At 32.9% G+C, this 71,929-nt stretch overlaps 5 protein-coding genes across 9 annotated transcripts; 1 reads left to right on the plus strand and 4 right to left on the minus strand.

Annotated features, from left to right (window-relative positions):
- Positions 1-9,098: 9,098 nt before the first annotated feature.
- On the minus strand, positions 9,099-15,198 carry LOC107920777 (protein NUCLEOLAR COMPLEX ASSOCIATED 4). Its single transcript, XM_016850621.2, has 15 exons — positions 14,733-15,198; positions 14,393-14,485; positions 14,210-14,283; positions 13,810-13,871; positions 13,661-13,712; positions 13,211-13,311; positions 12,903-12,997; positions 12,631-12,732; positions 12,433-12,491; positions 12,178-12,352; positions 11,556-11,729; positions 11,313-11,424; positions 10,598-10,655; positions 10,413-10,518; positions 9,099-9,459 (listed from the first exon to the last, which is right to left on the minus strand). Exons 1-15 carry the CDS (start codon positions 15,093-15,095, stop codon positions 9,280-9,282), a joined length of 1,806 nt encoding a protein of 601 aa, XP_016706110.1. The 5' UTR covers positions 15,096-15,198; the 3' UTR covers positions 9,099-9,279.
- A 9,602-nt stretch (positions 15,199-24,800) lies between these two features.
- LOC107920213 (histone deacetylase HDT1) lies at positions 24,801-27,767 on the plus strand. The gene is made up of 8 exons (XM_041110173.1): positions 24,801-25,149; positions 26,096-26,212; positions 26,524-26,605; positions 26,729-26,745; positions 26,827-26,880; positions 26,974-27,158; positions 27,354-27,401; positions 27,487-27,767. Exons 1-8 carry the CDS (start codon positions 24,924-24,926, stop codon positions 27,571-27,573), a joined length of 816 nt encoding a protein of 271 aa, XP_040966107.1. The 5' UTR covers positions 24,801-24,923; the 3' UTR covers positions 27,574-27,767.
- LOC107920212 (damage-control phosphatase At2g17340) lies at positions 27,152-33,727 on the minus strand. 4 transcript variants are annotated; one of them, XR_005923620.1, is made up of 14 exons: positions 33,391-33,726; positions 32,817-32,882; positions 32,083-32,149; positions 31,901-31,969; positions 31,393-31,533; positions 30,782-30,910; positions 30,600-30,686; positions 30,209-30,283; positions 30,044-30,121; positions 29,876-29,953; positions 29,493-29,555; positions 29,281-29,400; positions 27,447-27,526; positions 27,152-27,357 (listed from the first exon to the last, which is right to left on the minus strand). XR_005923620.1 is itself a non-coding variant. In XM_016849785.2 (13 exons), exons 1-12 carry the CDS (start codon positions 33,558-33,560, stop codon positions 29,320-29,322), a joined length of 1,104 nt encoding a protein of 367 aa, XP_016705274.1. In that variant the 5' UTR covers positions 33,561-33,725; the 3' UTR covers positions 27,716-27,968; positions 29,281-29,319. The 4 variants fall into 4 exon arrangements, 3 of the variants coding, with proteins under 3 accessions (XP_016705274.1, XP_016705273.1, XP_016705275.1); XM_016849785.2 differs by lacking the exons at positions 27,152-27,357; positions 27,447-27,526 and adding an exon at positions 27,716-27,968 and having other exon boundaries at positions 33,391-33,725; XM_016849784.2 differs by lacking the exons at positions 27,152-27,357; positions 27,447-27,526 and having other exon boundaries at positions 29,078-29,400; positions 33,391-33,725.
- A 15,752-nt stretch (positions 33,728-49,479) lies between these two features.
- Positions 49,480-50,115, minus strand: LOC107919411 (homeobox-leucine zipper protein ATHB-6). The gene is made up of 2 exons (XM_016848882.2): positions 49,967-50,115; positions 49,480-49,898 (listed from the first exon to the last, which is right to left on the minus strand). Exons 1-2 carry the CDS (start codon positions 50,025-50,027, stop codon positions 49,480-49,482), a joined length of 480 nt encoding a protein of 159 aa, XP_016704371.2. The 5' UTR covers positions 50,028-50,115.
- Positions 50,116-62,021: 11,906 nt separating this feature from the next.
- Positions 62,022-66,714, minus strand: LOC107920439 (aminoacylase-1). Of its 2 annotated transcripts, XM_041110174.1 has the most exons (5): positions 65,968-66,714; positions 65,144-65,406; positions 63,857-63,994; positions 63,193-63,432; positions 62,022-62,529 (listed from the first exon to the last, which is right to left on the minus strand). In XM_041110174.1, the coding sequence occupies exons 1-5, from the start codon at positions 66,575-66,577 to the stop codon at positions 62,416-62,418; spliced, it is 1,365 nt and encodes a 454-aa protein (XP_040966108.1). In that variant the 5' UTR covers positions 66,578-66,714; the 3' UTR covers positions 62,022-62,415. The 2 variants fall into 2 exon arrangements, with proteins under 2 accessions (XP_040966108.1, XP_016705659.1); XM_016850170.2 differs by lacking the exon at positions 63,857-63,994 and having other exon boundaries at positions 65,968-66,657.
- Positions 66,715-71,929: the final 5,215 nt, after the last annotated feature.

A 71,929-nucleotide genomic window follows, 5' to 3' on the forward strand; every position in this document is an offset into this window, starting at 1 on the left:
ACAACATCAATTGTCATAGACATAAACTTTTGACTAGTCACCTTGTTTCTTAAAAGGGAGTTGGCATATGCTGGACAAATAGCCGGCGATAGTACATTCTGCGATGACGTGATGCAAGAGATTCAGTGAAGTACAATAAGAGTGAACATTATGTATGTAGTGTGCCACTCGTGTCGGAACCTCAATTTTTGAGTCACGGAGCATGTTAGGCTCGGCCAGGAAAGGTCAGATTCATCATACCGTGTAAACCTAATAGAAGGGATCTGTGATTGTAGGAGATTCCAAGCACTTCGATTTTTATGTGTACATGCAATTGCCACATGTGAGAACATACATATTGAGTACACGTCTTACATCAATGACGTCTGCCAACTACAACGCATTTATATTGTCTGAAGTCCTGAATTCCCAGCTGCCCCAGATGAGAGTATGTGGTCGCCTCTGTCTAGCATGTCATTCAAGTTGGTGCCACACAAGGACCTGCGTCGTATCCCAAAAGGTCGCCCGAATTCCACCTAGATAAGGAACAATATGGATATTCGGGAGAGAGACTGCCAATAGAAATTACGCGAGTATTGTAGAAACTTATGGCGTACAAAGCCAACATGTTCTGTGTACAGAAATATGTTAGGGCCTCAACGTCAATAACATTGATTTCTACCATATTTCATATTCACTAACGTGCCATACTAGTAGTGTTTGTTCTATTCCGTATAAACTATAAAGGTTGGTGTTCTGTATTGCGATTGGTTATAAGGACATTTGTTATTCAAATCAAAAGCTAAATCCAAATCAAAATTTTCAAAATAATATGTCGATAACAAAATCAGACATTTGTTATTTATTATTAACTTACGCATAACTCATGATAAATAATAATAAAGACAAATATTTTGTTTGAATGAATAACATCATTTTTTATTTATTTATAACATATCTATATTTACATCACAATAATTGTAAAAAAATAAACTCAATTGTGTTGTCGGGGAGAATGTGTGCCATAAAGCGGTGAACGATAACCGCGTGGAGGATTTTTGCGTACAACTAACTGTACAATTGAAAGTGTATCCGGAGGTGCAGGCCTATAGATTTTCTTCTAATCGTATCTTCAGGATCGACACCATCATCATCTTCCTCCGTGGTCGATTGTTGCGTCATCCTCGCCTGCCATCGTGTATCCGTAACTCCCACATCCAGTGGTTACGGTGATGAGCCACTCCTGTAAAATAATGATGCGTTGTGTTTGGGTCACTATAGGCATGTAATCATAAAGTGCCCCAAATTCTGAGTACGTCGAAAAGGTATCGGGCATCGACATCGTCATTGACTGCTACACAGTTATTTGCATCGGTATCATCATTAGTGGTGGTGCATGCGATGGCATCTGTCCCAATACGGGGTTTGGCATTGACAACTGCACAGGGGTGTAATATGCGGCAAACGTTGGTGCCACAAAATATGTATCTACAAGAATAGAAGAATCGGCCACATGCGGTGGTCCGTAGTATAGTGGTGCTTGTGAAAAAATCATAGGGTTACTTAATTAAACGGGAATAAATAGAGCGAATTGACCCATATATTACGTAGATACAGGCGGTACATTTTTTACCGGAGCGGATGACAAACCCGTCGTCCTATCGCGTCCCTTCCTACGCTATTGTGGCGATCAACGTTGCCTCTTCGGCTGAATTTGCCAACTCTTCACCTTCGGTGTTAGCAAATACGACTTGCAGATGGCTCTGAACCCTGTCAAGTAATCATTAGTTCCGTCATGTCTGTTAAGAAAATTGGTTCGCGAATGGGTAAGGATTGCATCCTATGATTCCACGCCTCGATATGCTCCCCATGCCATACCGCCCAGTCGTTGTTGTCATTCATCTGCATGTTTACCTTGTGCAACTCCTTCAGGTCTTGCAATGGCAGTGGAATTCGTTGCCTCCACCCAAATTGCCGCAACACTCGATTTAATTTATGTATTTCCACCGTCGCTTACACTACTAACGACACATTAGCATCCCACATCTACCAATTGTCCAACACTTTCGGCGGGATGCAAGATATGAAGTCGGTGTCGGCTTATGGCATCTATTCAAATTGAAAAGCAAAATTATAAATATTGTTATATATGATTTTTTTACGAATCAGTATGTAATTAATATAGGTTCGAAAGAATAAGTAACTAACATTGGCTTTCGAACGTTGATCTAACAACAACCTAACATTTTCTAACTCCTCGAGCAGTCCCACGTAGCTCGACTCATGGTTCCACTTGTACAAGTCATGATATGTTAATCGAAACGTATAATAAAAAAATTTGTTGTACAGACTACGTATTTGTTAATAAATGATGTTTACCTTGTCACAAATGGGAACATATATTGGTCGGTCACCTTGTGACGTAGAAACAGTAGTCGCCACCAAGCCCAAGACTACAGCAGGAGCAGATAACCACCGATCGACGTCGCACTCGGTATCGTAGCTCGACATCTCTCGATATAACGTAAACAATACGACAGATCCCCAACTTAGTTTCTCGCACTCATTGAAGTCCACTAGATGTAGTTGCCACCTTACGTGCACCAAATTTCGATATTTTTCAGACATTAAAATGCCTCCGATTAACCTCATGATGTATGCTCAGGCGTATTGTTCTATGACTTCATTCGTTTGGTCTTCAGGGTCTTGAGGGAGCTTGTTGAAATTATCTTTCAACTAGTTCATCGATATTCGACCACCTTCGAACTTGTTCGGGACCTTCGCCAATATTGATTCATAGAGGTCCACTTTGCCCGGAACGATCGTTGATCCTATGATGATTGGTCCATCTACTGGAAGACTGAATTATAGAGCTACATTTTCGAGTGTGATTGTACACTTGCCGCATGAAAGGTGGAAAGTATGTGTTTTGGGTCTCCATCTTTCCACCAATGCGCTAATTAGTGCCAAATCAAGTTTGTAGCCCCCAGACATGCGAGACGCATGTAGGAATCTAGTTGCTTGTAAGTGGCCACGAATTTTAAATATCATCAGTTTTCCCATATTATGAATGAAGCCCTCTAGAAAACGATCATCCGCCTATTTACACAATAAAAATAATTTCAAATTAAAAAAATTAAATTTAACATTATTGAAATTAATGAAATTTAAATTTCTATCTTACCATTGCTGCTTGGGCAGTGGAAATATGCTTGTTGTCGAAGCGGATTAAAGAGACGACCATTCGTGAGAAATCGATTTCAACAAATAAAAATGAGATAATTAAAAAAAATATTTTTAAATGAAAATATCGATAAATTTAAAACGAGAGAGTTGAGAGACTTGAGAGGGTTTGAGAGAAGGATGTGAATGAAAAAAAATGAAATTTGAGGGGTATTTATGGGTAAAAAAATTTAACTGTTATTTAAATTTTTTTTACCACTAGCGCAACAACGTTAAAAAAGCCATTATTTTTTTACCATTGCTGAAAAGCGCATCCAGCTAGACAAGCTTTTCAGAAAACACGACCAGCTAGGTGTGCTTTCTTGACAGAAAGCTCGTCCAGCTGGACGCCCTTTCCATTTAAATCAGCCTATTTCCTTAATTAATTTTAAAATTGGCCTAAAGACCTAATTAACTAAAAAAAAAGCCTATTAACCTTATTTTGCCGTTAAAATTTTGAAAATAGTTAGAAAAATAATCAAATTTTCTTATTTCTACTAAATATATTTTGTAGAAATGAAAATGAAAAGAAATAAAAGTTTTTTTTATTTTAAATGAATTGATTTTAATTTAAACTCATATAAATACTAAAATGTTGTACCTAATTTGAATTCACATAAATATAATTTTTTTTAATTTTAATTTTTTTATGTTCCTATTATTGAAAAATAATTACTAAGCATATTTTTATTATTGAAATCAAACTTTTACTTTTACTTATCCAAACATATTTTTTAATTTTTAAAAAATATTTTTAAAAACCAAACCGAAACTAAAAACATGTTTCTAATATATTTTAAAATTTCAAAATATGATTACCATATTTAAATGTCAAAACAGTCAATTAAAGAATTTGTGTCATATTCTCACATTTTATTTCAAATTATAAGAGTAATTTCCATTTCACATTTTCTTCACATTTGAATTAATTTTATTTTTTATGTAAATAAAATATAAAAATTTATATTGCAATAGTCTCTTGCTTTTCAAATAAAGCTAAATTATGGTTTCCATTTAATGATTAAACCAGCTAGTTCTCTTTCATCCAACTAAAAGTTAATTAATTGCCTTACAAAAATCACAATATTTATATTCAAAATTTATTAACTCGATTGAGTCTCAATGCGATTAGTATGAATATTGGTGTCAATGCATGAGGATGTGGATTCGAGTGTACTAAAACATATTATCTTTCTATTTATCGGTTAGAGAGAAACTATAAGTAATTCTAAATATTGTATAAAAAACAGATATAATAAGAATTTATAATAAAATTATTAAAAAATTATTAATATTTATAAGAATACATTATAACTTTTAATATATATATATAAACTATCAAATTATGATAATACATTAATATACCTTTTAAGGAATTTGTAGATAGAGAAAAAAGAACCACATTTTTATAAAATACAAGATTAATAATTTAAAAAAAACAGTACTTGTAGATAGAGAAAAAGAACCACATGGGTGTTTCCCCAGGTGTTGTTACTGTTATTTTTACTGCTTTGCAGACCCTTATCTGCAAAAAGTGTTGGCTCTCTCCCAATATCTTGGCTTTTTTATAAAAATAAATAAAAATAATTAATTACTTAAATAATTTTTTTATATAAAATTCGAAAATAAATTAAAGTTTACGGTAAAAATTGATTGAGCCAAAGTGTTTGGCGTCACCAGTATGTTACGTCAGTAATTTGTATTAAAAAATTATTTTTTTGGTAGAGCCATGTAGAATAGTGTCACTTGTATAAATATTAAAAAATATTATAATTTTAAAAAGTATGGGAGCTTTAAGCAATTTTACCTTTTTTTCTGGTGGAGCCAAATAAATTAGTGCCACTAGATTCCAAGATAATAACCTATTTGCCTATTTGCCTATTGAAACAGGTAAATTTTTTATTTTTCTTCATTCACGTTACTTTTTTTATTCTTTGTCATGTTTGTTTTTTTTTAATTTTTTTATTTATTTACTTTTTACTTTTTTAATTTTCCTTTATTTATTTGTTTATTATTGGTTTTATAATATTTGAATTGTATAATTTAAATGTTTTATAATATTATTTTTTAAAATTTTAAATATATTTTTAATTATTTTAAATATAATTTTTTAATATTATAAAAATATTATAAAACAATAATAAATTTGAAATATATTTTTAATTATTTTAAATATAAAATTTTTAAAATATACATTTAAAATATTATAAAACAAATAATAAATTTGAAAGGTCATATCATTAAAAATAATATATTTTAAATTTTTTATATTATTAAAAAATATATTTAAAATTTTAAAAAATAATATTATAAAAAATTTAAAATGTACATTTCAAATTTTATAAAACCAATAATAAAAAATAAATAAAATAAATAAAGGACAAATAAAAAAACTTAAAAAGAAATTAAATAAAAAACTTAAAAAGAAAAACAAAATGAAAGGAAAAAGGACAAAGAATAAAAAAAGTAACATGAAGGAAAAAAAAATTTACCTGTTTCAATGGGCAAAAAGGTAGATAGGCTACTGTATTGAAATCTAGTGGCGCTAAAATAGCTCCACTAAAAAAAGATAAAATTGCTTAAACCTCCTATATTTTCAAAAATATAGTATTTTCTTAATATTTATATAAGTGTGGTCATTCTATATGGTTCGACCAAAAAATTAATTTTTTAATGCAGATTGCTAACATGGCATGTTGATGACGCCAAACAATTTGGCTCCACTAACTTTTAATGTAAATTTTGAATTATTTTCGTATTTTATTAAAAAATAGGTCATTTAAATATTTTTTTTTGAGGTTTTTTTTATAAAAAAGAAAAAACCCAATATCTTATAACCAAATATATAAAATAATATTAACATCACGTATAAAATGGATTTGAAAAGGCATAACAGTAGTTTAGTTAGAAAATACTTGAATGACGATTGTTTTTTTTACACAATACCTAGACTATCTATAGTTCCTCTTCGACCCATAAATAGAAAGAGCGCTTCAACATACTTGAACCCATGTCCTCCTACATTGACAATAATGTTCATGCCAATTGAATTAAAACTCAATCGATATTTTTATATCAATTTAATATTAAAGAATAAGATTTTCTATAAAAATAATATATTATATTAAATTATTCACTATAAAATAAGTGTTATTGACTTTTGTGGACCAAAAAAGAAAAACTCAAATGGATACAGATAAACAATGATAGTGGCCAATAAAATAATGGGAAATTTCCTTTCCAAGTTATAATAATAAGAATGCGTTTTTGGTTTTAAATTTTTCATCACGGTCCTTGAATGAAACCGCTTACTGAGGTTTGATTGTAGTTGAGGTGATAGCAGCCTTCCATTTATAAGGGTATAATTCCAAAGTCTAATAAAAATCACTCTTCAATTTCATGTATCCGTAAGAAATTGGGTTTCTTTTTTATGGAATCATTTTTAATATATTATGTGAGCAACAAAAATCGAAAACTGACTGGTTTATGAAATGTAAAAATTAAACCGAATTCTATTTTCATTTAATATATAATTAATATTTTTATGATATAAAAATAATTGAAAATTTCTTAAAAATTATTGTTTTTTTTATAAATATTTATGAAAAATGTCTTGCTTTTTTTCAAATAATATTCCTAAGTTATAAAACAGAGCTCATTTTGTCAAAATAAGTTTAAAAGTCCAAAACAAATAAATTAATATAGAAAAATCGAGAACCAAGCCGAGTTGAATTGAATTATGATGGTCGAACCAGATCAATATCACCCTTACCATTGGTGTATAAGTTTCATACATCATCAGTAAATAATAACATGACATATCATCATTAAATAAAAGAAATAATGAAAGACTTATAAATAAATATTCAAATATTGTTAAAAAATAATTATAATTATTCCATTTTTAAGGTTTAAGATTTTAATTCAAAATTTAAGGGTAGAGTCTATAGTCAGCTTTGAGTTTCATATTTCGAAATTTAAATTTATAGTTTATATTTAAATAAATTTATTATTTATTTATTTTATTGATAATGAAGTATTATATATATATATATATATATATATGGATTTTTATGATTGATTGTCTCTTAGGAGAAAAGAAGAAATAAGGTTTGGGTGAAAATGAGGAGTCCCCCCCACTTTCTTGTTTGTGCTACTTTTGCCTTTTGGTTTTTCTTTTTCATATTTAGTAAAAAATTATTAGAGCACGTGTTAATAATGGGTGAGTATGATAGGAGATAGTGGTGAACAAAAGTCTAATCTATTTAGATAAACTTATTTCACTGACTTAACTCTATATTTGTTGTTTTTTTTTTAAATATGTTGTGTATAATTTAAATTAAACTTTAAATTTTAAATAAATCTTAAAATATAACATTTTATTTTATTAATTTCTTTTATATTGTATAGAAATAAACATTCATAATAACTTTGGACTCGTTGGATTTTAAATATTGTGTTAAATTTTCATAAGGCTGATTTTTTTTTTACTCTAAACAAATAAAACCCATAGAAATATAAATTGATCAAATATTAAATATTAAAAAAATTTAATCCATTATAATTAAAGATTGGTGGATTAAGTTAATTATTTATGAAAATTAAATCTATATCTAATATAAATATTTTTCTTCTTAAATCTAGTGGGATAGGTCTACTTTTTACTAAATTGTGTTAGGTTAGGTACGAATCTAGATAGACTCGGCCCACTTATCTGACGATATTTTTTAAAATTATATATTTTAATTTCATAAATATCTTTTACATTCCGTCTCATTTACTCTTGAAATCCCCTTTTTATCACTTTAATTTTTAATCTTCAGATTTTTATTAAATTACATTTTTATGGAAAAGCTTTAACCCCTTCTGTCTTTTGATTGGACCAACTCATGTTCATATATTCGTTCAAAAAATGAGAGGATTTAGATACAAATAAGAGACTTAAAAAATAGACTTAAGTAAAAATTAAGGCTCATTTTGTTAAATGGCCCAAGCCTTGAAAAATATACTTGAACAAAAAATTAGATCCGTTTAAAATATGAGTTGAGTTTAGGTTTAAACATTCAATGCCCGAGCTCGGTCCGATATATTTTTAAGTTATTAATGTTTTATGTTATTTTTATAAATTATGTAATTTATAACACATAAAAATTAAATCTATACTAATATTATAAACTATCATGATGTAAACATTAAAAATGGTTAAGGTGACTGTATATAAAATCTTAATAAGTAAAAATATATAAAATTATTAATTATTAAATATTAAATTAAAAATAATATAAATATATATTTTTAAAATTTTAAAAAAAAATGTGTGAGTCTACAATGGACTTGTGTTAGCCATTTACAAATATAAACATAATTAGGGAAAATTTTAAATTCATATTTCGAGTCGAACTAAACTTAAACAAATATAAAATGTATTAATATCATGCACAGACCCGACTTCACCTAACCCATTAGCACCTCTAATCATGTTTTAAAAATAATAACGATGAAACATTTTTTTTAAAAAGCCATTAAATTATATTTTGAAAATTTAAAAATTGTACAAAAATATTTAAAACACTTAAATTCTTTTTAAACAAATTTCGAAATATTTTAAGAAAAACATAGATTTAAAAAGAGGACATTTGTAAAATCATTTGACATCAGATCTAAATATAAAAAAAAATCAAGATTTCCTCGTATATACAAATAGTAAAATAAAGGCAATCTAGATATAAGATAATAAGTTGGTAGAATTTAAAATTTCTATATCCAATGCAAAAAAAAAAAAAAGTATCATATAACGAAATTTTAAAAAAGACCGATCTAACAAACAGAAAAAAAACCCATGAAAAATTGGAGTTGGGTCATGATTCTATTTTCTGAAGTATAAAAATATATGAGACTTAAATAAACTTTAGATAATTTCACAATTAAATCACACAAATTCAGATATAAGATTAGACATATAAATTTCAATCAAAAAATACATTTAAAGATGGGTTAAAAACTCAAAAAAAAAAAGTGTCCAAGTTGGTCAAAACTATATATGAATTACGATCCTCCCTAAGAAACAAGTCAAGAACATCAGCATTCGATCCGCTGTCGTTTTGTAGAGGCATCATCTTCTTCAACTGTTTTCTGCTCCTTAATTTCATTGCTTCCTTCGTATTTCAAGGTCCAACCACAAAAGTCAGACTCGGGAAACAAAGATGTTGGCGTTGCTTTATAAAAAGCCAAAGGAACCTGCTTTACCCGACGTCGTATCTGTGCGCGCGTATAAAGAAATATTAAAATAATTAATTAATTGAAAGTGCATATCAGAACCTACGTTATCCCGACTTTATTTTTAAAATTTACTATCAAAATATTCCATCAATCTCTCTTAAATCTTCTACCTTCACTTTAAAGATGCTAATCTTGATATCCTTAGTATTTCTCGTCAATATACGCATGCAGAAGTAAATCATTATGAACATAGAAAGCATATTTGACAGGACTAGAAATTTTAAATCAAAAAAGTAAAGAGAATTTAATTTAAACTTTTTTTTAAGTTCAGGACTAAATATCCAACTTTGCCAAAATACAAGGACTGACAGCATATTTTGACTTAAATATTCATGAACATGCTATGAAGTATGGAACATATAGACTAGAGCCACGAAAGATTTGTTTTTAAAGGGTTGAAATATGCTGCCAGTCCCTAAACTTTGCCAATCAAAAAATGGAAATTTAGTCCCTGATAAAAATTAAATCCTCCTTTTGGATTTAAAAAATTCTAGTCTAATTATTAATATTGTTCATATTTCCTGTCAAAATTTATCAACTTAGCTTGTGTATTTTCCATCATTCGTATGGAAAGTTGTACGGGGATTTGCCTAATCAACATGCTAAGTTGGCAAATATTTACAGAATATACAAACAATATTAATGATTGAACTAGAATTTAAAAAAGAAAAAAAAAGTAAGCGGACTTAGTTTTTAACTTTTAACTATAAGAACTAAAACTCAAATTTTATCAAAGTACAAGGATTGATGGCATATTTTAACCTTTTGAAAGCTTGTAGCCTTTCCTAACATAAAAGCCCATTTCAAAATTGAACAACTTATAGTTTTCGGGTCATATATTTAAAATAACAAATAGAATTGGTAAGGAATCATGAAAGCTTTATTCTCAAATGTCATACCTAACATTTTCATCTAATTGATATGATATTTACCTCGTCCCCAAATATTGTTGCATATGAACCAGAACTAAAATCTTTGATGTCCATTTCAGTGGTTTTGGATCGAACTGTCAAATCATTCTCCAATGACAAAACAAACCTGGAAGAACAAGGAAACTGAAAACATTAGGTTTGATATGCATGTAGTGTTTCAAAGGATAAAAGCACTGTGTTTTTACCTTGATACAGGTGGGCAGTAATGGTGTCGAAGGGTGTCTATTTCCCAAAGAGAACTTCCTGTTCAAAGAAACATCAACATGTAAAATCCCGTCAAGGAATGTTGACCGCCCAAAACTTATAGATGGCCTATTGGCTGTACAATCACGAATTATAGACAAAAAGGATTAGTTGTACAGTGGAATAGTGTATATTCAAGATTTTTATCATTCAAAAAGCTCCAAATGGTTCGTAGGAAGCTTGGACTTTTAGCATGTTATCGGTGAAACCCAATTCCATTCCAAATTGGAATGTGGAAAACACCCCAACCTCTGAAGTTAATCAGTAAAGTCAAAATCAAGAAGCAAAACATGTTTATTATTCAAGAAAGAATGCACGTAAGTTCTTCGTCAGTCAGGCTATAACATTTGTACTAAATATTTTCCATTTTATCGAGGTAAAAGGATGCATAAATTCAACAATTGAAGTATGCTAGGGCAGTTGAGGGCTATGTTCCTCAAACTTGGGTGTTACTGTCCACTACAGGTATGTATCCAACAAAGGTCTGGTTAGGTTTTTCTAAGCTTTCCAATATATTTGGAGGATCCTTGGAAATCATATCTCTATATCCATGTGTAGCACGCGATAATTCAAGAAGCATGAAGAGTCCAACCCACATATGTTAAAGGCAACTAGGTTTAATTTGATGAAAATAAAACATGCTGAAAAGATACTTACTCATGGCATTAGATTTTATAGGATTGCTCTCCTCGCTATTAAAATGATCAAAACCAGGTCTTTTCTCAGATCCGGAATCATTTTTATCCTCTTCATTTTCATCACCATCTTCCTACAATGCCAAAAAGGAAAAAATCATTTCCCTCGGAGAAAGACTTGTACAAGCCAAATTGATAATTTTCATTGCACTTACCCAAGGAAGTTCAATTAAAAATTCTTTAAATAATAAGAATGCAGTAATACCTTGTGCACCAAACAGTTAATTGATGGATGTCGACGTAAAAGGTTATGAATCAAAGCAATGATAACCAATTCTCCAGAAGGAGGCACACAAATCGACAGTCTACTTAATTTCTTAGCAAAAGCAGCAGCCAAATACGCAGGAAGAAGAGGCGACTTCAGGCAAGAATCAAGAAGCTGCGAAACAAGGAAGAAAACATATTTAACTAGAAGATAATAATTGCGGCATAACTTTTTAGTCGATAGCGAAATCCTACAATGTTCTAGATTCTAGACAATAAGGGACAGACAACCGTGCTCGGGACCTTGATGCTTAAAATAAGAAACATGTTAAGTGTCTTGTTCTTTTAGCACCAGTAGTAAGTAGTCTATTAAGCACAACTGAAATAAAATAAAAAAAATGGGAATTTTGGAGTACGAAAAAGTTTAACAATCAACGAGAAGATTGCAGGATCTATGTTCAAATTTTAGTATCAAGGTCAAAGCACAAGTAGATACACTTGCAGTTTCTCGGAAGTTAGATATAGTTTCAGCGTTTGCATTATTACCAAAGTTGAACTGCAAGACAGATAAGTGAACTTATAAAAGAGAAGAACAATGAGGTAGTTTAGCAATTTCGTATTACCTGAAAAAACTTCGCCCTATGTTTTGCCATGAAGATAGAAGGTGATAAAAGCGCATAAAGCTTTTCATAGAAATTTGGGTACTCTAAACCGTGTTGTGTCATTAGGATGAAGAGGCTGCTAAGCGCCATGACACTAACAACGCCACCAATATCGTATGATTTTGTTAAGAAATCACTACACAATACGGTTAATAAATCAGATTACTGTGAGAACATGCCAATAAGAGCTAAAACTGCTAGGGTTAGATTAATTACCATAAAATTATAGGATTAGACAAATGAGGGATGACTGCCTGATGAAGAGTGGCAAGAACCTGAGAAAGCACATGTGGGACTCAATAAGAACAAGTATAAGAAAATACATACAGTAATGCCAAGCATACCACCAAAGCTAAGTCCAAGAAGCAAGCACTTAATATCAGTTGAAAACAGTAAAACGGTTTTAGTGTTTACCTCCTTGTATACATTTACAGGGATCGGTAGTCTGAGGAACGAAATCCATGCTTTAGTAAACTTCAGTTTCATCTTCTTGGCAATTGAGGCTGGAGACAACACCTGAATGCATCACATCCCACCCCACAGAAAACACATGAAAAGGGACAATTTAATATTTCAAAATGTTGATGCAGATAAGCAACATAAGGCAGACTATCTACAGATATGCAACTAAATCTAAATGGAAATGATGGAAACATCTGCCTCAGAATAAATAATTGATAACCTACAGTATTGGTTTGTTTCTCAGCCTTCCACCCTTTATCTTCTGCCTTTTGAGCCTTAGAGAGCTTTTTTTTATCATGTTCTTCGTTAGATGGAAGCCCTGTTTAATACAGAAAAATAGATAAATTTTGCTTCTCCAATAAAGAAGCACATTTGCTACACAATTTAGAAGGAAAGTTTGTGTTTAATTGTCAAAAACTTTCTAAGATCACTAACACTGCAAATCAAGCACAGCAAACCCTGAAAAATAATATTAAGTTGCAGCTAATAGTGTCATCCAGGCCGAGGGAAAGAATGAATCATAATCTCTCACCTGATCCGCTCCACATCTCATACTCGGATTTTCCATCATTGCCTTCCAAAGGGGGGATGTGAGATATGATATAATGTATCTTGCAAATAGAAAGCTCCATGCTGCAACAAACATTGCAGCAATTCAGCAACCTTCCATTCTCTTATTGTGATTACAACAACCATCCAGCATTTTAAAGTGACATGGGAGAACGTAAGGTTATTGTAAATTCTTTTAAGTCATTTAGTAAAAGCATAAAGGTGACCAGCAGACAGTAACTTGACAAAGACTACAACCAAGGAAAGAGGAGAATAGGTAATCAACTGCAACAGGAATTGCTATTTCATTTACCATTCCAAAGTTCATTGTTCAGTAAAATAGATTTTTAAGTAGATTTGTTTTAACAATCCACATCAAAATAGTAAAAAGAGTATTTACAAAGATATTGACAATATGCTGGCCAAATCTAACCTTTCTCTTGATTGACTCCTGCTGTCACCATCTCCACCCGCTGTTTCGTCGCCTTCACCGGGAAAAATAACAGAAAATAAGTCAGACAAAGTTCTAAAAAAGAATCTTTGAAGAGATATTTTGGAATAAAAACTGAGACTAAAAGGTACCGGCGGTATCTTTTGTGTCCAAAGCTTTAGAAAGTTTTTCCAAGCTAATGAAGGTAAAGTACCTGTGAAAGAGAACCGAATTTACCATTTAACATGAAGCAAAAAGTTACACTTCTCCCAGACAATATGAAATTAACATAAAAATCAAGGCCACTACAAATTTGTGATGTGGACGGGAATCCAACAAGAAGAAAATAAAGTATGAGAAACAACTGAATTTACAACTAGAATGCACTATCATCTCTTCCATCCATAACTATAACCTGATAGTAGCATTGAATCCAAAACCGAAAAGGGAAAGGAATTAGAATAGACACAATTTAACTATCTTAAAACAGTGAAGCTTCGCAACAACACGTTAGATTTAGGCATTTAATGGCCACGGAAAGTTGAATCATACCGGACATCAATGTACTTAAAATACTTCAATGCAAGCAACTCTGATAAAAAATCAACAGGTGTTGGAGAGTTAACCTGAAAATATTAGAACCAATTACAAACCTATAATAAAAGGTAACAGGAAATAAGTATAAACAACATAGAAGCATAAGTTTAACTAAGATTCCAGCTAAATAAAACTTACGATGCTGCGCAGCAATTTGTGATAAATAGAGGAGTAAAAGCTTCCTCCATTTCCGAGCTTCACGAATTCCATGAATGAATCCAATACGATTTCCTAAAAGAAAATCAAACAAAAGGATACGGTCAAGTTCAAATTAGAAAGAAAAAAATTTTAGCTGACTTATTCGATAACACAGAAAATATTCAACTAATGTTTTATATTTATATATACATGCTTGAGTGTTTCTTTTAAGAAGTTCACATGTCACTTTTACAATGGTGGCAGTATTATTAATTTGCTGTCAAATTTAGAACCAAATCTCAAATTTCAGCAAAAGAATCAAAGAAAAAAGAGAACTTACTCTTAAAGCATCTTCCGTATCGGGCGAAATCAAAACTTCAATCAACAACGTAACGAATTCATCAAACTTTGATCTCAGCCAGGTCCTGTAAATAACCTCGGGATCCTGTTTAGCTGAATCGTCTATTCGCGGACGTTTCTTCGAAGACTGAGAGGGAGGGAGGTCGGCGAGCACCGTGGTGAAGAAGGACTGCAGCGAGAGGAGTGATTCGAGAACGTGTGGCGGCGGCGACGACGGCGATATGAAACCGAGGAGCAAGGGAAGATTATTGATGTGAGCTCGTGAAGAGAGGAGTTGTTGGCCTAGTGTTTTCAACTCTTTCAACTTCATCTTTTTTGGCTTCTTTGCAAGAATCGATGTCATTGTTGATGAAACTGAGTTCTGGTTTGCAGGGAACGAAAGAAGGAAAGAGTAACTACATGGAAGAGTTTAAGAGGGTTTTAGGTTTTTCTGTCGGCCCAATCTCGACCAATATTAAAAGTCCAAACTCTTTTTAAATTTAGGCTAAATTCCACTACCAACGCTTTAACTAAAAAGAAGTTACAATTTAGTCACTAATATTTTCGAATTTGGTTTTTCTTTTTCACCAAGCTGTTAAAGGCTAATGGTGGCACTTTTTTTTAGTTACTATAATAATTTTATGGTACTCGTTATTACCAACCCGCTACTTGGTTATCCGATTCTTGACTTGTCGAACCACGTGGTTTGCACGTGAGATGTTCACACCTCTCTATAGGATCGCATGATGTGGGTTTCCACCACCATGCACGATGTGGGTTCGTACCACCATGTAGGCGAACCCATATCTAGAATGCACATGTTAATCCTAGAGTATAGTATGTGTTGGCATGCATAGGGACCTACCTACGATATCACATCCATGAACAGTAATCATATCATATAAATACATAATTTAACCCTTTTGAAGATGACACACACACTCTAAAATACTCAACAATTTGGTGTGGTGAGCGTGGGCAGACTTTCAATATTCAGATTTTCAAATTGCTAAAAAAACCAAAATGACTCACTCAAACGAGAATTTCTCCGGTAACTTTCTGTCGAACCAGGAAAGAGGTTCTGACGTCGGTAATCAGCCAGAGAAATAGACCTTTTCACTAGTTGGTTTGCTGATCAACCAGAAAATCTAGGTAATACAGGCCAAGCAGGTGCCTCCAATTCTTTCGACCTCAATGTTCTGTTTATTCAGGGACCGTCATTTCCCTCTGACTAGGGTGCATCGCCATAGCAGCTATTCAGTTTACAAAAGCAATTGAGGTTGATGAAGGAACAGATGACTTAGAAAAGTGCTAAGTCCGAACAGCAACAAGTGTTTCAGTAGGAACTGCTAAGACAGAACGAGGAGTTGAGGAGAAAGATACAGTTTGACAACTCTGATCTTCAGGATCGTGTCAAACCTCTCCAGGATGAGTTTGTTTTTTTTGAGACAAGGCACAAATGAAATTTTTTTTTTAAAAAAAATTTGAACTTAAATAGTAGTGGTGAAACGGCGTCGTTTCACCCAAGCCCCAAACGCCCCAAAACGGCGTCGTTTTGGGGCTGACCCAAAAACTGACCCGACCCACTCCAGGATCTGCGTGTTTTTGACTTTTTGGCTATTTGCGCTTTAAGCCCTTCCACATTTTTGGTCTGTTTCAATTTAGTCCTTTTGTATTTTTTTTCTTTATTTTTTAATTTGGACCGCAGATTTGTCCCAGTTTTTCAATTTGGTCCTCAATTCATTGGACCCCTGGAGAAGAGAAGCGTGGCCTGAAACCGGGTTTATTACCCATTTGGCCCTCCGCCCTTTCGCGCTTTTTTATTTTGGTCCTTCTTTATTTATTTTATTACACCTTTGACCTTTAAATTCCATTTTTATCCCTAATTAGTCCATCTTTGTTATTTTTGTTATATTATTAATTAATCTACTTATTATCATACTTATATTTTCTTTTTATATTTATTTATTCATTATTATATTATTATATTATACTATTATTATTACTATTATTATTATTATTATATTTCTATTTATATTTACTTATCTAAATTTTAAATATATTTTGTCTTAGTTTATATTATTATGTAATTACTTATATCTTTTTTTTAACTCTAGATTATTTGCTATTCTATTATTAATATTATTATTGTTATTATTTACTTATTTATATCCTTTTTTATTTCAAACTTTGTTATATATGTATACACATACGTATATTATTTTTTATATTTTTATAATCTTATTTATTTTCGTTATTGCTATTATTGTTTTACTTGATTTTATTTATTTATTTATGTGTCCATTATCATTTTAAGAAACATTTTAGTTCTATTTTATGTATAATTAATTTGTCCCCTTTTTATTTATTGTTATTGTTACTCGTATTATTTATGCTTACATCATCGTATTCACTATTGTTTTATTACTCACATTAACACCGTGTTTTATTTCTACCATGTCATGTTAGATTAATTTTATTTGATGCATAAATCATGACTTTAAAATAAGCAAAACTTCGTATTTTGAGATTCGAAAAGGTCGTACCCTAACTTACGGGGTTTCGATTTTCTCGATAAATACAAATAAACGAATGTTTTTTAGCAAAATTTCTAAAATAATCTCGGGAATCAAGAACAATCGTATTCTAACTTACGGAGTATGATTTCTCCCTAATACCGAGAGAGTCAAATACCTTTCAATAAATAAACTTTTCGGTGTTTATTCTCGTATCGAGAATTCAAGACATTGTGTCTTAATTTACGGGACGTAATTCTTTTTCTCGATTAATGTGAAATACGCTCTTTTCTCAAAAAATTTCAGCATTTTAATAAGGGATCGTATTTTAAATATCATTCAAGTTTTTAATTCTCGACACTAAAACACTAATTAATCAACTAGGTACCAATTTTTGGGCGTTACGATGGTGCTAACCCTTCCTCGTACGTAATTGACTCTCGAATCCGTCTTTCTGAATTTTGTAGACCAAAAAGTATTATTTTAATAAATAGAACCATTTATTAAAAATAATTATTTTCTGAGGTGACCCGATCACACCTCATCAAAAAAAGGATTGGTGGCGACTCCCGTGTTTGTTTTTATTTTTAAAATTAAAGTCGACCCCGTTTTATCAAAAAAATGGTTTCGACAGCCGCCTTATGCCTTTATTTTAGGCATAATTGCTCCTTAAGTCCTCCTTTGTTCATTTATTAAGCCATTTAATCACTATTTCTTTAATTAGCAAGTTTTGCTCCTTTTTCAATTTAGTCTTTTTTAGTTAATTAACTATCGAAACGTTAAAATTTTCTAACGAAACTTTACTACTACCTTAATGACACTCCGTAAATAGTTATAAAAATATTTACAGCTTAGTTTGTAAAATCGAGGTCTCGATACCTCGTTTTTAAAACTAGTTAATCTAACAAATATTACTAAAGCATAATTCACTAATTCATAAGCCTTCATAAATTCCCAATCGACTCATAAACACTATATAATAATTTTACGAGCTCACTTGTCGGATTTAGTGGTCTCGAACCACTATTTCTGACACCACTGAAAATTGGATTGTTATAGGCCAGATGTTCTTGGAAAGGTTTCGAGCTCATAAGACAATAATGAGCACTCCTATGGGTTTGATGTTAATGAAACAAAGGGATGAAGAATCTTTGCAAGACCATGTCAAACGATTCCATACGACTACGTTAAATACAAAAAACTTAGAGGATCTGGAGAAGTTAAATCCGGAGAAGTGCGTTTTTGGTATAAGAACATGAAAATTTTTAGGCTTCCTAGTATCAGAGAGAAGTATAGAGGTGAACCCCGAGAAGATCCGGGCCATTTTGGATATGTCTCCCCTAAATACTATTAAAGACATTCAACACTTAATGGGGAAGGTGGTCGCACTCAACAGGTTTGTCTCTAGGATGGTAGATAAGTGCTTACCTTTCTAGCAATCCTTAAGAACTTCTTTTAGTTGGATAGAGGAGTGTCAAGATGCTTTTGAAAATCTCAAGCTATATATCACGTCTCCACCACTTCTGATGCCACCTCGAGTGTGAAAGACTATTTATCTTTATTTGGCAACCTCTGAAGAAATGGTAGCAGCAGTTTTGATTAGGACAAAGGGGGTTTGCCAATTTCCAATAGATTATATTAACAAGGTATTATAGAATGGTGAACAAAGGTACTCAAAGGCAGAAAAGCTCATGATGCGGTCATTGAAAGCACCAAAAATATCCTATCCCTAATAAATAATGAAAAAGAATAGTAAAATAGAAGTAAGGTCAAATCCTCAGGGACTGGATTTACACAATATCTTGTTCCGTGAAATCCCAGGCAAGATCTTGCCCAAGAAAACCTGCATTCCTAGAAAAAAATAAGAAAATAACAGAATTAAAGGTTTGGATCTGGAAACAAAAAAAAATAAAAACAGAATTAAGAATATTGAATCAAAAATTTGAGAAATTAAAAATAGAGTTGAGAGAAAGGAAATTTTTATGGGAGGTTCCAGCCTCCTGTTGCCTCGTTTCTCCTTGGGTTCAATCCTCGGCTTTAGATGATCCTTCCCAAACCAAATAAGCCAGTTATAGTGGAAGAGGATGCCTACGACCACCAGCTCCAAGGATTTAGACTTACGATTTAGTCGTACCTGACTCTAGCCAACAATCGCTTCTGTGAGATCGTCTTATGCTAGATCAAATCTTCTCAATGGCGAATCCCGCGCCATTTTGTCTTTTAGGCTCGCCAACCTCTAACGCAGTAAGCTAACGAACCGACTGTACAACATTCTCAAAATATACAAAGAGGCCGCCTTTGCATACGTTGAAAAGCTTACTTCTTAAGGGACATAGACGAAAGCGTCAGCCCCGTAATGCGGAGAAATGATGAATACTCGACGAGGAGGCTAAATACAGACTCTAAGCCTCAAGAACCCTTTTTGGGGAATATCGACAACCTTCGACTAGATGGGTTTAGTGGCTCATGGTTGTGGTGGAAAAGAAAATAAATAAAATAAAATAGAGATTTTATTTAAAGGAAATATGAGAAGAACAAAAGCCTAGACTTTTGGGTAGAAAGTGTTTACAGAAAAAGATAGATGTCTTTTGAGTCACTTCACCCCCTATTTATAGTGCTAGGGGAGATAGTCTAATCCTACTTAAACTCTCAAAAGATAAATACATTTAATTAAAGATAAATAAATATAAATAAAATTAAATCCTAAAATTAAATAATCCTTAATAGTTATCTTAATATTAATTATCCTAATATAATTAAAATAGAGTCAAATAGAATAAAATATATTCTTTTTGCATTTCAACCCTTGTTTTCTCCATGCTTGCACTTTTGGCACAAACTTTTTCTTGTGTCGCACATTGGCCCATTTTATCTCTAGATTCACGTTTTTGTCCCTAAATTTTGCTTTTGCCTCAAATTTAGTCCCTATGAGATAAAAGATCATAAATAGCTCAAATTAGCAGGATCATACTCAGAATAAGGATCATACTCAGAATAAATACATAATTAATACATAAAAATATGTTATTCTATAGTGTTATCAGCTCATCTTCACTTTAATAGTGGCAACTCAAATTGCAACCCTACTTTCAAGCTCATTATGTGACTGTCATGACAAATCAGCCCATCAAGGACATTTTGTCTAAAATAGATACTTCGGGTAGAATGATTAAATGGGGAATTGAATTGGCAGAGTTCAAAATAGAATATTCCCCAAAAATAGTGATCAAAGTTTAGATCTTAGCCGATTTTATGGTCGAATATTCTTTTAATAGATCACCAGCGTTGGATCTGGTACCTTAAGTGTAGTATTTTCGCCAATACACACTTGTAATTTTTTCGAACAGGTTGGTTAATAAAACAAATTCATTGATTACATTAATATACTTTTTATAATTGTCCTCACATGATTTTTGCATGTAAAGCAAAATAGAAGCAAATGTTGCTCATTAGTTGTCTAATGTTTAACTAATACTAAGCGGTATTACGTGGCCGGATCGTAATATGGAAAGAAAACTTGTATTAGTAGATAAATTTAAACATGTATTTAGTCTAATCAAAATTAAGTAAACAAATTGAAAGACTAATATGTCGTCTATCAAGTCCAATTGGGGAGATGTCTTGTCTTGGGCATTGGATAAGACCTAAGCAGAATAGATCTTAAATCTGTTTATGGACTTATTCACTTGTGACATTCATTGTGTGACATACCTAAATCCTAAGTAGATGGCGAACTATGTATGCTTGACTCGTACACTATGATGTAAGTAAAAACCTGAGTTCAAATAGATAAGGAACCGAAAGTTGGTGCGTTGGGTGTATGACTTCTATAGTATGTATCGTCATTCACAATAGTGGAATTCATATCCCAAAACATGGGTAAATGATATCCTCTTGTTGGCATTACATGGTTGATAAAAGGTAAACGTAGCCATGGGTCGTCCGTCTTTGTGATGGATGACTTGATCACTATTTGATAATGATTGACTTTTCATGAAGGAAGATGTAATGGTTACCATGAGATAAAATAGGACCATATTGGGAGAATTGATATTATCCCAAAGAGATCAATGATATCTTATGAAGGTAACACACTTATGACAATTTCATTGGACGAGCACTGAGTAGTTGCTTTCGTAATGGTTTGTCGTTGAAGAGAGTTCAATCACGATACTATAGTGGAATGACTTCATGACTAAATGAGTTTATAATTAATAGGCAAAAAGTCGAAACTTAATTATAACATTAAAAGGGTGACAACCCTAGTAGAAATACAGGGGTAATTCGTTCAATCCTCTCCTACTCTAAGTAAAATATTGTTTTTCTATTTAAAATAAACCTCTACAACTTTATAAAGGGTCTACGTTGTTTTCCTATAAATAGATGGCACCGGTAGAGCTATTTACACAACTTTTGAGAGATTGTTATTATGCCAGAAAATAAAGAAATTTTATTCTTAATTTATAAATATATTTTTTCAGAATAACAATTTTACCAGTTTTTATTAAAGAAGAGAAAATTTTTGTTTTCACCCCAAAAGGAAAAATTTTTCTAGTTCTATGTTTTGATTCAATTGGTTTGAGTCTGCACTCAAAGTAGTTTGTGGTATGAGAATAGCGAAGAAAATTGTTTGGTTGAAAGTCAGAAAACATCAAGGATCCGCTTATCTGAAAACATATGTACGAATTCAGTTAAGGTTTATTGCTATAAATATCACAAATCGGGTCAGTTTTCAAAATTTTAATTTTCTGCTGTGTAAGAAAATCATTTTCAAACTGAGTTTTTAAAAGAAACTGTCCAAAATGATAAATACTTAAAAAATGATAAAAATTTAGAAAATTATAAAAGAAACTAATAGAAAATATTTAAAAAATAAATAAAATAGATAATTTTTAAAAATGAGGTTTAAAAATATTTTTAAACAGTCCAAAATTTCTCTTTGTGGATTATTTGTATAGAAATATCTAATACATATTCTTTAAAAATATAAAAAAAATAAACATTAAGCAAATTTGTTGATTCTCTAGTTTTTGCCTCTTCTGCTTCTTAACAAAGCTTTTTCATTATAAAAATAAAATTGGAATATAAATTTATTTTATGGTTTGAGTTTTGAAAATTAACTTAAATGAGTTGAAATTTTGAATTGAGTTTGAAAAATAAAAGGGTAAACTATACAGTTAGTCACCTAACTATTAGTATGTTTCTGCTTGATCACCAAACTATAAAAAAATTCATTTTCATCACTTTCATTGTCATTTCTTTTTGTTTTAGTCACCCTTCGTTAAATCATTAAAAGAAATGATGACATGGCTTTTTAAAATTGGTATAATTACACATTTAATACTCAACATTTACATGTTGTATCCTATGCAACGGTCAACAAGTGATGTTCATATTTCTTGTACATGAATGTACCATCAATTTGGACTAGTGGTCTACAATACCAAAATGCTTCAATGCATGGCTTTAATGCCCAAAAAAGATGATGGAAATTTCTTTTGCCTTGGACCATTCTACTTCCATGATACGCAAGTTCCGTTAGCAAATCGATGACGGTACCTAAGACATATTGATTCAGTACAGCCAACCATTACCACATATCATTATATGATTTATCTTACTCATTATGCATTTTTTACTCTGTCTTCTGTCTTGCAACTTATGATTTGTAGTAAGACATGGTGTAATCATCATAATCACTACAGATATTAGCAATAAAAAATGGCATGACAATCCGAGTATTCGCTTTCACCATAGGCAAGATAAGATCAAAATCCAATTTTAGATGATTCTATGACATACCTCAAACAACATAAATATGTGGAGCATCATATTTTTTATCGTCCATAATCTTGTTTTCTTTTTCACTGATGTCATAATTTTCCAGAGACATCTATTGTCATGCATTGCGCACTTCACCTCATTTATTTCACTCGTGATTTTGTAACATGGAAATTGTCCCCATGTTTTATGTTATACCGTTTCACTGCAACAACAATAGCATATTTGGAGGAAAACTCCATTCCAACTTGTAAATCGCCAAAATTTGTAGAAGAATTCACATTATTCGATCTTCTATATAGAAATTCTAGAAATTCCAACCCATATTAAGCATTATTGTTGACATTAAGTATGTGGGATGGAAGTTCATATGCCGTAAAATCTAGTTGGGTTTCTCTAGCATTGCTCGAACCTTCATTGTCAGAATCACTCCCCTCTAGTTCAGTAGCAATGGCCCTTGGTTCATAAATTAATGCAATTTCTGAACCATCAGGCCCGGACTCTTCAATTGGATCATCATTGATTTCAACTTCCTCTCCATTCTCAACCTCTTATTCGTTTTCAACCCCAGTTGTTAAATCATGTACCAAATTAGAGTCCCTTTATCGGTGCAGGTGGTAAGGAGAACATCATTTGTTATCGACAACCCTATGTTAAAACCAATACTTACAGATTGTCCACCTGTGTAACTTGGTGACATACCTGAATAAGTGTCCAACATAGGACATTGACGTTTCGAAGTTGAAATCAATGGCACTCACAAAATGTCATCGAGGTCTTTGTGTTTGGGTTACCAACTAACCCCAACTGTATGCCAAAGTTGCAATTGGAAGTTGAAACTAAGGAATGTCTTCCCATTAATGATTTTGGCATTCTCTAATGCAAGTTTTGCAACAACGCCGTGAAACCATTGCACAACATGTGGTTGTACTTGCTACTTCTTATTCTAAAACAAATTAACTAAAACTTTTGTCGAACTTAGACCACCTTCCTCTACTTTGACAAACTGCACATATAAACTCTAGTATAGCATATCCAGTTGAACAAATGCATATCAAGCATTAACTCGTCACCCGTGTTGCCTTTAAGCTCAAATGTATCATATCTTACAGGGGTCATTGACGTTAGATATCTATATTTCAAGCTGAAAATTTTCCTCCAGCTTGAAGTTGAGACTTTCCTTCTAATTATTGACAAAAACTCGTTTAGTTTGATGCTTCAGTTGAAAGTCAATTTTGTAGATTAGGCGGATAAAAAGACGACCCTCATTTCAGTGTCACAAATTTGACCATCGTAATAAATAACAGCTCTAATTCGTTTACTCATATTTGCCAAAAACCCATGTTTCATTTGTTTAAATTTTAAAAAAAATTATATTGAAAAATAAATACTCATTAACCAAATTAAAACAACGATACCAAATTTACTTGAACTAATTTACTTTGTTGGGTCGATTTTCCAATTTCATATTTCTAACATCAACAATCTGCTCCTCAACATGCAAATCTTCTGCTCGAAAGTTAACTTTGAAAATCTTTCCATATCAACCTTCAGCTTTATAGGAAAACTCTTCCACTGGATATGAAACATTCTTCAAAATGTTAGAAAAGATCGACTCACAAATTAGAAAAAAAAATGCTTTTAACAGAAACTTTCTTCTTTTTTTTTTTTGAATAAAACCCAATTGATGTCATAAATACTTGGAGAAGAAACCAATTACAACCAACCATCCGTGTAGCCCAACCACTGAGTACCTAAGCGGCGCCTGGGGGGTACAAGAAGAGTTCTCTTTTAAAGATTTACAGCATGTTTGGTTCGCTGTAATAGATATACCATTACGCCCCGATTACGCGCCTATTACATTACCGACCTATTCCGGCGTTTGGTTTGCTGTAATGCCCATTACGCGCCTATTACATTACCGACCTACTCCCCAAATTCTCTGCTTTTGTATTCCCTTCCCAAATCGACGATTAGCCTACTACGTCCGTCTTCCCAAATCAGTCTCTGTTTTACCCTCCCTCCCTACCCGAAATCGACCTCCACCCTCTCCCTCCCAACATCAACAGAAGCTGCCAGCAAAGTCAGGTCCACCGATTCTCCCACGTTTCCCTTCCAGAGGTAATTTCCCTTTCCCTTCCATCGATTTCTACTTCTTCTTTTTTATCTGTGATTCATTTATTATCGTTCGATTTCTGCTTCCAGCGGTAATTTCTCTTTCCCCTAAAATCAATTTTTGTTCGCTTCTTCTTCTTCTCGTTCGTTTCCTTCTGCGATATTGATTCTTTTCTTATGATTTCCATTGGGCTTTGATTTTACTATTTGTATTGCATGTTTGATTTTCTTATTTGATTTCCTTGTTAACCCCTTGGCTGATAAAAAAAGATCAGATTTCTTGTTTGCTGTTCATGATTAGTAATACTAACAAGGTTTGGTTTAGAATACTGACTTTATAGGAGTTGATACCAAAGCTTGATCTTGCTAAGAAACATATATCATCTCAACTCCATGTAAATTTGCCAGATATCGAAGTAAGAAATTTATTTTTTATTTGTTGTAATGAATTTCTTTATTATTTTTTTATATTAAGTTTGTGTTAGTATTGCATGCTCGAGTTGTACTTTTGTTTTCTTAAAAGGAGACTTTTTCACACAGGTTAGACAATTAGTTGCAACTGCCATCATTTTGAAAGGACTAGGTGCTATTCTGTTTGTATTTGGCCATGGATTCGGAGCCTTACTCCTGGTTAGAATTTCATTTCATTCCGATTATTATTTCAATTACATTTGGACTAAAAAGAAAGTTTGAAACTGCAGCTAAGAGTTTCTTCTGATTCTACTTTTATGTCTCATTTAATTTTCTTTTTCTTTTGTCATAGTTTGTCTACTTGTTAGTTAGCACACCACTTCTCTATGACTTCTACAACTATCGTCCCAATGAACCCCAATACTCTGTTCTGCTTGGTGATTTCATGCAGGTATTTAGAAATGCATACATACCTATTGTGTTGTTCCTAGGGATTGCAATGTCTGAACTTCATTGATCTTTCTCTTTTAATCAATTGCAGTGTGTTGCGGAATGTGGTGCATTAATTTTCTTTGTGGGGATGAAGAACTCGATGCCAAAGAGGCAACTAAGGAGGAAGGCCCCGAAGCAAAAAAGCTACTTAGATGTATTCAAAGAAGTAAAATTTTGGCAATCTCCAATAATGTCCATGTTTCTTTTATTTTTTGAAGCTTTGATTTTTTTAAAAAAATTCCAATGAAATGATGCTAGCTTTCCCTTGGGTTTTATTTAAACTTCTTTCTTTCAAATGGGAAGCTTGTTTTTGTGGCCGTGTTTGATTGGGTTTTGGGTTTATTATTGTCAACGCTAATAGCATCAGTTGTTGGTTTCATTATTTGAGATTTATTAGTATGATTTGGCACATGGAAATTATTTTTTCATTGGATGGTAGCTTGTTGAAAATGATTTTATGCAAATTATATGCTTTAGGATTATACTTAAGACATGGACATGTTTTCATTTCAATTTGGGTTAATTACCTTGGTTACAAAACTTTTGTCCCAGAGGAAGGATATCCTTTTATCAGTAGCAATTATTTTGTTTTCCTTTTTTGTGATAACCAAACTTTTTTTTTAATGTGAATTTTGCCTGTGAAATCTTGTGCTTCCTTGACTTCTATGCTGTCTTCTGTCACCTCTGATGATGAATTTGGTGAGTAATGGAATATATCTTTTGCCTAATTGCAAATTGCTTTAATCAAGTATTTCTCATGCGTATTATTCTTATATACAGATAGTGAGGAAGAAAGTAGCGAGGATGAGGAACTTCCTGTGGCTGCTGAAAACGGTTAGTTCTCTTTGTGTACTGGAATTTAGTATCAATAATTGAAGATTCTACTAATTTGCACTTTCAACCTGCAAACATTTTCTTCTATTACAGGAAAAGCTAAGACAGATGCAAAAACAGCCAAAGCTAATGCTGGGAAACCTGATGCTGTAAAACAAGCTGTCAAGATAGCAGAACCAAGCAATAACAAGAAAAATGAGGACGATGATGATGATAGTGATTCCGAGGATGGAAGTGGTTCTGATGATGAAGATGATTCCGAGGATGAAGACGAAGAGGTTCTTTTCTCAAAACTAAGCAAAACCATAATTTCATAATGAATGCTTTCCATTTGTTCTGAGTGGTGTTTTGTTTGATATGACTTTAATTTTATTGTCAGTGACTTCAGTTTGATAATTTTGAAGGATTTGTTTTTCTCTAGTTGAAGTAGTGATTTAGAAATTTGGATTGAGTTTTTCTGTTCTTCTGGACAGATGCCTGTGGATGAAAGTTCAGATGAGGATGAGGAGACACCTAAGAAGGTACATTTTGTGAGTTCTAACTGGTACTTGATTGTTCAATCTGACCTGATTCAGTTGATGTAAATTTATGTCTCTGGATTTCCAGGTTGAGTCGAGCAAAAAGAGACCAGCAGAAGCTGCAACACCTGTTTCTGCAAAGAAGGCCAAACCTGTTTTATCTGTTCTTTATTAACTGAAACATTTGTATATTGAATCGGTTGCCCCTTCTCTATTTTCCATGACAATTTACTTGTGTTCAAAAAAAATTGAGGGGTTTAAATCAAAAACTTCTATTTCCTTGTTTGGAATATTAATATTTGATGCAACCATTTATGTATTTAATAATGGAGCTAGAAATTGCTTATGATATGATCAAAATTCACGAGATAGGTTGGATTTATATTACATTTAAGTGTCAGGATCACAAGCTTTGCTTTTTATTGCAATTCAAATAATTGCATCTCTCTATTATCTCTTTATATATGTTGTTGTTCCACTTGGAGTCATGAATTTGTATTTGGAGTGGATGTTTTGAAGATTTAAAAATGGTTCAACCTCAATCAGCCGGTAAAAGTACTCTGAAAGTCCCTGAATAGAAGATGAAACTGATTCAGATATGTATTGTAGTTTAAAAATAATAAAATAGATTATACAATATTTTTATAACATTATATATTATGATTTTAGTAAATTTATATCAGAATATTTAATATTAAGAATTTTATTAAATTATATTTAATAATAATTATGTAAAATTATATTTTATAGTATTATATATTATGATTTTAGTAAATTCATATAAAAAAATTTAATATTAAGAATTTTATTAAATTATATATTTTTATTAAATTATATTTAATAATAATTATGTTAAATTATATTTTATAGTATTATATATTATGATTTTAATAAATTCATATAAGAATATCTAATATTAAGAATTTTATTAAATTATATATTTTTATTAAATTATATTTAATAATAATTATGTTAAAATTATATTTTATAGTATTATATATTATGATTTTAGTAATTTAATATTAAGAATTTTATTAAATTATATATTTTTATTAAATTATATTTAATAATAATTATGTTAAAATATGATTAAATTATTTATTATTTATATTAATAATCTTATTAAAATTTAATAACAATAACAATAATCATTTACCTAAATAAATTTCTATTAGGGGTATTCTAATATTTTAGTTTTTTCCCTTATGCTATTACACCTCCATTCTATTCAACCAAACACAAGAATACTATTACGCCTCTATTCCATTACATTCAACCAAACAATTGAATTGTTATTACGCCTCTATTCCATTACAGCGAACCAAACGTGCCCTCAATTGACGAACTTTTTATCGCATTAAGTTGTTTAACTTTTTTTTTTTAAGTACAAGGCCTAGAACCCAAAATTTGGCACCAAAACCAGAATTTGGCCTTAAACTTTATATTTTTGGTTTATTACAAACAAGTAATGACAATTTTAAAATGCAAGTAAAAATTAATAACAATTTTAATAAAAAATCGACTAAATGATGACACCATAAGAGGGACTGACGCCATTATCGTCCCTAAATTTTATCATTATTATTTTATGCAAATATTCCAAGTTTAACTTATGTGAACTCTCAAAAAATCCAAAAAAATTGTTCAAAGAAAATTGAATCAATTGTTACATGTTACTCTACCTTCAAGGTATTCAAATTTCATCAGATTATAAAAATAAAAATAAAAATATGATGGTAGCTCAAGCCTGCATGAGTTTCTTCATCATCCAATCCCCTAGTTTACATGCATTTTGCATAGAAATAAAAATGAAGGGCATGCAACTAGCTTTCACATTTCATTATTAAATTAATTTGAGAGCTTTATAATGTTCCAAGCTGACCTGAGTGGCACTTTTTATATGGTCTTGAATGACTTTTTATCAACCCAAAACTTCATTGTATTTAAAAACGCAATCGTATAGCCGTCCTCCGAGAAACTGGGCTACCTCGGGATGTTTTACCTGCAAATTGAATATACATGTCAAACTACATAAAAGTTCTGCAAATGCCTGAAATATTGCAAAAGCAATGTATATAGAGGTGGAACTTTTACCATTCCGATCTTGAGTGAATCACACTTGAACTGAGCATAAAGATTAGTCTCTATTCCGCGACCCTGTAATATACATATAAAGAAACCGAATATCTTAGTTGCTAACAGTTGATCGACAAGGATTAAATCTGAGCATAAAACACAGAAGCAACCTAAATCATAGTCAGCAGCACATTTGACCTATTCCACCAAATACATGATGAAGGTTGAACAAGTTAAACACTAACACAATCCTAAGCAATAGATTATGATCAAGTTAGACAATAGATAATGCTATTTGAATAGCCGGGGTTTGATTTCGGTTCTTGTTGCATTCTCAAAGTCACAAGGCAAAGGAAGAACACTTTTTACGTGAAATCTGCTGGATTATGAGAAAAACCTACCATGCCTTCCAAAATAACTAGGTCTGCATCACTTGCCAGGTAGGCGAGCTCTTGTGATACTCTCGTAAGATCAATAACCTGCAAAAACAAGAAGAGGCTGTTACTTTGATAACCAATGAAAGCTCTTTATCAAGTTTGGATGCATTAGGCAAAAATAGCATATCTTACCGGCAAATCGTTACCAGAATTGGCAATCAAAAGATTTGAAGTATCAACACCAATAAGCTTACCACTTTCATCCTTCAGCTGGTAAAAATAAGCATTCAATATGTTAGAGATGAGAGGGAAAAAAGCATAATAATCATAATCTAGAACTGTTTCTCTTTCTATCACCTTCGATATAATTTCAATCAATTCGGGATAAGTTACATCATTGATGGAAGGCAAGTCATTAGCTGCCAACACAACCTGAGCAAAGAGGAAAAGATTACAAACATAATTCTATCTGATCTTTTATAATGAATATCTAATACCAGTGGAACGATGAAATCTCAGTGATCAGGGTTCAATCTCTTGCTTACTATATGAAATAACGACCACAGTTAAGTGCAAGGACTAAAGTTATATACTAAGCGTATCAACATAATAAATATATCTAAGACAGACTTTAAGATTGTTGAAACCAATAATGAAAGTGAAGAACTGATAACAGGCGCACATATAAGACACATGTATATATTCTTTAAATGAGTATATGAAATACTTTTAGATTTTAATTGCAAACCTGGGTTCCACGCTTTAGCAACTCTCTTGCAAATGGCAAAATCCCCAAGATCACATCTGCACCAGAGTTATCTACAAAAATGACTGCCTGCCATTGCAATATCAACTTTCAATTTTATTGAAAAGTGAATTGCAAAGAGAAAAGATGTCTTAATATATATACATTACATAAGAAGGACTTGCCTTTTTCCAAGATTTTTTGTTCCATTTTGCTTTAAAAGTGTCTAAGTCATCAATGACCCAAGGTCGAGGAACAAGATTTTGACAACTAGCCAAAAAGGACATTCCATCCCTTGAGAAAACCTCAGCAAGCTTCCAGAGGTAAGGTAAAATAGTACATAAGAAAAGTAAGTACCACTGCAAAAGTTATCCTATTCGGTATACTTTAATTCAAAAAGATTATAAATGCCACAGAAAGTATCTAAATCAGAACACATGAAACATGTTATACAATCATAGTTCATCCATGGGAAAAGATGATCATGACAACCAGCAAAAATAAAAAAGAACCCTGATCCAAATGGAAAATGTTTCAAAGACGGAGTGGTTTAAGAGAGCACGAAAAATGCAGGACAATTTACGCTGCAAGAAATCCAGATAGAGCCAAGAGATTATTATGGTTCAAGTTGCTTATCTCAGATAGTTTGGATTAAAAAATGCCTGATGGAGATGAGTAAAAAACATTAAGTTTGTAACTAGACCAACAAATACAATCTGCCAGTTATTGTGAGTGTAAATACTTTTTGACAATTACGGTGATTGGTGAGATGAATATCACATAGTGATTGATCTACCTGTGCAGAACCAAGATCGAATATGTTTCCAGCAAATATTCCTCTAACTAGATTCTCAAGGCGCTTCCCACCATCTTCAATATCATCATTAAGACGAACTACTTCCGGAAATAGGGAGATAGCCTTGGTATTCTCTTCATCCTATTGCAAATTTACCAAAGAAGAACAGTGTTCATAAAAATGTGAACAGCATATAACACTGGCAATTATATATCTTAACACCTGACACCTCCACTGACCTCCATCAAGTATCAACTATTCTTACATTGCAAGTTGGACAAACCGTAAAATGATTATAACATAATCACTACCTTCATCTACAATGTTCGTTATTGTTTGTTATTCTTTGAAGAATCATCAGTTTACCAAAAAGGAAATAAAATTACCAGTATTGTTCATGCAAGCTGATGTGTTTTCACTCATCAAAATTAGAAAGTTAAAAAATGGAATTCTGACTACTTGCGTTTAAAAAAACAATTTTTATCATTACATGAACTTAAATACTCACTTTGACTTTCTTGAATATATCTCTAAACCCCAGTTCTCTAAGAACCTGTTCACGAAGTCGGCAGAGAAGCTACAAAACCACAAAACTATCATGAGGACCACATTGAATATCTTCAAGAAAAAACCATTCTGAAATCCATAAAATTGACATAGAAATTAGTTTTGAAAAAGAATCTGACTTACAGTACAATCAGGTGGCCCGCCATGGCTTTCTGGATCTTTCTTTATGTCATCAAGTATATCAGCATACCTTCCACAGCATTAAGCAAAAAGAATACACAAATGTGATAAGAAATACTGAAGGAAACAGTTGCACAAGCTTATGACTTATGAGCAACCAATGCATTTGATGGAGGAACCATCAAAATTTGCATAAAGAACATGTTCACAGATGAAACCAAATGAACTTTAAAGGAATCGTACATAGAGATATAGAGGGCGCAAAAGTAGGTCTTCTTTTTTAATATGTCAAATGAAGAAATATATTGTTTACATTTATTTAACAAAATAGGTCAAATTGACAAGAGGATGCCATCCGTTGGAAAAAAAAGGTTCTACTATCTTTTCTAGAGGTTTTTGAAAGTTTCACTAGTCCAATACAGTACAGTTAGAAGTACAATACAGGTACAAATATATGTCCGACCAATTACAAAGTAGAATCCAATCAGTATAACGCACAGCAGAAGAAGAACCAGGCAAAGCTGGACCGATTCGGAAAGAACCCGACTACGTTTCCAGAGGCTTTTTGTGCCATTCTACTACCTAAAATAGCTGAAAATGCCATTCAATAATGACATTTCTCTCCTTTACCAATTTGACCTATTTTACTAAAAAAGCTTCAAACTTAATTCGTTATTTTAAAATGTATTTTAATTTGATATATGTACATATGTGTATATAAAAGAAATAACCAATACCTTTGAGCAAATTTCTCAGCTTTAGTTGGAGCATCAACCACGGTAGTATCGCTCTCAGCTCTCTTCCTGCAATAAAATGTAGTTATGAGCAGAATCGTACGGAAAAAATTATCCTTTTAGTTTACCATTATCGCCTAATGAACAGCAATGCAATTCGATTAGAATTTAGAAAGAAAACGTAAAAATCATCAAATAATAGTATATAACAAAAATGAACAATCATTAGAACCGAAGAACTTAATGGAAGAATCTCAAATTATCCAATTTTCCAGGAAAAGAAAGAACAAAATTATTCTTAAAAATAATAATAATAATAATAGCATACTAGCATAAAAGAACCATCATTAGAACCGCCGAACTTAGAACCTCAAATTACCCAATTTTCCAGGTAAAGAAAGAACATAAATTATTAAAAGATTTAAAAAAAAGAGTAAAATCACAAATAATAGCATAGTAACATAATAGAACAAATTAGAACCTAAGAACTACTTAAAAGGGATAATCTCAAATTAACCATTATTACTGGGTGAAAAAATAAGATAGAAATTCAAAAGAAAAAGAAAAAGAGTGGTACTTGAAGGAGGGAATGGAATTGCGGAAAAGGTCGATCCAGGCAATTTCAGTAGGGGTAGCCTTTCGAGGATTATCGGAAGGGAATCTGTAAGGAATGGTGCATGCCCTGTAGTTGGATTCGATGGGCGTAGTCAGCAATGGAAATGCCACCATCGCTGAATCGCTCTCCATTCCTTCCTTTCTCTGTGTTGGGAATATCAAAAAAATAATAATAAACGCAACGAAAACAAGCTCCACCCACGAAGCTCGTTACAAGTTTTCTTTTCTTTTCTTCTGTATATTTTCTCTCTCTGATAGGGATAAAGTAAAATCAATACTTTCAACAGTTAAGGGTGGCTTTGTGTTTTTTTCATCTCATATTTAATTTCACTGCTACTATTTTTTTACACTAAGGGAAAGTAAATGTACTGTTTATCTAAACTCACCTTTAAATCATCATCGTTCTAGATAACGAAACTAAATGATCTAATAAATGAAAATTTTAATGAAAATGTCGGTTAATTAGTGTAGGCAAAGAAATAAGTTATACAACTATAATTTTAATGATATAGTAATTTAAATGAAATTTTTTAAATAATTTAATTATTATTTTGTGGCTTTTTAAAATTAAATAATTAAAACTTAAACTTATAAATAATAATTTACTGAGTATAATTTATTTTATTTATTTGGAAAATATTTACTTTTTTAAATTAATCCTCGTAAACATTTAAAAATTAATTTGATGAAATAACATTATTAAGAGTGTACATGAGAGTTTAATAACATTTTAAAAGTTAAAATATGCTAAGATATTCTTTGATAAGGGTGTACATATTTTAATTAAAACCGAATTAATTAATTGAATAGAACTAATTTAATTAATCGATTAATCATCAAAATTAATTTAATTAAAAGTCAATTAAAGGTATTATAAAATTTTGATTATAGATTGATTCCGTTCTAAAACAGATAATTAATTAAATTAATCAAAATTAATATTAAATAGTATATATCTATAAGCCCAATATTTAAATCAAATCGACCTATAATTATTGATATAATAAGTCAAAAGGAGAAAATATATATATCATGGAAGATAATATTAATATAATGTTGCCATGGACAGTGTTTTTATTGTAATGTTTGTATTTTTAATTTAGTGCTGTGATTGCGTTATTTTTTTGTTTGTTTTTTCTTCTGAATTCTTAGAACTAAAACAAAGGAAAAAAAAAATATTATAATTGCATTTGTTTGATTATTTTACTAAAAAAGGTTCATTTCTTATTTTATTTACGGAAATAGGTTACTTTAAATTTTATTTATTAGAATAGGCTAAAAAACAAAAAACGCGTCTATATAGGCGCGCTTTAAGGGAAAATTTTAGAAAAGCGCGTCTCTGGGGGAGTGTTGTTGCCATGTCAGCATAAAACGCGCTGACGTGGACGAGCTTTCCTAACATGGCAAAAGCGTTCCCCAGGGACGCGCTTTAACCCATGTCTTTTTTCTAAGGTGGGTTATTTATAAATTAAGGTTTAGGTATTTAAAATAAATAAATTAGGATTTACAGATTTTTTAAAATAAATTTATGTTTAGGGTTTTAGAGGTTTTGTAATAGTTTCAGGGATGAGTTCTGAAAAATTATTTTGACGAGATTGATTTTTTTGTTCAATCAGCAAAAGTACTAAAAAAAGCTTCCAGCTGAACACTATTTTTCTACAATAGTTTCTAAAAAATAATTTTGAGAAGATTGTTCTAAAAAAATAGTGTCAAAAACGCTTCAAGCAGGATGCACTGTGTAGTTAAAAAAATTCCACCTAGGCGCTTTTTTTCTACAGTAATTTCTGAAAAATAATTTTGAGAAGATAGTTTTGAAAAAATAGGGTCAAAAATGATTTAAGCAGGATACACTTTCAGCAAAAGTACTAGAACAAACTCCCACATAGACGCTATTTTTCTACAGTAGTTTCTGAAAAAATAATTTTGAGAATATGGTTCTAAAAAAAAGTGTCAAAACGCTTTAAGTAGGATGCACTATCAGCAAAAGTACTGAAAAAAGCTCCCCCCTGGATGCTATTTTTTTACGGTAGTTTCTGAAAAAATAATTTTGAAAAAATGGTTCTAAGAAAATAATGTAAAAAACGCTTCAAACAGGATGCACTGTCAGCAAAAGTACTAAAACAAGCTCCAAGTTGGACGCTATTTTTCCACAGTAGTTTCTGAAAAAATAATTTTGAAAAGATGATTTTGAAAAAATAGTGTCAAAAATGCTTCAAACAGGATGCACTATCAGTAAAAGTACTGAAAAAAGCTCCCACATAGATGCTCTTTTTCTACAATACATCATGCTTGAACTTAAGCTATAAATGAGTCAAATTTCATTCTCATGTTGCGTAAGTTATAGCAAGAGAAATTAGAGAAGTTCAGAAGAATAGAAATTGAAGGAGTTCAGAAGAATATAAATTGAAGAAGTTGAGAAGGTATAGGTTGGCTTATCGTATTAATGTTTATACGAATCATTATATTTTTGCATTATATTTTTTGTTTTGAATTTCTTTCGACAGATCATTTGGTTGAAAATGAGTGAACGTATTAGTGTTGTTATTTACTACGACGGTGAGGTCCGTGATACCGAGAACAGTGTTGTTTTTTTATCAGAGAGTACAACGCAAATGGTATTTAACCAGAACATAGATTTGACAGAACTTCGTAAAAGAATTATATAACAGCCCGTTTTCAGTGAAATCGAAACAATAGTTTCGTGACCAAAAAATTGAAGTCAAAAAATTTATTATTATTATTATTTTATGGTCTACGGTATGATAGAAATGCCGTATAAAAAGTTCGTTAAGAAATTTTTACCATTTACATGCTTAACATTGATTGACACTACGATGGATGAAACAAACTTTACACTTCTGATACTGTTTTCAAAAAAAATATCTGTTAATAAACACTGGAACTGTAAACTGATGCATAAAACTATTAATACTGATAAAATGCAATTAGACAATGAGCACCAGAGATACTCGCAGACGGGGTACTAGAGGCCAAGGTAAAGCTGTAGAGGGGCTCGAGCTTAGTCTTCGTCATCGGGCAGTCTGCCAAATTTGGATACGAGTGAGACGCCAATGTCGTCTGCTACTGAGACTGGGTCTCAAGATCGCATAGCTGGGGATGATGCATTGTCTCAGGCTATGCTAAGGATTTTGGAGAGGGTCGTTGGGCCCAATACTGGATTTAGAGGTAGAGGGTCGATTACGGAATGACTCCAGTACAATAGAGCTGAGCTTTTCAGGGGTGTCACTAGGGTCACCCTAATGTGACCGAGTATGAGGCTAAGTTTTTGAGACTGAGCCGTTATGCGCGAGGTATGGTGGCATTTGAGTATGAGCGATGTGTCTGTTTTGAGGATGGCCTCAGAGATAATTTGAGAGTTTTGATATCCCCGCAAAGGGAGTGAGATCTTTCTGCCCTGGTTGAGAAGGCGAAAATCGCCGAGGAGGATATGAAGGTAGTAATGATCGAAGAACTTCAGAACTACTTATCTAATGTGATCTCTGCACTGGTGGCAGAGAAGTTGATTCATAAGGGATGTGAGGTATTCTTGGCCTATGTAAGTGTTTCAGATTCTAGGGGCTCTACAGTTAAGGATATCAGAAAGGTAAATGATGTTCTGGACGTATTTCCTGATGAGTTATCGGGTTTACCTCTAAATTGTGAAGTGAAATTTGGGATAGAGCTCTTTTCTGGTACAGCTCCGGTGTCCATGGCTCCCTATCATCGAAGGAGCTTGTGGAGCTTAAGGCTCAGATTCAAAAGCTTTTAGATCGTAGGTTCATCTGCCCTAGTATGTCTCCGTGGGGAGCACTGGTTCTATTTGTAAAGAAAAAAGATGGATCCATACGTGTGTGCATCGACTACAAGCAACTGAATAAATTGACCATTAAGAATAAGTACCCCCTACCGTTTAACCAGTTTTGAGGAGCTTCGATTTTTTCTATGGCTGACCTTCGATCTGGATATCATCAATTAAGGGTTAAGGAGCATGATGTTCATAAGACGGCGTTTAGGACTCGTTATGGTGACTACGAGTTCCTAGTGATGCTATTCGAATTGACTAATGCACCGGCAGCTTTCATAGATTTAATGAATAGAGTGTTCTAACCTTATCTGGATCGGTTTGTGATGGTATTCATCGATGACATACTGGTTTACTCGAGGACTAAAGATGAGCATGATGAGCACCTTCGGTTTGTGAGGGTTTTTCATTGATTGCAACACCCTTGACTAAGCTGCTACGTAAGGGTGTGCCGTTTAACTGGACTAATACACAGCAAGAAAGCTTTGAGAAGCTCAATACTGCATTGACTAATGCCCCTGTTCTGATACAGTCGGAGCTTGAAAAGGAATTTACTATTTATAGTGATGCATCACATGCCGGTTTGGGATGTGTGTTGATGCAGGATGGTAAGGTGGTAACCTATGCATCTCGTCAGCTTAAGAACCATAAGGCGAATTATTTGACGCATGACTTGGAGTTGGCCGCTGTGGTATTCACACTAAAAATTTGGCGGCATTATTTGTATGGTGAGAAGTGTATCATCTACACTGATCATAAGAGCCTCAAGTATCTCCTCACTCAGAAGGAGCTTAATCTTAGGCAGTGTAGAAGGATTGAGCTACTTAAAAACTATGACTGCACCATTTAATACCACATTGGTAAGGCCAATGTAGTGGTTGATGCACTGAGCCGTAGGGCTATAACTGATTTGAGGGCGATATTTGCTCGCATTAGTTTATTTGATGAATGGTAGTTTATTAGCCGAGCTTCAAGTGAAGCCGTCGTAGATTGAGCAGATTAAAGGTGAGCAGTTAGAGGATGAGTTATTAGGTCTTCGATTCCGGCAAATTGAGAGTGGTAATACTACGAATTTTAGACTAAATAGTGATGGGGTATTCTATTTCTATAGGAGAATTTGTGTTCCGAATTATACTGATTTGAGACAGGCCATACTGAGAGAGGTGTATAGTAGCCCTTATGTTATGCATCTTGGCAAAAATAAGATGTACCGAGATCTCTATGAGTTATATTAGTGGTCAGGGTTGAAACGTGAGGTTACTAATTTTGTGGGTAGATGTTTGACTTGCCAGCAAGTTAAGGCTGAGCATCAATTACCTTTGAGTTTGCTGCAGCCAGTTAAGATTCCTCTTTGGAAATGGGAGCGCTTAACTATGGATTTTGTTAATGGGTTGCCTCTAACACCCACTAAGAAGGATTCAATATGGGTCATCGTGGATCAATTGACCAAGTCCGCTCACTCTATACTGGCTCGTACTATTTATTCTCTATACAAGCTGACGAAGTTTTATATTTCTGAGATAATAAGACTGCACAGAGTACCGGTTTCGATCACCTCTGATAGGGATCCTCGTTTCGCGTTTTAATTTTAGAGGAAGTTACATGAGGCTCTAGGTTCAAGGTTGGACTTCAGTACTGCATTCCATCCTCAAATTGATGGTCAGTCTGAGAGGATGATTCAGATACTGGAGGACAATTTGAGGCGCTATCGCTCTGATCCTACTCATATTGTCCCTGTTGAAGAGATCGAGGTTAGGCCAGATTTGACCTTTGAAGAAGAGCCTGTTCAGATTCTAGATCACGACGTTAACATTCTGAGAAGGAAATTCATTCTACTGGTAAAGGTTTTATGGCGTAATCGTAACACTGAAGAGGCCACATGAGAGCCAGATGATGCGAATTGTTAGCAGTGTCCTCTTCTGTTCTGATTAGGTAAATTTCGAGGACGAAATTTTCTTTAAGGGGTAGAATTGTAACTCCTTAAAATTTTAATTTTAGGTATTATGAATGTGTAACACAAACATTTGTCAGCTTTAGTGGTTATGTATTCTGAGAGTGTTTGGGAGGTCCCAAGTTTAAGCCAAGACTTGGGCAAATTTTGGTATTTTTATGAATAAGCCCTATCTTTGGTCAGTAGGCTTTTAAGTAAAAGTTGGCAAATAATTAACAGAATGGGCCTGATGGTCTGGTGGATAAGTGGAGTGTTGGTGTGAGGGAGGTTATAGGTTCGAATCTTTGGGATGGCAAAGGTTATATTTTTGCTCCTAATTTCGGCAAGAGTTGTGTTGAACTAGGTTTCTGAGTGGTAGATGTGTAGTAGTTTCGAAAAAAAAAGAGTCATTTTATTTCCCCCATCTCTACCGATTTTTTTTCTTCTTTGCTTCTTACTCGATTATCTTTTATTTTCCTTCCTCTACTGTCGAAATTCCATTGTTTCCCTAACACATTCTTTCCTCTTGATTTTGTAGCGTTTAGCAGCACTTGTGCAAATTTAGTAAGTTTTTGGGTATCATTTTAAGAGATTATTTTGTGTTCAATAGTCTAATTCTAGGGTGTTGGCAGCCGCATTTCGCGAGGATTAAGGCTCTCATCGTGATTTTCGTAAACATACCGATTTGAAGTTTTTGCGGTAAGTATTCATCGTTTTATAAGTAAGTATTTTGGTTTTGTGATTTTGATTAATCACGAGATAAGACTGATTACGGTGTTATTTGTTCAATTATAGGCTTTGGAGTGCTCGAGGACTGTTTTAGCATCAAACAAAACCAAGTGTGTACCTGAAACACAAAAATAAGGGATTCAGCAAAAAGCCAAAATTTCTTACTGTTTGGACAGTAGCAGTAGGCTAACTTTGAAAAATCACCATAAATTATGAAAATCTAATTAGAGGATGAAAAGAATATGAGATTAAAGATATTTGAGTCTAGTCTCTCATAGAAGAAACGAAGTAAGCAAAAGAATTTTATATTATGAGCTATTTGAATTTTAGTGAGACAAGTTCAGAGTGATTTCTGAATCCCCTGTCCTGACTCTGGAAAATTATTAAAAATTTTATAAAAATAATTATGGGTTAGAATTTATATGCTTAAAATTATGAATGAGTCTAATTTTAAGAGGAACAAACGGAAACATCATCCAAATTCTGTACGAGAATATAATTAATTTTTAGTACAGAAAGGTCAAAACTGTCAGACAGCAAAATAGGGGAAACTTTAAAGAATAAAATATATTTATTGGCTAAACCAATAATTCTGAAAATTTTATGGTAAGAAGATATGTGAGTCTGGTTTCAGGAAAAATTTACAGATCTTAATTCGGAATTTTGTAGCTTAAGATACAAATAATTTAGTAACAATGACTTAAGTAGACAACTTTGAAGGATCATATAAGTAAATAGTGAAAACACATATGAATAATTAACTAGCACGGGTTACATTAAAATGGATCACAAGGCCAAGGCCAATTTGGGTCATGTGGGCCACAAGGGCGTGTGGGCCCACACGGGCAAACATCATGGGCTTTTAGGCCCATTTTCACTATTTGACTGATAAGGTTGCACGGGTTGCCCAAGTCGACTGTGAACCTACTGTAGGGTCGATAAGTTTACCTAGACCCCTAATTGATTGAAATAACTGTACTATTGATATGATTAAGCCTGATGATGTTCCACTGATTTGATACTGTATGCCCTGTTTACATGCATGATATTATGTTATAGCATGTCATATATGTATATTGCATTTCTTTAGACAAAGACTCCGTTTTTTCCGCTTTTCGGATGGTAAATATTTCTCAGAACATGGAGTGTGAATCAAACCCATGTTTGAATTGAAATTGAGATACTGATGCAAGTTCTTCTCTTCTGAATCAGATGGATTCATATCTGAAAGAGGTTGACAATAAGTTCTTTCAAAATTGACTATTTGTCCCTCTGTTAGAGGTGTTCCAGAAATGTCTGCAATCGAGTAAATAGCTCTACGAACTAATGGATCGGATCGAATTGCAAACTGGAAAGATTTGTACAAGTTATACCTTTCGTCACCACTTTGTGGAAAATCATTAGATATGAATATGTTAGATACCTGCGACTCGATTGGTGAAGGTGAAATAGTATCTCTCCCCAAAAAAGCATGTTTTTTTTTACCACCGCACAAAGAAAATATTTTGTTGCGAATGAACAAGATATTGAGGAATTGTCCATACGTAAAATCATAATTATTGATACGGGCCTTTTCCACATAAAAAGGGAATCTTTTGTTACAATAGAAGCAGAAGTGATGTGGATTATTCAAGAATCGAAGTCGATTTGCTTTATAAAAAGAAGATATCAATGAACTTCTATGAAATGGTTTCACGGGATTCAGCCAATTGTCTTGATCGTGGGATATCATTGAGAAATCCATGTTATCAAAAGATTTCCTGCGATTATTTCATTGGGTTGGGGGATTATAATCTTTGGAGGAAGCGTACTAAAAGGCCTCGAGCCTAATTTACTGGCAGCTCAGTTGTAAACTATTATCTAGTGCCACATTCGGTACTACTTGGAGTGTAGGGATGGATGAGTTGATTATATCCCCACATGGAGTGTAGGGTTGGATGGACATGGTGTGTAGAGGCTGGATAGGTAGAATTTTTGTGACTGCATATCTATTACTACTACTGATACTGTGATGGGCTAAAACCCTATTGCATGACTGTTTTTGAACTGAGATGGGCTAAAGCTCAAACTGGACTGATATTGATACTGAAAAGGGCTTAAGCCTAGACTGTGATTATTTATTTACTGTCTGTTCATTTGTATGGGGATTACCAACTGAGTTTACGTAAACTCACCCCTTCTGTTTAATTTGTACAGGTAATTCCCAGATATAGGCGTATCGGTGCAGCGGAGGACTCAGTGGTGGCCACACGACTTCTTTTACACAGTTTTCTACCTATTTATGATTTTACTTATATTTGAGAGTATTTTGTTGTAATTATGAACTTTACAAATTTTGGTTTAAAATTTGGATTCTATACGGTTTTATGATTTAAATCTGCTAGTGTTAGGTAAAACTCGGGTTTTCAAATGAAATTAATGTATTACAAAAAATACCACGAATAAGCAAACTGTTTAAAAACTTCCGTAATAAAAATAAAAATAAATGTTTTGAAATTGAATAACGATTTGTAAATGAATAATGTTTTGAAAATGAACGACACGATTTGAAGTTAACATAAGATAATAATAAAAATGGTTAAATAGAAAAGAGGATTTAGCGACGACATGTTTTTCGAAAAGTACTACCATGTGATGTCGTCAGATGCGGCCATAACGTCTAGGCCGGGTTTGGGGTGTTACAAACCCTGACCCTATCTCTTACATTAAATGCACCATGAAGTAAACATGTCAAACAATTTAACATCAATTAAATGCTACAAACCTGCCAAACAATTTTTGTCAGACAGTTTTTCTTCACTCTCGTTAAATGCATCATGAAGTAAAGTGCCAAACAAATTTAACATCAAGAAACGCAGTGGGGTCTTTGGCATACACAACCTAAACAGTGGTAGACAATAACCAAACAAAGGAAATTACACAATACAATACATATTTCTGTCATGCACAGGCCATACACTTTAATAGAAACAAATCCATTTCTATCATGCATAAGTCATAATTAGAGGTGTCTGGCCCAACCAAAATTTTAAGCCCATTTACTAGGCTCGGGCATGGGCCAACCCCAGCTCGAAAAAATGGGCCTAATATTTTACTCAAGCCTAAATCGGATAAAAATGCTAAGACCCAAGCCCGACCTGGTCGTATTAATTTTTTTATATTATTTATTATATAAATTAAAAAATACATAAAAAAACCTAAAAATATTAAAATATTAAAATAAATGTTTCCCAAAAAATTGAAAATAAATATATATGTATACTTAAATAACACTAAGATATGTGCAATTTAATAAGCAAATGCCTCTAAAATAGTAACAAAATTAACAATAAAATAAGAGTTATACAATATCCAAACAATAACAACAAAATAGTACCAATATAATAGTGAAATGGTAGCAAAATAGTGAAAAAAATAACACGAAAATAGCAAAAAAAAGAGTAAAAAAAGCAACGAAAAGCAGTATTTTTTTTGCATATTCGGGCCGAGCCAGAAAAGCCTTACTTGGGGCCTGACCCATTTTCTAAACGAGTCTTATTTTTTTGCCCAAGCCTATTTTTTGCCCAAGGCTTACTTTTCGGGAGGGCCTTCGGCCCGAGCTGGGTGACCCAACCCATAGACAGGTCTAGTCACACACTTCAATACAAATAAATTCATTTCTGTCATACACATAGCAAACAATAACCAAATAAATCCAAACTTGTCATACACTTTAATAACTAAAGAAATCCAATTCACTACATATTCATATTCATACACTTTTATAATCATATTTGAATAAAGATCTAATACAAACAAATCCATTTTTGTCATTTTTTGTCATGGATATGGTAAATCATAGCCAAAGAAATCCAAATCTACCATACACTTTAATAACCAAAGAAATCCAATTCACTGCATTTTTTTGTAATCCAATTCACTACATATTCATATTCATACACTTTAATAATCATATTTGAATCAACATTTAAAAAATATTCTTAAACTCTAGATTCCTATTCATTGCATATTCATATAATCCAATTCTTTCCAAGTTAATTAGGAAACAAATTAACCCAAATGAACCTTTTTCTAAACGTGTAAACAACCAAATTATAAAATGAAAATCCATTGATTTTCTAAATCTCAAACTCCCAATCCATAAATAAATTTTCACACAATGATACAATCAACAAACAAAACATGATGAAGTAACCAAAGAAATTCATTTGTTATGCACAGTGGGATCTTTGGCATACACAACCTAGGTCCACATGCCATACACTTTAATACAAACAAATTCATTTATGTCATAAACCTTAAATAGTGTTTTAAACAAAATCCAAAAAAAAACCTTAAACTCATTGAATACAAATATACACAGTGCATAAACCCTATGTGAATGCAACATATTTCAACAAAGAAACCCAAAAAACCATAACCCCAAATGCCCCAAAATCCAAAAAATTACTCGTTACAATGGATGCAACACCATTGACTGCTTCTTTTCTATTAACTCTGACCCTAAACCCTAAAACCTAATATATTTTGTAGTTTTCTTTTCTCCCAAAGAATTTTTTTAAGCCCTCAATCTTTCAATTATTCAATCATTCCTTTACCTTGAAAATTTCAATCATTCACATTGTTGGAGCCTAAACCCTAAAAATTTCAATTAATCACCAATCGTTCTTTTCTCTCTCTTTTTTCAATCCTGCCTACCCGCCTCTCCAACCTTAAATCCTTCAACTCCTCATGTCCAACGTGACAAATTAATTGGTAACGTCACCTGTTCCGTTAGGCTTGTAACCGAAAATGTTAGTGAATGACTGATTTGTCACTTTTTGATAACATTAGTGACTAGTTTGCTATTTTCCTATAGTTCAATGACTGAGTTGAAAGTTGAGTGACTGTTTTGTTATTTTCTCAAAGTTAAGTAATTATTAGTGTGGTTTACCTTAAAATTTTTAAACATTTTAAGTTAGTTTCTTTTGTTTTTTTTAAAGAAAACTTATGATTCGACTTTTTAAAATTTAAAGGGTTAATGAGAATTTAAATTTTCTTTCAAAGTTTTGATTAGCTTTATTAAACTTTTAACATTTTTATTAAATTCTTCAAAAATTTTAAAAAAGTTTTTAGTTATATCCCAAAAAGTTAAAATCCACCTCTGGATAGTGATAATGTTTGGTTTCATACAAAAGATTCCTTGGAATCAAAGAATAATGGTATCTTAGCTAAACCCTATTTGAGGGGTAACCCTGCAGTCGAGGAGTCCACTTGAAAATGAACTCTATACTCTTCCAAATTACGACGCTCTTAAAAATACAAATTCAGAGGTGCATTATTTGGGCGTCAAATCGATATCATTGTTTATTCTTTCAATTTATTGCTCAAAATTATGACTTGTTTTTTTTAATATTTTATTATATTTTTATAGTATATTTATTAACCCTTTTATTTTAGTTTAGAATTTAAAAATTTTACTTCTTATTTTTATATATTCAAAATTTAGTTTTTACTTTTATTTTTTAAAAATTTAGGTTGATTGCCAACATGGTTGAAATTTTTTTATTAATTTTTTTTATCCTTTAGTGAATTTAAATAATTTTAAAGTTGTACTTATATTTTTTAAAATAAAAAATAGAGAAATTAAATTAAAAATAAATATTAAATTTCAGGGATAAAGTAATCTTTATTTTTTAAATTTGACAAATTTTCTTACTTTAGTCTTTAAAAATGTTTCTTAATAATTCCTTTATATTTTTTAATTACTTTTAGGCTTTTTACTTTTTAGATTATATACATTTTTAAAAAAAGTGATAGCATAACATAATATTAAAATATCCTGCCATCATATTTTATCAAAATCTAAGTTTAAGAATAATATTGAGAAAATTTAACAAGTTTTAAGACTAATATGAAAAGAAAATCAAAGACCAAATTAATAAAATTATCAAATTTAAGGATAAATATAGACTTAAATTTTAAATGTTTGGTAAGTAGCTATGTGATTTCAATTATTATCCTAACTGAATTATTATTAACCGAAATTCAAATACTCTTAAATTAAAATATACACATCAACCAAATTGAAATAACTGAAATTCGTAACATTTTTTTTTCTTTTGATTCAAACAAATTTAAAACTATGACAACAAATAGATTGTTTTACTAAAAAGGCCAATTTCCTACTTTATTTACGGAAATGAGCCACTGCAAATTTAATTTATTGGAATGGGCCAAAAAATAAAAAAATACGTCCACATAGGCGCGCTTTAAGGGAAAATTTCAGGAAAGTGTGTCCTTGGGGGAGCACTTTTGCCATGTCAGCATAAAACACGATGGCGTGGATGCGCTTTGCTGACATGGCAAAAGCGCTCCACCAAGGACGCGCTTTAGCTAGTGTTTTTAGCTCTAACGGTCATTTAAAAATTTGACCGTTGGGGGCCAACGGCCATAAAAAAACTATAAACCCCCCGCCTATTTTTCACACAATTTCCTTTAATTTTTCCAAATTTCTCTCTAAATTTCTCAAAAAAGCTCTCAAATTTCTCTCTAAATTTCTCAAAGCTCTCTTTAAATCACAATTTCTTTTATTTATTAATTTTTTATAATTTCTAAGATATTTGATTGTGTTAGCAATGGTCAAGGAATTAATTCGTCTTGATCATAAATATATCTCTGTCGAGCAAATGAAAATGGTAAAGGTTAATTTCAATTTTTGAATATTATTTAATTTTTTTTCATTTATGTAATTTTAATTAATACTTATTTTATAATTTTTTTATAACAATCGGTAAATCGGGTTGTACAATGTTATATTCGTAAAATGTCTGGTCCTCCATCACTGTTGGTAGAAAATTACTTGAGGGAACTAGGTTTTTGGCACGTGGCCAATATAGGTCGGGGGTGCAAGTTGGACTCGAAACTCATCAAAGCGTTCATAGGGAGGTGGAGACTTGAGACGCATACATTCTATCATCTATACGGGGAGTGTACCATTACTTTGGAGGACGTGCAGTTACAATTGGGGCTACCAGTGGATGGGTCCGTACTCACCGAGTCCGTTCAATCTACTAATTAGGGAGTCGTATGCTACGATCTTTTGGGTGCGATTCTGGATAATATTTACGGAGGTGAAACCGAGATGTGCTGGTTACAAGACACATTCCCTGAGCTAAAGGATGATTTGACTGAAGTAGAAAGAATACAATACGCTCGAGCATACATTCTTGAGATCATTAGAGATTATCTGATGCTAGACTTGTTACGAAACCTCATACATCTGAGCTGGCTGTTAAAACTCGTCAATTTTAGAGCAACTGACGAACTTAGTTGGGGGTCTGTCGTGTTATTGACATTGTATTGGGAGATGTGCCGGGTGACGCAACCAAGTAAAGCTAAAATCAGAGGTTGCCTATCACTATACAATCATGGGTTTGGTTTTGCTTTCACTTTTTATTTTTACATCATCGAGTAAACCACCCGCATACATTCCCATTCTTAACGAGGTAAAATTTATATTAGATTTTACAATTATTACATAGATTTAAAATATAATTTTATGCTAAAATTTTATTTAATTAGGTGGAACCATTCGGCGAGTTATGTTGGAATACCTACTGCTCTTGAAGATATACGACTTCTATTAGACCAACGGTCGGAAGCGTATGTAAGTATATATATAAATGAAATATATATACATAACATAGTTGTTTCGTATTTAATATTTAGTATTATGTATATAACTAATATTTTATTACATTCATATAATTTCAATAGACACTATACGAGGATCCGATAATTCGAGCAGTAATTCAGGATGAATTCCTACAGAATTCAAACATCTGGCATGTTAGGGTCCTATTGATCAACTACGTTACTGTCGAGATGCACTAGATAAATAGAGTGTTGCGGCAATTTGAATTCTGACAACCGATTCTCATAGCACCTAAGGTGCTCGATGAAGAGCACAAAATCAACTTACAACGATTGAACACGCATTGGCCGGTCTTCTTCTTGGATTATATCGAAATGTGAGAAAATTGGTATGATTATATACCTACTAATGAACCGATCATCATTCCAGAGTTAGCGTTCGAGCTGGATTACATGCCATGATTTAGGATCCATGGCAAGCCATATTTACTATCCGAAGAGCAGAGGCGTCGACAAATCTGTGTCGAAAGGAAACGACGGGGCCTTTTAAACCCAAGGAGAAGGGCTAACGGGGCGAGGGCGACCCTATCAACAACTCACGAACTGTGAATCGATAAGCTCATACGAGCTGAGAATCGGTAAGCTCTCACGAGCTACAAATCGGTAAGCTCATACGAGCTGTGGTGTGTCCGCAACACATGCAGAACCTCAACCAAATCGATAACCCTAATGACATGTCATTTGTATCCTACAAATTCCTAAGGTTCAAATGAGACTTGTTAATCGTCGGATATGCGATCGGTATTTATACATGGCAATTATACAAATCACATACATATAATTCAATTTAAAACATAAAAATATATAATTTAATTACACGAACTTACCTCGACGAGTGTACGTAGATACGGAGGTGATTAATCCGATATTTTCTCTTTACCTCGATCTAACTCTGTACGAGGTCTGACAGGATCTATACGAAGAAATTTAACTCATTTCAATATAATTCTCATTCAATTTAATCCAACATAGAATTTTGGAAAATTACCATTTTGTCTTATACTTTTAATTCCTTTGTAATTTAGTCCCTAGGCTCGAAAAATAAAATTCATGCAATTTAATCCTTACTCAAGCCTAACCGATTTTTATACATATTAATAGCAACCCATATATTTCACAAAATTCACAAATTTTACCATAAATTTATCACATTTTTCAATTTAGGCTGTGTTTGATAGGAGAAAACCAATTCCGGAATTGGTTTTACACGTTTTCCAGTGTTTGATAGCAGGAAAATATTTTCCTTTTGTAAAACCAATTCCGCAACATGGGAAAACCTATTACAAAATTGGGGAAAATGTCTTACGCCCTTCATTTCGGTAAGACATTTTCCGTTTTCTTTCCAACCTTCTAATACCTTCATTCCTTCATTTCCTTCCATTTCCACACCCCCCACAAGATCTGTCGACTGGCTTTCCCCCACAATACATTCTCTCCGACCACCATTTCCGTCAGATCTGTGGGAAATTTCAGGTAACCTTAGACATTATTTGATTTTTTATGGTTTATTTTCAATGTCGAAAAAGACTTGCTGGGTTTGTATTTTCTATTTCTATGTTATGCATTGTTCAGTTGTAAAAGGGTTTTATGCATGAAATTGGGTAATGCAAGGTAAATAAAAATATGCAGATCAGTAATGTCTGATCCTGCAAATTTTCGTATTTTTCGGTAAATAATAAACTGTTGCTAGTTGTTGTTTTTGTATTTGGAATACTTGTAAAGTGCCAGTATTTGGTTTTTTGAACTGCATGTGTAGTTAAACTGTTATTGGTTGTTTTTGTTGGATCGTTTGTGCTACATTGTTGGTTTTGACCTGTTTCTGATATTACTGTTGTTTTTGTTTTTTTTTTGGATTGCTTAATGAGAGATTTATCATTTAAAAGACCTTAAAAAAACTAAAAAATGGGGTTTGAAATATAAACACTAACCATTGTAATTAGACCCAATTTTTCTTTTTCAAGATTGTCATGGTCAAGCTTAAGAGCATCATAATTAGCTTTAAGCATTGCATAATCTTTCTCCAACACCTTGGTCTTCCAACGAGCACGTCGGTTTTGGAACCAAATAGCCACTTGCCTTGGCTGTAACCCCAATTCTTCAGCTAACTTCACTTTTCTCTTTGGTTCTAACTTGTTTCCCACATCGAAATTCTTCTCTAAAGCCTTAACTTGATGCATAGATAAACACCTTTTCTTCTCTGTTGCTTGACCACCTTCTTCTAAGCTGTCTTCTTCATCTAAACCATCTAACATAGCCTGGAATTCCTTGGTGTAAATTTGGTGCTTCTTTGAACTCTTCTCCTCTGCATAATCAACTGAATTAAACACATCGAATTTGGGTTAAAGAAACATGAAATAAAAGTGGGAATTTTCATGTGTGTACCTTTAGGCTGAGAGATGGACATGAAAGCATCCAAGGAAGGTGAAGGACTGAGCCTCTTCATGATTTGCAAACCAAAACCAAAGACTCTGAGATGATATTTTTTAAGTTGTTGTTTGTGATGGAGAGAGAGGGGTGGGGGGCGGGGGTTTCAAACTTTCAAGCAGGTTTGCTGTTTTGATCTGTTTGGCTTTTTTGGGGAGGGCTTAATTGCAAAGAATGCTATATATTGTGACACTCAAAGCTGACTGACAAAAGATAAATCATACATGTGTCTAAGCTCTTTACTTTCAATTACATTAAGCAGTAGCAGGCAGGGATTTTGATTATGTTTATTAGGTTTTGGGTTTGAACGAACCAGACTTATTGATGATGGCAAGACTGATGTTGTCTTAGCTTCTATTTTTTATTGCTCCTAACGGTTCTAATTTCTTTGTATGCTTGACCTCCAGCTGTATAGTTCTTGTTGTCCTAGCCTCTACCTCAGCATTTGTACTCGTGTTGGTGGCCTTGGTCGATATTTTCATAAGAGGTTTGTGGTGTGCTTGATTTATGATTTGGTATAATATGCATTTGTGGTTGTTATAATTCGGTTCAAGTGAATTAAATGGTTGTTGGATGTGTTTGGGTATGGTTTATTATTTATTTACATTTTTTCTGTAATTTTTGGGAAATGGCAGTGATGAGCTGTTATATTTGGTTGATGGTAGATGTTATAGATTTAAATATATGTAGAAATATAGAGTTTATGGCAAGGAATTATGTTTTTTCTTTAAAATATAAGGAAATGTTGTTTAAATATTACACATTGATATTGATTTGCATGAAAGAGATTGTAGTGAATATACAGTATGAACAGGAGGGAAATAATTCATGCACCCCCACCATTTTTTTCACAATTCAAAGACTGAGAATTAAAGAAAAGATGAAGTTAGAAACGGGAGAGTCTCAAAACTTTTGCAAATGACAGATGAACCAAAATCAAATTTGTTTTTAACTTTTCAAGTAGATTTTGATTTAAGAAATCAGGAAGCTAGTAATAACTCATCTATATAGGCATCTTAGGGACTGATATTTTTGTTAATTATGTCCGAAATTTTAACTGTATATATAGCAATTGTAGCAGTGCACTTAAACATTATTTATTTTTATAAAAAGTAATCAATTTATAATTTAAAAAATTATAAAAATAGAAATAAAAAAATTTATAACATTGTCAAATTTTTTTGTTTATATTGAAATAAAAAAGAAAACACACTTGATAGCAATTGAAGTATTTAAAACTCTTTTATATTTTAAAAAAAGAGGCATCAACATTTATAAAAACATGATCAATATATTTTAAGTCATGGTAACTTTATAAAAACATATTATTAACTATGATCAATATATAACAAATACATGAAAGATATTTTAAGTCATGGTAACTTTAATACATGATCAATATATTTAAAACTCTTTAAATACATGAAACATATTATAATTTAAAACTCTTTATAAATACATGATCAATATATGTATGTATTGGTAACTTAAATAATAAAAATATTTTATATTTTTACATCAAAGATAACCTAATAATATATAACAAACTCTTGCACCAATTGAAGTATTGTATTAACTATGATCAATATATTTTAAGTGCTACTTTATAAAAATTATTATTGGACAATTATAATTAGCTTGATATGTATGTATGCACTTTTTTAGTCATGGTAACTTTATGTGATATTATGAAAATCTTGCATCTTTTGTAGTAGTGATCATATATTTGTGTGGCATTATTTTGTGTAGATGGATCGTAATCAACATCAAATGGCAATTACCGGAGTTGTGGCTTCAGTTTTAGCTTTTGGGGCTCTTTGGATTAAAAAATTAGAAACTAGGAAGGAAATTGCTTCTCGCCCTCGTGTGAATCGAGATTATGAAAGAGAAAACTATATTAATAGTATTTTATAGTGGTGACCAGCATTGCATTGATATAATAAGGATGAGACCGATCACCTTTTTTAATTTATGTGATATTCTTAGTACGAATAATTTGTTACAATCGTCTAAATCTGTCGATATTAGGGAGCAAGTAGTTATATTTTTACATATAATTGGTCATAATGTAAGGTTTCGAGTGATTGGATCTAGATATTATAGATCAATTCAGACAGTTCACCATTACTTTAGGGTTGTATTGACAGCTATTTTGAAATTGTATAGGCTAGTTATTAGATTACCTGATGAGTCAACTCCTAGTAAAATTAGAAACAATCCAAGGTTTTATCCTTATTTTAAAGATTGTATTGGAGCATTAGATGGAACTCATATTCGTGCATCCGTTCCACTTAGCATGCAAGGAAGATTTCATAGCCGTAAAGGGGGGACGACACAAAATGTATTGGCTGCCATTACACTTGATTTGAAATTTGCCTATGTTCTAGCTGGTTGGGAAGGTAGTGCACATGATTCTCGTATTTTAAGTGATGCACTTTCACGTCCAAGAGGATTAAGAATTCCAGAAGGTAATATTTATCACAAATAGTTCCAGTAAGCTCATAGTTTATCAGTATTAATTACGTATTGTAAAATTGTAGGTAAATATTATCTTGCTGATGCTGGTTATGGCATCCGAATTGGATGTATTACCCCATATCGTGGTGTCCGATATCATTTAAAAGAGTTTGGTGCTGAAGGGCCTGAAAATGCAAAGGAACTCTTTAATCTTCGACATTCATCATTACGGATCACTGTTGAACGTGTTTTTGGGATTTTGAAGAAACGGTTTCGTGTATTAGATGCTGAACCATTTTGGAATTTTCAAACTAAAGTAGATATAGTTTTGGCTTGTTGTATCATTCATAATCATATAATGGGAGTTGATCCTAGTGATTTACTTAATCAAGGATTATACGAGGAGTCTGAGTTTGATTCGATAATACAAACTCTCACGGAGCGAGAAGAAAGACAAGAAGCAAGAGAATGGTCTGCTAAGAGAGATGAGATTGCAGAAAATATGTGGATTGATTATATGGCTAGAAATATTAGGTAGATTTAGGGCTTAGGGTTATTGTTTCTATGTTATGTATGTTTTAGACTGATGTTGTTTTTTTTTTTTTGTAAATGTTGGTTGGATAATAACATTGTCAAATTTTAGGTTGGATTTTGATATATGTCTTGAACTTGTTAGATATTGATTATGTTTTAACATTGTTGGATATTGAATTGATTATTATGTTTTAAGCTTGTTGGATATTGAAATTATTGACAATGACAATTATTTAATGTAGAATGGGTAAGGGCAACAAAGAAGGGACCTCCAAGCAATTCAGGTGGACAAAACCGATGGAACATGTTTTCCTTGAAATTCTAGCAGAGGAGGCTCGAAAAGGAAATAAGCCTTTTAATACTTTCAAACCAGTTTCTATTAATCGAGTTGCCGACGTCATTTCTGAAAGATTCCAAGTCCAATGCGATACGAAGCACGTGGAAAATCATTTGAGGACAGTAAAAAACCAGTGGCAAATTATATGCAAAATTCGAGGTGAAAGTGGTTTTGGATGGGATGATAACATGAAAATGATCACATGTGATAGAGCGACATACGATGCAACAGTGATGGTAATATATGTATATATATGTTAAGTATATTTCAATTATTTTTTACTTGTTATTCTAATTATGTATAATATCCAACAGGCACACAAAAAGTATGAACCATTTTTGAATAAAAGCATTGATCATTATGATGAAATGGTTGTGGTTGTTGGCAAAGATATAGCAACAGGGAGTTTTGCTAGAACATTTGCTGACATAGATTTGGATGATGGTAATGAAGATTCAATGCCTGTAGACTGCGACAATGAAGAGGCTGAAGAGGTAAGAACAAATGTATCTTCATCTGGCACATCCAAACGTAAAAGAAAAAGTGGTCAACAAAGTCTCGTTGATGAACAAATTAAATTTGTGGGTGAGCAACTTGGCGAAATTGCTAATGCTTTGAAACAATTCACTGCCGACAAGACATCACAGCTTTACGAACAAGTGATGTTGATGGAGGAAGAAGGATTTGATGGTGACTTCTTGTGTTCTGTGTTTGATTATCTAGGGAGTCATGAATCAGAGGCCAAAATGTTTTTAGTTAAAAGTAAGAAGCATAGAAAAATTTGGCTTTAAAAATTTTCTCAGGGTTGAAGATATTGATACTTTTATGTGGTGTAATATTATGCACTTGGACAATGTTGTTACTATGTGGTGTACTACTAATTATGTATTTGGATACTATTATTTCTAGTACTCATTATGGTTTCGAAGCAATTTATAATTATTCAATATTCTTACTAGTACTCATTGTGGATAATTTTTTTCAATTTATAACGATCAATATTGTAGCTTATTATTGAGTATTATTATAAATAAATCATTGCAATATATGTAAAAACAATTTAAAATATAAAAATTTATTAATATATATTAATATATGTAAAAAACAACTTTTCCGGAAAATATTTTCAGGAAATCTGTCAAACAGCAGAAAATATTTTACACAGATTCAATCAAACACTAGAAAATATTTTCCAGTAAGTCATTTTACAAAAACTAAAACATTTTCCAGAAATCATTTTACGGAAAACATTTTACTGTCAATCAAACAGACCCTTAGTCACTAATTGATAATTTCACCAAAAATCTCTTTACAAAAATTGTTTATCTAACAACAATCATTCATTTTCTATCATCAAACTTCAAAATTCAAGCATGTTCACTAATGGTAAAATCCTAATACTTTAACGGTTTTGCAAATTAATCCCCGGGGTAGCTAGATTAAGCTACAACGACCCCAGAAACATAGAAATCCTCAAAAACGGGACAAAAATGCATACCTAATTGAGAAAAATAAGCTTGTCTAAATTTCAAGCTTCCATGGCTAGGTTTTCTTTTTTCTTTTTGGTGAAAGATGATGATAATGGATGATAATAGTTTATTTTATTTAATTAATTATAACTTTAATCACTAATTTTCAAAATTAACCTTAATAATTCATTCAAATTCCAATGATGACAAATCCATGCTTATCCACTAACAACCTTAATGGCTAATTACTATATAAGGACCTTCAATTTAAAATTCTATAGCTATTTAATACCTTTAGCTATTAGAACACAATGCAACACATACATACTTACTAGCTTTTGCACACTTTTACTGCACATCTTTATATCGCTAACACAACATCATTATTGTCATTTGACATTTTAATATACCCACAATATAATTCAATTCACAATATTACATTATAAGTCATAACAATCAATTCATAGTTATTCACATATTCGCATAATTTAAGGAAAATAGAAAGCTTACACTCGGAACTTAGGATAAATTTTTAGGGTACTCCTAAGCTTCTAATAAACACTAAGAATCATGTCTACAAGTAGCAATTCCAAACACTCACTAATTACGTTTTCGTCGAAAAGCCGAAAGCTTAAATTAGCTTTTCCTTGTCTTTTGCCTTGTTCGTAGAAGGTTCCAACAATCCTGATGCTTCACACATATTAACCACACAATATACACAATCAAAAGTCAGCCAAAGACTCACTTAAACCAACCAAAAACGTAAGCCTAAGCTATATTCCTCAAGAAACTGAAATTTCAATAAACAAACTTGAAACTCAAATATCTCGATCTATACTTAATATTTTTGCCTAAAACGAATTCCATTCATCTAATTGTTCACCTATGACTGATTCTCAACCTTTAAACTACTCAAAACTACTTAATTCATTACATCAAAATTTTTGACATGTTTATGGCAATTTTCACAAAAATTCATTAAATCTTTAAAAATCTTTAACGAAACTTCAAAGTAAATTTAGAAACCTTCTAATGATGTTAAAAATAATTGAAAAATAATTTAAACCACTTTTCTATCCAAAAACCCGAAATTCACCATTAAAGATCCGATTTTCGACTTTTATTTAAAACATGTGTTTCAATGGCTAAGAATTCAGTTTAAGGGACTAGATATCATTTAAAACTCATAGAAAGTCGAGTGCTTACCTTTGATGGAAGAAAAACGAGCTTTAACGCTAATCCAAAAAAAACCCACGTTTGGAGAAGATGATATAGATGATGAAGTTTTTGAGTGATTTTCTTAGAGATGATAGAAATCAAAAGGAATTAGGATTTGGAGTTCAAAATTGATTGAAATAGCAAGAGAGAATCAAGGGACAAAAAACACAAATTTTGGGTAGTTTTTACATGAAATAACTTGGTGAAGAGAGGTTATTTATCTTGGATTTAAAATCTGGTTAAATTGCTTCATAAAACTCTCAATTTTGACTCTTTTACAAATCAGTCCTATTTTTAAATTCAAAGGTATTTAAAACTCATTTTCAAAAATTGATTTAATTTCTTAAAAACCATAATTGAAAACATTATCGGTATACCATGTCACAAAATTCTGAATACTCTAATGCTAAAATTCCTAAAATACCCCTAAAGCTCCTAACCTTATTTTGGGGTGTTACATGAATAATCTAGAACTTAAGGTTGGATTGTTATTTTCGAACAAAGACAGTCTAAACAAAGCTGTCGGGCAGTATGGTAAGCTAAATAGTTATTTTATTAAGTCCCCAAAAAATGATCAAAAGAGGTTAAAAACTTTCCAAGTTAAATTGTTCTTGGTACATATGGACCTTTAGACTGAACCCAAATAACCCTACTGACCAGACTTGGAAAATTAAGAGTTTAAACCTTAACCATACTTGCTCTAAGGTCTTTAAAAATAGGAATATAACCTCAGCTTGATAAAGAGAAGTTCATGGCTAATCTTGATTATTCTTTGACATCAATGCAACAAGATGTTAAAAAAGATTTCATTTGTCTTGTCTCACTAACCAAATGTAGGAGGGCTAAACTTAAGGTAGTGAAATTAATTGAAAGAGGTTATAAGATACAATATGAGAAGATATATGAACATATGTTGGAGATTATGACCCAAAATGTTTGAACAATAATAATTTGTTATCTAGATAACAAGTTATTTCAAAGGATGTATGTCTATCTGCAGGCATGCAAAGATGGGTATAAGGCTGGTTGTAGGAGGATAACAGGTTTAGATGGATATTTCTTAAAGGGCTACTTTGGTAGTTACCTACTGGTAGTTGTTAGGATAGATGCAAATAGTGGCATTTATCCTATTGCTTATGTTGCGGTTGAAAGTGAAAACCAAGCATCATAGTGCTGGTTTTTGGAGTTGTTCGCATTGGACTTGGAAATTGTAAGCTCATATCAAATATCTTTCATGTCTGAAAAACAAAAGGTAAAACTCCATTTGTTTGCTTTCTTTGATTTTTCTATTTAGGAAGTATGCCAAATAATTAAATTGTTTTTATTTTCTTTGCAGAGACTTGTAGAAGCAATATCCATTTTGTTTCCTAATATGGAAACAAGACACTGTGTTTGACACTTACATGCCAATTTAAAAAATGCTTCTTTCAAAATAAAAGCATTGAAAGATTTACTTTGGAAAGCCGCCAGAGCAAGCACTTTAAGGGATTTTGAGGATGCCATGGTTGAACTGAAGAATACCAATCAACATGCTTATGATTGGTTGAAGGGAAATAACCTTGCTCACTAGTCAAGGTCCCACTTCTCATTAAAGAGCAAATCTGACCTGCTGGTGAATAATCTTTGTAAATGCTTTAACAAGGTAAACCCTTATTTATTTTCTATATGCAGTTCATTTAGGAGCAAGTTTGATATTCATTTCTCTTACTTACTGGTAGGTGATATTGGAAGCAAGAGAGAAGCCCATTTTGACCATGATGGAAACAATTAGGATCAAGATTATGTTGTTGATTGTCAAGATGAAAGAAGAAGCTGAAAAAATTAAAAGAAACTTCTGTCCAAAGACCAAGAAAAAATTAGATGCCAATATCAAATATTCATGAGGTAATTTATTATTTTTTAATCTATGTATGCCTCTATTTTGCTATCACATGCTAGTGTTCCCATCACATGTTAGTGGGGCTCATCACATGCTGTATTTACTCTGGCTATGATATGTTAAACTGTCTTTTAGGTGTGTTCCATGTCATGTTGGTAGGGAGAGATATCAAGTTGAATGTAGGGATAAGCGTTCGATCAAATCAAATGAAAAAAATTTAAGTTAATTGAGTTGACGAATCCTATTTTATCATCCTAACTCGATTTGAAATTTTCTCAAATTGAGTTGAGTAAGATGAAATTCGAATCGAATCGAATATATTCATTCGAGTTAAACTAAAAAAATGAGTTTGGGTCCTTGTAGCTACTGCCACCCATCGTAATCAAATTTACCTACCGTAATCAAATTTGTTATTAACTTTTATCCGTCATAATTTATTTATTAATCTTTTATATATGGGTTAGCTTATTTGATTGCTTAGTTGCTTCAATTATCTTTTGGTTTTTGTCACCGTGTATTTTGAAATTAAAAGATATATATTAAATGTCAAAAATATGATTTTTAATAAAATTTATTTTAAAGATAAAATGTGAAATTAATACCAACAAAAAATTTTAACATGAATATTTTATGGAATCATCAACAATCCAACTTTAACAAAAATTGATAAAGATTTAGCATGATTAAACAATTCAATAATATAAATAATACAAACTGTAAAATTTAATTCAACAATATAATAGTAGACATAAATTTGAAAAAAAATTAGGGTTTGAGAGAAGTAAAAATTTTGAGAGAAAGTAAAAGGAAAAAGAAACTAGGGGTTTAGGGGAAGTAAAAGTTTTGGAAAAATTAAAAAGAAAAAAATTAGTGTTTGGGGAAAATAAATTTTTTTAGTGAAAGTAAAGTGGTATTTTTGGGGAGGGGGTTGAGGGGAAGGGAATTGAAATGTTTGGTTTATTCGAACTATTTGAGTTATTCGAATTCGAAAATTTAACTCGATTCAAACTTGAAATTCTAAAAAAAATCAAGTGAATTCGATTAACTTGATTGTTTCAATTCGAATAATTCGAAATTTGAACTTTTTTCGAGTCAAACTGGATTTTGCTCACCCCTAATTGAATGTGGTCTAGGTAGTCAACATGTGGTGGACCTAGTTGAGAATTTATGCTCTTATAGGAATTGAGAGATCACTGGCATCCCTTGCAAAACCTAGTACACTAAGGAAACCCAGCTTGTCATTTACTCCAACTTCATTACGTAAATAAGGGGTCCTAAGCAATGGGAGTCTGTGCTAGACATGTTGCCAATACTGCCTCATCCACTGAGAATGCCACCTGGCAGACCTACTAAGACGAGAAGAAAAGAACTTGATGAACCACAAACAACAACAAAGTTTATCAAAAAAAAGGGTGGAAATGAAGTGTAGTAAATGCAAAAAATTTTGCCACAATAAGAGGAGTTGCAAACGGGAAGTCGACCAAAACCTTCTAGTAAGTTATCTGCCTTGGCTTCATTAGTTTGCTTTTCATATGCAATGTGTTTGATGGATTTGACTTATTCATGTATGTCACAAGACACAAAGTTGGTGTTCATAACCAAGTAGCTACCCCAACTCACCAAGAAGTTGCCCCAAGAAGTAGAATCAACCACTATTAGATGAATGTCTTATACTCAAGAGTCATCTGTCTTAGACCCATCAATAGCACTGTGAGCCAAACTTGCAATCCGAAAGTTTATTTTGTTAACAGTTTTGAGCTTATTGTGTAAATTTGCCAATTACTGCTACTGATTTCTTAACTTAGGCATATTCTTTTTTTATAAATTTGCCTACAATTCAAATGAGTTCAATTATATTGAATTGTAAGCAAAATTAGCAATAGTTTGGCGTTGTTTTTTTGTAAACAAATTAGCCTTAATTAATGAATGAAATATTATGTTTTGTAATGTTTTATGCTTTTGTTTCATCTGTAATTCCTATTTCTAATCCATTCCATAAAGTAAATTAGAGATTTAAGTTTTCCAATCAAATTCTATAACTTAAACTTTCCAATGTTTTATACCTCCTTCTTGAACATAAATTCCAGCAGCCACTAAAACCATTTAACAGTTTAATATCATTTTTGCCAGAAAAAAAAGCACTTCAACAACAATCACATAAGCTGGTTTTTCATTAAAACAACAACAGAAAAAAATTACAAATAACAACACCATCAACCATGTTTTCTCTTCCTCCTCTTTGCATCCTCCAATGTTTTGACTTTTTTCAAAACACCAAACAACATAATTTGTGAACCTCCTATCTGGGTTGTCATTGGACCAAGAAGTCTTTAAATTGGCTAAGTTTCTACAGTAGCACACTGAAATCATGACTGGCATCTCCATTTATTCTCTTCTTTTTCTTTTTCTCTTTTTCCTCTATTATCCAATTAGAGTTCTTAATTTGGGGTTGTTTAATATGACAGCTAGGATGCCAACACACCTAATTAAATGACAAATTAGCTTTTCACTACATACCGGAAAATGATTACTTGGATTGGTATGTTATTTTTTTTTAAAATTTAGTAACTGAATTGTAACTTTTCAAAGTATAATGACTGTTTTGTCATTTTAACTAAATTTTAATAACTATTAATGTACTTTACCCAAAAATTTAATGCAATAAAAATTTTCAAAATTTTAGAAGGCCAAGGCCCTCCAACCCTAATGGCTGTCCACCTCTCTCACCATTTTTGGGTTCAAACTTGATCCCTTTAAGCATAATCTTGAGTTCAAACCAAATTCAAGTTTTGTGACTGAATAAAACAAACACAAGAATAATTTTATTTCAATCTAACTTCAAAATTAATCAGAATATAATGAAACTATAGAAATACAAAAAGCCTAAAAAGAACAATGCCAGCCATGAAGGGAATGCTATGGTTGCATCTAAATCTAAGTATGAAAAATAAAAAATTGGCCTCAATCGAAGTGTTTAGATGGTTTATAAAAAACAAATTTAAAAACTACGGTTACCCGAAATTAAATTAAAATTTATTTTTATTTAATATATAATTAATTTTTATTTTTTATGATAAAAAAATAAATATTTTTTATGATATAAAAAATAAATATTTTACATTTAAAATAGTGAAAATAATTTAAACTTCTTGATAATTGATTGTTTTCTAGAAATATTAAAAAAAACTTCAATTTTTTGTGAAATAATTTAGAAATATTAAAAAAAATTGAAACGAATTATGATCAACGCATCAAAATATCCAATAAAAAAACCTGACTGAACCTAACCGTTAATGCCTAAGGGTGAATTTAGATGGACAGTGTGTTTACCTGCAGATGCTGTAACGTGAGACAGAAAGCAAACTAAACGCACTGCACTGCACCGCACTCAATCGTCCATCCAAACCCACCCTAATACTTGCAGCTCTGATATCCTTGGAAAGACTTGCAAACTAGGCACCCCTTTTTAACTTTAATCCATAAGTCCTGCCCATCTTTATTGCTTCTGATTCTATGTTTACTAACAGTTAATAGATTCATAGTAATTAAACCTTGCCAATTTGACCTCTCCTTTCTGACCTAAACCTAAAACCTGAACCTAATCCAACCTCTTTTGATAAAAAAAGTCAACGCAAATCTGAAATTACTTGAACCTAAGATGACTCAACCCAAAAAAGTCTAATGGTTCAAACCAAAAACACCCTAAATCAGAAACGACCCCAACCTGGAAAGATTGACAAATCTGAATTAATCCGATTCAGATTGACCCAAACTAAAATCAGCTCAACTGTCAATACTTCATTGCTATCTTGATGATGACCCAAATATCAGATGTTCTACTAAGATAAATCATTGGTCACCCTAAACCTAAAACAACCCAAACATGAAATAATATGAACTTGAAATGATTGACAAATCCATAATGACAAAGGATTTTCAAATCTAAAGCCAACCCGACCCATTGGTTGACCAATCTACTGTCAATAGTTCTTCATAGCTTATCTTGATGATGACCTAAATATCAGATGTTCTTCTAAAATAAATCATTGGTATCTATACTATTATTTAAAGGGCTGACAGAGTTAGTGTCACTCATCAACCAGATCCTAAATTGTGAAATTGCCGAAAACCTATTTCTTTTATTAAATAACAAGCACTGCTAGGAACTTAGTGAATTCTAGAAAAATGTACATGATGGGCTTTGAACCTAAAGCACTATAATGTTTAAAGGAGTCATTTCATCTTAAACTCCATTATTCAACCACCAAGTAGAACTTTGACAAGGAACTATGAAAAATGAAAACGCTACAACAAAGAAGGAAACAAGGCACATGTCATCAGGGCACATTCAAATAACCCACCATCCAGAAGTAACATGATGAACTGCTTCCACTGCTATTGATACATTACTAGGATAACCTTACCTCCACTCCCTTTACGGTATACTTCGAGGCAGCAAGAAAAACTAAGAGTTACCACTCGATGAAGAAGGTACCCAACCGTGCTAACCCTTTTACAACTCGTCTCTTGAAAGGCTATCTCTTCCAGGTGGGATATATGATGTATATGCTTTAATCATGGACTCGTATACGTCGATTCCTTTCAAGTACTCAGCTTGGTTTAGAAACTGCAGTAAGGTAGAAAAGACAACAATTAGATACTCAGATCACATTTTGGCAGTGAATGTTAACTGAAGGGAGTTCTAGCTCTTCTTGTATCACATACTTGTATTCACACAGTAGATCATCTCTGTCAACCTTCATTAAAATGCTAAGTTACTTGGATTCGGGTGTGAGTGTCGGATATGGTTATTATCCAACATGAGCAAGGTTAGTCCTTTTTATGTTTTGTCATGTACTTGAAGGATCCTTGGAAGTTATATCCCCATATCCATGTGTTAGACATGGGAATTTCAAAAAACAAATGAAGAGTCCAAGCAACATAGTCAAAATGTGTAGTGATTCTATACTCTACTCTATATCAGGGGAAAAAGTGTATAAATGCTCATAATCCATTTTCCATCATATATACCACTTGCAAGTTGCAAGAGATGGGATCCAAATGTGCATAAGACAAAAAATTGTAACTTCTTGAATGCTCAATGAAGAGTCCTTTGTGGTTAAAGAGTACTATAGGTTTCGGCTATCTGCACTTGTAATACAAGATGTAAGCATAACCATGACAATACTAATACAAGAGGTGCCTAATTGGGTTAACAGTACTTTGTGTGAGTGTGCATAAATATGCAAGCATGCACATTAACATATAACGATAATAATACAAGATGTACCTCATTATGGTCATGAAGCAAAACAGGAGTGTTAGCCATAGGTGAAAAACCAATAGCTCGCAGGCCCTGTTGCCGAAAATAGCGAGAATCTGTAGCAGCGGGAAAAATCTCTGGTTTCCCAATCTTTCCATTAGCTTTCTTGATAGCTTCTACCAACAGAGCCCACCATGGATTCGACCTGTCAGTGGCAGTTATGAGTGGCCTTCCCCAGTAATCTTGCGTAGAACCCTTTTGCTTAAACTGCGGACAGAAATAATTAGTTCAGGAAGCAACTCGGTATCACACAAACAGCAACACACCATGAGAAACTCATACAAGTGGGCAGCTATTTTCTTTTCCTAATATTTATCGCCTTTGTTTCCCCTGGAATGCACCGATCTTGTATTTAGACAGTGACTCAGATGATATCAAATCGATACAAGTTGACGAGTGTCACTATCTTCAAAAAGCGGGAGAGGGGATGCGTTTAAGGTCATATAACTGACGGTATGAGCAGAACAAAATATTGAACAAACCACAGGACATAATCATATTGATTCCAAGAAATATATTGCAGGATGCCACAAAATTCTGTACTAACAGATCCCGAAAACATAGTACACCACCCTTTTATTCTTACAGAATGCCATTTTTTTCTAAGAGAGAACTGTTTCACTTGCTCTACCTCAAATGACATGTTTCGAGAAGCAGGTGCCCATTCCTCAGCTATCCGTTTCTCCAAGGATTCTGCATTAACTGTTGGTGGTATTCGAATATCAAAACCAGCTTCTGCTTCAGACGGCTGCAAATTCATAACAAAACCCTGGCAGAAAAATATAAAAGAAGCCATGTATGTTAGAGGTAGATATTACATATATAACTATCTTTTTTTCCATGAATGCAACATGGCAACAAAATTGATGAAAGACCAGCAGAATGAATGTGTGCAGTAGCGGAAAGGAGAAAGGTAGGCCAAAAGGCCTAACTGACCATGCATTAAATGGTCCAGCATTTTTAGCACAGAAAGTTTAGTCCTTTAGTTCCTCTAGCAACTGAGTGCTTTAAGGAACTATGGAACAAAGATTAATGCACATTGTTTTCCATCTTCAATGAAACAATGCAATCAAGCCACAGCTTTCCATGTTGATATATACTTAACATATTGAATAGGGTTAATGCAATTTTTGATCCCTGAACTTGGCAACCAGGTCCATTTTGGAACTTCACTTTTTTTTATCCACTTTGGTACTTGAACTTGACAACTAGATCCATTTTGATCTTTGAACTTGAAAAATGTAAAAGTTTGATGACATGGCACTCTGAGATTATGCCACATCATTAGATATTGAGGAAATACAAATTTAGGGACAAAAATGGACCTAGATGCCCAGTTCAGGTACCAAAGTGGACCCAAGAAACAGTATAGGTACAAAAGTGGACCTAGTTGCCAAGTTTAGGGGGCCAAAAATTATTTTAACCCTGTTTAATACTTAATAATTACTGTTAAAGACATCAAATTAACACAAGAAAATCCACTATTGAGTCACTAGGAAATTATTTCTATTCCATCAATGTGCATGACTAACATTTCATATCCAGTAAAAGCCTCATGAGATGCTTCATATTACTTGTCAAAGAGTATATGCTCCTCATGTCTTGTATAAAGATTCATACACTAACATTTTGTTTTTTAAAAGAAAAATTATCTATTTCTTTAATTTTCCAAAGTGTTTGAGGAATGGAATCAGTATAAGCTCATTAGGGCTCTTAAAGTTCTAATGCGTCAAAGCCAAGTGACAAGTATGGTCATAGACTGCTCCTGAGACATGAGCAAAAAATTGGTTATCTGAAGCTAAACAATTAAGAAAATATCTAGTGAAATCATAACTAATAGCAATACATGTAAACTAACTACAAGGAGTTTAACAAGCAAAGATTTTAGCACCTAATTATCTAAATTACAGAGACTTACTGTGGGAGAAGGCGTGCCAGCCTTCAGAAAGGCCATGTTAACCGAAATGACTTCTCCTTCACCCTTCAAACCAGCTTTGACCAAATCAAACTGCGAAGCCCTGAACCTCCTGATACTCTCAATGCTCTTGAAAAGGTTCTCCATTGCACTGTTGTCGTAAAGCTTCGCCCCATGTCCAGGAGCTCCAGTAGCCTTTATCACCAGCCACCATGGCGTCCTCTCTCCATAGAATAACCTGTAATTCTCATTGGGTGAAGCCAACCCTGTTCCTCAAAACAACATTGTGTTATCATCACTAACAGATATACGCACAACTAGCGGATCAGATATCTGCAATGTCAATAAAATTCAAACCCGCAAAATTGCTTTAAAATCTAAATCTGTTTACTATCCGCATCAAATCCAAATCCGCTAAGATCAGTATTTAGTAAGTCCAAATACTTGTTTAAAATAAAATATTTTAAAGAGTTTGGATATCCAAATCCCTTATTCACCAAAACATATTCAGATAATGGATATAGGAACATTAATATCACATCCATCCCGAATCCACTTAATTAAAGTATCCAAATACAAATATTATCTGAAAAAAATTAAATAAATATCTACAAATACCCAAGTCCCAAGTATTGTACTTACAAATTCAGGTCCCCACCGGCAAGCTCAATAACGAACAAGAAGCATTGCCCACCAATCTATTAACTATTAACTATATCAGCCATTTCAGGTCCACAAATTCAGGTCCAACTATTAACTATATCAGCCGTTTCAAAACATGGTTTTACAATTTTTTAATAAATTTTAAAGAGTAAAATCTGGTTCACCTTCATCAAGAATAATATCAACATCCATACTCTTGAAAACATCGGATTGAGCCAACTTCTCAAGACCGTCATGCCCACCAATCTCTTCATCAGGGACAAACGACAAGTAAAGTGACCGTTTTGGCTGAAACCCAGAAGCCTTCAACCTACGAACAGCCTCCATATACTGCATGCCCACGCACTTCATATCTTGGGAGCCTCTAGCGAATATATTACCATTTTCATCGATGTGGGCACCGAAAGGATGATAATCCCACTTCGAACTCTCAGAAGGGACGACATCGGTGTGGGAGTTGAGTAAAATAGAAGGAAGGGAAAGGTCGAAGCCTGGCCATTTGAGGATAACGAGGGGCTTCCCTTGGACGAACTCTATGACTTGGGTTTGTAAAGAAAGGGATTCGGCTAAGGTTAGGATGAATTGGGTCGATTTTTTATAGTCCGGGGATGGTTGAGATGTGTTGATTCGGAGGTATTCTTGGAACCTTGATATGATTTGGGATTGTTCATCTTGGGTCGGGGATGGTGTTGGATTTGTGAAGCTTAGAAGTGAAGAAAAGAGTAGAAGATGAACAATGATGAATTCGTGATTGAAGTTGCAAAGTTTTTCCATCGATTTTTTAATGTCGATTCTTCACAAACTATTGAGTGTCACTGATTCTCAGGCTCGAGCAACAAGGGATAATATATGCTTCTTCTTCTTTTTAAACTAACCCAAAAAAGTAAATTAATTACTTAAATCATCTATTTCTGTTTTTTTTATTATAAAATATGAAAATAACTTAAAATTGGTAAAAGTTAACAGAGTTAAAATATTATTAGAATAAAAAATTAATTTTTTAGAGTCTGTATAAATATTAAAGAAATATTATGATTTTAAAAAAAATAAAAACTTTAAGGGTAATTTATAAGAAAAAGCCCTTTTTTTCAAAATTTATCGAAATGGGCAGATTTTTTGATTATTTACCGGAATGGTTTATTTTCGGGAAATCGCGCCCACGTCAGCGCGATGTCAGGGTAAATGGCAGAAGGTCGCGTCCACGTCAGCAGGTCGCGATGACGTGGACGCGACCTTCTCCGCGCGTGAACAGTACCCCCAACGGTAAAAAATTTGACCGTTGCCCCCCCAACGGTCAAAAAAATATATATATAAATACCCCCACCCCTTTATTTTTTTCACAAACAAATCCTATCTAATTTTTCCTTCTAATCCTCTCAATTTCCTTCCAAAATTCTCTCAATTTCCTTCTAAAATTCTCTCAAACTCATATTTAATTTTAATTTCCTTCCAAAATTCTCTCAAATCTATTTTTTAAAATAATTATAATTTTTTTATATTTTTTTAAAATAATTTTAAATTTGTTTATATTTTCATCAATGGTCGGATCATTGACTCGTCTTGATAGCAATCACATATCGGTGGAGCAAATGAAAATGGTAAGTATTAAATTTAATTTGTAATTATTATTAAGATTTTTTTTATTTATATATTTTTAGTTAATTATTAATTTATTGTTTGTTATAAAAGTTTAAAGATCGGGTATTGGAATGCCATATCCGGAATATGCATGCTCCTCCATCACCGTTAGTAGAGAACTACCTGCGGGAAGCGGGTTTTTGGCACATGGTGACGGTAGGCCGGGGATTCAAGTTGGACCCGAAACTGATTAGTGCGTTGATCGAGAGGTGGAGACCCGAGACGCGCACATTTCATCTTCCATGTGGAGAGTGCACTATCACTCTAGAAGATGTCAGCATGCATTTGGGATTGCCGGTGGAAGGGCACCCAGTCACCGGGTCTGCCCAATCTAGCAATTGGGAGGCGGTGTGCTACGAGCTTTTGGGCACTATTCCGGAAAAAATGGATGGAGGTAAGGTCGAGATGGGCTGGTTATGTGCCACCTTCCCCAAGCCGAATGTAAATTCAACCGAAATCGAAAGAATTCGATATGCTCGATCATACATTCTTCAAATAATTAGAGGTTATCTGATGCCGGACACGTCACGGAGCCGTGTACATCTAAGGTGGCTGCTAAAACTCGTTGATTTTAGAGGACCCGGTGAATTTAGTTGGGGGTCTGCCGTCTTGGCAACATTATATCGGGAGATGTGCGGGGCGACGCGACCGAGGAGAGCAAACATCGGAGGTTGCCTTTCACTACTGCAATCATGGGCACGGTTTCTCTTTCCATTTCTACGTCCTCGAGTGAACTACCCATATACATTCCCACTTGTAACGAGGTAAATTTTATATTACATTTTTGAATTATTATGTAGATTTATACAATAATAGTATGCTAAAATTTTATTTAATTAGGTGGAACCATCCGGCAAGTTTTCGTGGATTACCGTCTGAACTTGAAGATATACGGCTTCTATTGGACTAACGGTCGGAAGCAAAAGTAAGTATTATTGCAAATAGATATTTCCATACATTCGCTAGTCGATTGATATTTAGTACTTAGTATTTAGTATTATGTATATAACTAATATTTCTATCATGTTCATATAGTTTCAATGGACACCATACGAGGATCCGGCAATTCGGGCAGTAATTTCGGAAGAGTTTTTACAAAATCCGAACGCTTGGCACGTGAAAGTGGTGTTGATCAACTATGCAACCGTGGAGCCCCACCAGACAGGCAAAGTGCTACGACAGTTTGGATGTAGACAACCGATTCCTGCGGACCCTGAGGAGTTTGACGAGCACCACAAAATCGACCTTCGGCAATTAGGTACGGATTGGACATTTCGCCTCAAACTTATCGGATTTTGATTTAACGACGTGGTAATTAACGCCGTTTTTGATGCTATGCTGTTTCAAAACACCAATAAAACTATCCTTATTGGTAAACTGATTACCAACTTCAAGTTCATCGTAATCTACCCCCGAACTTGTACGATCGCGTAACCGGTGTGGAAGATCTGAAAACTCTAACGCATCATCTGCTGACAGATCGACATTATGCATGTGGGCTGGAGGTGAGTATGCTCTGAATCGTGAATTTTATTCATCATCTAAACTCCTTTCAGCATCTTCACCTTCTGTTGGAATAGGCTCCGGTTCAGAAAATAATCCCACTTCTGCACCATCCGGCTCGGGCTCTCGAGGTGGATCCACATCGGAGTCATCTTCTAACCCACAATCATTTGCAGCGTACGACGTCCCCTCACCAGTTGACGTCGTAGGTAGTACGTCATCCCTTCTTCTGGGCATTTGATAACGTCCCCAATTGGATGTAGATTGCCATCCACTAGAACTTGACGCAGTTCCCCAGTACGTATTTCCAGCATCAAACGTCGAGCCACCGACGTACATGTCCCATCCACCAACAGAGTGTCTTGCGGGGGATGTGCATTCGACACCTCTACCGAACATGGGTTGTTCCGTATTTTGTAACCCAGTTACCGAGTGTCGGCCAGGGGTCGTGTATACATCTCGAACACCGGACGGAAGTACATCAGTTGGCGACGTAAATTGTACATATAACTCAATATAAGTTGCTCCACTAGCAAGATGAGTCTGCACCATTGCCTCCAAGCTACGAGCACCTTTTATGTCGAACGAGTCATATGTCACCGGATCAACACAAGAACAAAATCGATACGTGATTGACAGAACTTTCATTGGCGTCGTTCCGAAGATTTTACACCTAATTCTTTTACGAAGTTCTGTCAAATCTATGTTCTGGTTAAATGATAGTCGCACCGTATTCTCCGACGAAAAGACAACACCATTCTCGATGTGGCAAACCTCACCATCGTAGTAAATAACAGCACTAATACGTTCACTCATTTTGAACCTCTAACTTTCTTAGGCTCTCTAAATTGTTTCTACTATGACTTATGAATTCTAACAACATTTTCTGCCTAATTTATAGCCTCAGCCCAAACTTGCTACTGTAGCAAAATTGCGTCCACGAGGGCGCGATTTCATAATTTCTTCTCAAATAGCATCCTCGTAGAAATTATTTTATACTATTTACTCAGAAACATCAGAAAAAAAATTATTTCTTACATGACCTACTGTAGCAAAATCGCGTCCACGAGGGCGCGATTTCACAATTTCTTCTCAAATAGCATCCTCGTAGAAACGATTTTATACTATTTGCTCAGAAAAATAAAAAAAAATTATTTCTTACGTGACCTACTGTAGCAAAATCGCGTCCACGAGGGTGCAATTTCACAATTTTTTCTCAAATAGCATCCTGTTAGAAGCGATTTTATACTATTTGACCAGAGACGTCAACTCAAAATAATTTTTTTCGGGACCCCTAAACCCTAAAAATCCTGCACCCTAAACCCTAAAAGCCAGAAAACCCAAACGTGTAATCAACGTCGAAATCGCGCCCACGTCAGCGCGATGTCAGGGTAAATGGCAGAAGGTCACGTCCACGTCAGCGTGACCTGCTAACGTGGACGCGACCTTCTGCCATTTACCCTGACATCACGCTGATGTGAGCGCGATTTCTCGAAAAATGGATCATTCCGGTAAATAATCAAAAAATCGCCTCATTTCGGTAAATTTTGAAAAAAAAGGGCTTTTCTGGTAAATTGCCCAAACTTTAATAGATTTATTTTTTTCTAGTTGAGCCAAATAATTTTACGAGGCTAAATTCTAACACCCCATTTTGCTCCTCTATTCTCTTGCCTATTCCATCACTCTTTTCTTGATTTCTTTTATTTGTTTTTCATTTTTTACTTTTTCTGATTTTTTTATTTGTTTCTCCTTTTTCGTTGTTTATTTGTTTTTTATTTACTTTTTCAGTTTTTTATTTATTTGTCATTCATTTTTTATTTGTTTTTTGTTTATTTATTTATTTTTATTATTTATTATTTATAATATTTTATGTATTTTTGTATATTTACTGTAGATTTTAAGTTATTTATATATTTTATCAAAAAAAATAAGTCATTTATATAATTAATTAATTTTTTAGGTTAGTTTTATAAAAAAGCCTGAAAATAATTTATGTAATGTCAAAACAAGAAAATTAAAAGGACATTTTTAATAGAAATAAAAAAAGTAAGACCAAATAATAATAAAAAAATTGAAAAAAAATATCATATTAAAAGTGAAAGTTGAATTGATTGGGAAAAAAAGATTTATTTGTTAAAAAACTATGGCTTTTTTAAATATATATTAAAAAATTAAAAATATATATTATGACTGGTCACATTGTGTCAATGACATCAACGATGTGACTAGTCATTAGGTTTATAATGCCTAATAATTGTTAGATAAAAAGAGAGAGAGAGAAGAATAACGTCCGTATTTAAAAATGTGGGGTATTGGTCCCCCCTTCAAATAAAAAAAATTAGTAAGGTATTTATAGTTTGTATTTTATATTTTATAGTTATTGTAATATAATAATTAATTATATTTAATTTATGTAATTTTTAAAAAATTATGCAGATATCAACCTGCACTGGCAGTTTGCAGTGGGAAAAGACCCTAACACATGGATCGAAAGTCCAGAACAATCAACAGAAAACTCTTCTCCTCAATTCCAATTGTCCATTTGGGCCTTTATAAGGCAATGTTTGCAAGTCCACGACAGTTCCTCAAACGTACTCTACCATCGCTGAAATCTAACCCTAAAGTTTATTGTATGACTCATCCCAGTCGCCGTACAATTGTTGCATGGCCATTTGTTTCGCCCACCACGCTTTCCTGTACGACAATCTGTATTGGAATCAAGCTTGCATGTCCGCAATCAATGTCGACAAAGTCATGATTGGGATATCTTTTATTAGTGGCATGATGCAGTTGCAAATACTTTTGACATCCAATTTCCGGAGGTCTTGAGACATACATGCAACAGTGCATGTATGACGCCCTTTTAATTTTCGTATTTGCCACTGTTGAGACCTCTGTATAAATGCAGCCTAAACCCACCAACCACACCTATCGCCGGCATTTCAACGTTCTCCAACATATAATGTCGGTGTAGACTTGGCAACC

The sequence above is a fragment of the Gossypium hirsutum genome, chromosome D13, assembly GCF_007990345.1.
Source record: "Gossypium hirsutum isolate 1008001.06 chromosome D13, Gossypium_hirsutum_v2.1, whole genome shotgun sequence".
Classification (NCBI taxonomy): Eukaryota; Viridiplantae; Streptophyta; class Magnoliopsida; order Malvales; family Malvaceae; genus Gossypium; species Gossypium hirsutum.

What these genes read in the sequence shown, in the direction of transcription:
- LOC107920777 (XM_016850621.2), bottom strand. Translation starts at nt 15,095, where the DNA reads ATGACATCGATTCTTGCAAAGAAGCCAAAAAAGATGAAGTTGAAAGAG. An exon ending in CTGAGAAACAAACCAATACT is followed by an intron (nt 12,733 to 12,902) that starts GTAGGTTATCAA and finishes TGATGCATTCAG; the next exon opens with GTGTTGTCTCCAGCCTCAAT. An exon ending in TTAACTGTTTGGTGCACAAG is followed by an intron (nt 11,425 to 11,555) that starts GTATTACTGCAT and finishes TTGGCATTGTAG; the next exon opens with GAAGATGGTGATGAAAATGA.
- LOC107920213 (XM_041110173.1), top strand. Translation starts at nt 24,924, where the DNA reads ATGCCCATTACGCGCCTATTACATTACCGACCTACTCCCCAAATTCTC. An exon ending in TCCTGTGGCTGCTGAAAACG is followed by an intron (nt 26,881 to 26,973) that starts GTTAGTTCTCTT and finishes CTTCTATTACAG; the next exon opens with GAAAAGCTAAGACAGATGCA. An exon ending in ATGAGGAGACACCTAAGAAG is followed by an intron (nt 27,402 to 27,486) that starts GTACATTTTGTG and finishes CTGGATTTCCAG; the next exon opens with GTTGAGTCGAGCAAAAAGAG.
- LOC107920212 (XM_016849785.2), bottom strand. Translation starts at nt 33,560, where the DNA reads ATGGAGAGCGATTCAGCGATGGTGGCATTTCCATTGCTGACTACGCCC. An exon ending in TCGATCTTGGTTCTGCACAG is followed by an intron (nt 30,911 to 31,392) that starts GTAGATCAATCA and finishes TACCTCTGGAAG; the next exon opens with CTTGCTGAGGTTTTCTCAAG. An exon ending in TGCTAAAGCGTGGAACCCAG is followed by an intron (nt 30,284 to 30,599) that starts GTTTGCAATTAA and finishes CTCTTTGCTCAG; the next exon opens with GTTGTGTTGGCAGCTAATGA.
- LOC107919411 (XM_016848882.2), bottom strand. Translation starts at nt 50,027, where the DNA reads ATGAAGAGGCTCAGTCCTTCACCTTCCTTGGATGCTTTCATGTCCATC. An exon ending in GTCCATCTCTCAGCCTAAAG is followed by an intron (nt 49,899 to 49,966) that starts GTACACACATGA and finishes TGTTTAATTCAG; the next exon opens with TTGATTATGCAGAGGAGAAG.
- LOC107920439 (XM_041110174.1), bottom strand. Translation starts at nt 66,577, where the DNA reads ATGGAAAAACTTTGCAACTTCAATCACGAATTCATCATTGTTCATCTT. An exon ending in CTCGAAACATGTCATTTGAG is followed by an intron (nt 63,433 to 63,856) that starts GTAGAGCAAGTG and finishes TTCTGTCCGCAG; the next exon opens with TTTAAGCAAAAGGGTTCTAC. An exon ending in TGCTTCATGACCATAATGAG is followed by an intron (nt 62,530 to 63,192) that starts GTACATCTTGTA and finishes ACCTTACTGCAG; the next exon opens with TTTCTAAACCAAGCTGAGTA.